A 72,089-nucleotide genomic window follows, 5' to 3' on the forward strand; every position below is an offset into this window, starting at 1 on the left:
CACAGAGTTGGCATGCACACCCTCGACGCACATGCACACATATACATACATACACTTCCACTCGTGTGCACACACAAACACAAAATTGACACGCACACTTGTGCATGCAAGTAGAATTGACACATACATGCATGTGCATGCACACACACCCATACGTGCACATGATGCACATACGCGTATATACACACTCTTGCATGCTTACACGCACACTTGCACAAACACAAATACTTGCACACATACACACAACAGACACTTGCACACACACACACCACACACACTTGCACACATGCATATACACGTGCATGCACACTCAAGCATGCATACATAAACACACATCCATGTATACACACAAGTGCATGTGCATGCGCACACATGTACATGTACACACACATGCACGTGCATCCATGTATACACACAAGTGCATGTGCATGCGCACACATGTACATGTACATGTACACACACATGCACGTGCATCCACACAAGCACATAGATGCACACCCACTCTCTTGCACACGTACACACAAACATACCCGTGTATATGGATAGGCGCGTGCACACACTCACGCATTCACACAAAATCGACACACACCTAATTACACATGTACTTGAATACAAAATGCACATGACGCACATACTTTCACACATACGCACAATACACAGACATACACATGCAAAATACACGTATGCACACTTGAACATGCACACACACACGTGCACATATGTATGCACATACATGCACACATAAGCACATGTACATATGCACACATACACGCGTGCATCCACACACACACACAAATGCACACTCTCTCTTGCATACGTGCACATAGAGACACATACACATGCATACACAAGCGCAAACACATAAGTGCGCACAATGCTCCATGTGCACTTGCGATTTTATCGGCACACAATCATACATGTAACACACAGTCGATACACAGTCTCAGCCTCGATATACACAATCATACGTGTGCACATACAAAGTCAATACACAGTTTGAGTGTGAGGGTAATGTGACAGATGCCTTCATCAAGGCTTTAATACATAAAGGTGCGCTCACACAGACATGTGCACACACACCCTATTGACACAAAGACACACACACTCACAGATGCACATGTGTACATAAAGAGTTAGCACCTATGTGCATACACATTGATGCATACACACACAAACACACACACACAATCGCATGCGTATGTATACAGAGTTGACACACACAATCACACAGTCTGAGCGTGAGGGTAGCACGAGCCGCACCTTCATTAAGGCTTTACTACATGATGGTGCACTCAAATAGACACATGCACACTATTTACACATAAAGGAACACACTCACATGCACGTACACACAAAGTTGGCGCGCACATAGTTGACACACACATGCACACGCATACACATACAATCCACGTGCACACACACACACACATGCACACTATCTGAGCGCAAGGTTCTATACCTACAGTAGCGCGAGAGGGAGAGAGTGTGTGAGAGGGTGCACGTGCAAGTGCGTACGTGTGGTGTGTGTATGCACATGCACATGATATGCACACACATAAATGCACACACACTCGCATGCACACACCTGCACGCACGCGCACACACACACACAATACACAGACATACACATGCACATGCACGTGCATGCACACTCGAGTGTACACACGCACACATACACTTGCACACACACACATACACTACACATGCACATGCGTGCACACACTCGAGCATACAAAGACATACACGTGCACGTATGCATGCACACATGCACAAACAAGTGTTCATGCATGCGCACATACGTCTACACACATGCACATGCATACACGTGCATCCACACACAAGCAGATAGATGCACACCCACACTATCTTGTGCACACGCATACACACGTGCATACACATCGATGCATGCACACACACACACACACAATCGCACGTGTACATAGAGTTGATACACAGTCACACATAGTCGACACCCTCAGAGTCTGAGCATGAGGGTAGCATGAGCCACCTTTATTAAGGCTTTACTACATGACGGTGCACTCACACACACATGCACACGCACTATCGACACAAAGGCGCACACGCACGCAAGTACACACAGAGTTGGCGCTCGCACAGTTGACACACACATGCACATGTATACACACATACACGTGTACACACAAACACACTTTTTTAAGTGGAAATAAAGCTTCTATTATGGGGGGAAAAAGCTACAAGGAGTTAACCCAAGGTGGGATTAACTCAAAAGCATAGGAAAAACAGCTCAAACTAGGCAAGAAATATCTCCTCCATTTGAAGGCTGTCATGGAGCGACTGTCTAAGATGCACTCTGAAAAAGGGATAAGGATCAAAGTCAACATGGTAGTATTGCGCATTTGCCATATTGTTCAAAGTGCCCAAAATCTAACCCAAGAAAAAAACGTAGTGTTACCTTGTAATCCCAAATTGCTCGCACCAAAAAGCCAAAAGTTCCAGGAGCATCTTCTACAAGGAAAACGAGCAGCCAGATCATCAACTAGACGTGCCAAGAACTGTCTAGAATAAGTACAATGCTATAAAGATGTGGCATAGTCTCAATGTGACTACGACATCTACATTTGTTAGATGCAATACCACGTTTCATAAGAATATTAGAAACGAGCAACTTTCCAGTCAAACATCTCCACAGAAATAATTTTTGTTTGAAGACCACCATTTTTCCATATACATTGTAAGTGTTTCTTCCACCAAGTTTGAGATTTATTCAGAACCTATAAATGATTCGCATGCTCTTGTATCCATGGCCGTGGAAGTAAATGGTGGTACATGGAGGCTATGGTAATCATACGCAATCGTAATCTGCTTCCATCAGGGCGTTAGAACGTTAGAAAGCATTCTATCATGCGGATCTAAAGGGGGCACTAATTCAAGAGGATGCAACATATCTCTGAGCTTTCTCCATAATGGCCTATGATGCATACATACCAAGCCTGTATCTCCTAGAAGCCTACGAAAAAGAAAGTACCATGCCATCGTAATCCACAACATCTTCTATTTGATTTATGGCAAATCTTGCAATGTGACATGCGAGGGATTGATTGTATAGTAAAACAACCTTACGCTAAACTAAACTATACTTAATTATACTAAAGAGATAGACAATGGTGTCAATGCAACACAATGCATTTATATTAAATGGATGAGTTACAATGAAGATCTGTAAATAGATCTACGCTGTCCCTAAATGAGTATCTATCTCGGGAAGAGAGATAAGCTGAATGCTGATGATAAATAACTGTTCCCGTCTCCAATGCTAAGGTCCACCCTTGGAATGTTGGCTTTCCTCTATGTACGAGGTAGGAGACAACGATTGAATGTTGAACATAATGGACTGTTGATGATGATGTTGAACTGTTGATCTATTAACTCCCTTTGCGCCCTAGGAGTGAAAACGCTGAGAAGAATGCAAGATGCTCAAATGCTCCATGACTGAAATGATGTGCTTCTATATATATTGGAATCTGGATGCTGGTCGGGTACTGTACAACAGTTGGCCAGATGTCAGGGACTCCACAACTACATTAAATGCCTAAAATATTGTTGTCGGCGGCTGCCATAAATAATGCTCACGACTTCATAAATTTTCTACTACTGCAGTCGACTACTGACTAGGTCCTGTCAGTTAGCTCCACAATCCACAAACTGAAGTGATAAATGCTCTAAATGCTATGTACCTATTGGTGGTACTGTAGAATCCCCAAACCATGCTTATGCTATGTTATATTGTGTAAATGCCTGGATAAATGACACGTAACTTTGAAACACATGAAAGAGAGGATGTGTTACGCAGAGCCTAACACACCATTGTACGAGGGTGCATTATAAGCTTCCAATCCTTCAACATGCAATTGATATATGAGCAGTCCACAATCCAACCTTCAAATTTCCCAACTATCACATCCCAATGACTGGGAATCCAGTTACCATATGCAAAAGTAGACATGGTGGTCATCAAGGCTGACATCATTATTGTCCAAGGCTATTTTTGTTCCAGAAATATTGGAATCAGGGTTGCCTTTCTGGCCAACACATGGAAATGTAGATTCATAACATTAAGCCCTCCATGTGATTTAGGCGAACATATATACTAGTATTTGAGGAGCCTCAAGCCCTTCTTAATGGGCATTGTTTTCCAAAACAACTCCATGGCTTCCATAATGTAAGTGTAAATCCAATTATACGTGCAGCAACCATGTAGACAATTTCCAGTATTTCAATTTTGATTTGAGTCTTTGGAGCACCCAATCACACGCTTGTTTGGCTGTCAATCCCCAACCCAAGGGGTATCCCAAGTATCTCACAATGCCATCCGGAGGGATTACTTCTCCATGCCATAAATTATAGTGCCAATCCATACGTTTCATTGGGAGCAATTTGGCTTTTGAGAAAAATATATGTAGACCAACAGCATTGCCATACATATCTAGCCCTTGCATAATACCTGTAAGATTAGAAGGTGTATTATGTGGCATGAAGAAGGTATCATCAGCATAAGCCTTTATTTCATGGAATGCAAACGTGCCCCATAGCAACCATTTTGTCAAGAGTGAGCAGCAACGGATGGATGGCAATAGCAAACAAAAGGGCACTCAAAGGACAACCCTAGCGAACAGATTTCCCCAAAGGCAAGGCATCATGCAATTCACCTTGTAGAATACATTGGACTAGTACCACCCTGATACAACCAGAAAATGACATTTTGCATTTTAACTCCGAAACCTAGGGCGACCATGACTTGTTTAATGAACTCCCAATGAAATCGTGTCAAATGCCTTGGCAATATCCACTTGCACGATCAAAACATCCTGTTTTGTGTAATTAGTATACTGCATAGCGACATAGGCATTGGCTACATTATCATATATTTGTCGATGTGGAACAAACCCATACTGATGTGGATGCAATTTTGCATTTAGCAAATCAGCTACCCTTCTCGCAATCATTTTGGAAACCAATTTATAGACCACATGCATTAATGTTATAGGTCGCCATTCTGCAAGTGAGTCACAAAGTTGTTTTTAGGATAAAGTTTGAGTAATCCTTCCTGAGTAATCCTCTAGCAAAGAACCATGCTCCCAAGCAACATTGACCATGTAAAGAATGGGACTTTTCAAATCTTCCCAAAAGGCTTGGAAGAATTCGAGTGTCAAACCATCCCAACTGGGGGCTTTCCAATTGCCCGTGTGATTCAAAGCATCAGTAAGTTCCTGTAATGTAAACTAACGCTCAAAATCCAAATTTTCTTCAACAAACATTATGGGTTGAACTGAGCAATAAACTCTTGTTTGGCAAGTAGTGACTGCCTATCGGGAGAAGGGGGACTCCGAAAGATACTTGCAAAGTATTGCACACAAGTGTCTGCCAATTCTAACTTAGTCGAGGTCCATGAACCATCAAGTTTTCTGGTGCGTACTATGTTGTCTTTACAATTCTTTGCATGTAAAGATTTAAAGAAAGCTTTAGAAGAACAACCCTCGTCTTGTAACTGTTTGTACCTAGACCTCACTTTCCATTTTTCCACTTTACGTTCCTCATGCATGGTAATAGTAGTTTTAGCTTGAACCAAATGCATTTGTTGTTGGTCACAGAGAGGGCCATTTTGCAACATTTCTTGCAAGTTTTGTAAAGTCTCTCTAGCCAGTTGGATGGCTTGTTTAGCTTTGCACATATACCATCAACCATAATCTCCAATTACCACTTGCATTCTCATGACAAAATGGAACCAAGCAACAATCATATCATCCATCATTTGCAGCTTGAGAGGCATAATTGCAATTTTCGTCATTTGCTTGAACATTGCATGTGAGAGATACAAATTGTTGACTATCAACAATCGCTTACGAGGCAACGGTACATCAAACATGGATCATAGAAATAAATGTCGAGCCATACAGGAGCATGATCTTACATCAAAGTAGGGTGATCCACCCACATTTTACATATACATAATACATATGTCATATTGATGAACATTCAGCATGTACCATCTGTCTAATCTAGCCCAATAATTGGCAAGCGCATTATGATTGAAAGAATAGCTTGGCTGGTTACCATAATTAGCAAGCCAGAGATCAACCACGTTAGTTTGCACTATGCAAGTATCCCATGCTTCTCTTTCAGGCCGCAACATGTGTGAGACATGAGAAGTATTATCAGCTAGACAACCATGGATAGGTAGCGAATCTATTCCACATCTCTTTTCTTTGTAAAGATGATTGCGAGGCACACTCCCATGAATTGATCGGTTGCACCATTTACAATGCATTGAATACCAATCATCTCCCTTGATGATCACCACATTCAAGCAGTGGCTGCAATTCATGACACACCAGAAAAGCAATGCCAAACACGCGTGCGCGCACACAAACACAGTTTGAGCGCAAGGGTCTATACTTGCAGTAGCGAGAGAGAGAGAGAGAGAGAGAGAGAGAGAGAGAGAGAGTGTGTGTGTGTGTGTGTGTGTGAGAGAGAGAGAGAGAGAGAGAGAGGGTGCACGCACAGGTGCATACCTGGGCACTTTGCACCATAATTCCAAGTTTGGCACAATTGGGTGTGCTGGCAGGTGGTGTCACCATTGAGCTATCTAATGGTCCCCTTATCTTCTTGTGTGAGCTTTGGGCTCTGGATGAGCATACTCCGTAGTGGTGCTCCATCGCTAGGACTGGCACGGCGTGATTCGTAGTGCCAGGGACGGGTGGATTGCACACAGTGTATGTTTCTGGATTACCACCGTTAGGACTGGCACGGCGTGATTCGTAGTGCCAGGGACGGGTGGATTGTACACTGTGTGTGTACCTGGAATTGACTTTCCGGTGGGCCTGTTTGTGCCCGGAAATGTCAAGTATTGTGCAAGTACATGAACGGAGATTATCCTTTAACAATGTTGCATTGTGCACTCATGTTTGCCTGCCTTTGAAATGTTTTCGCGTGAACTGGTTTTGTTTGCATGCCTGACATGTGTGTCTAGCTCAGGGGTCGGGGACGCCCTCCCGTGAGCCGTGGAATGCCTTGTCTTCTGACAAGTTTTGTGGCGTGTGAACAGGTGGGAAATTCTTATTTAAATAAGAGCTTTAAGTTATAAGCCTTATAACTTACAAGTTTCATACTTCATTAAAAGTAGGTGGACACTTTATAAGTGTGGGCACCCTCTTTTGGCCTGGGCACCCTTTTATAGCATGTGGGGTGGGGGTTGGCCACCTACCCCACCTACCACACCCAATCTTTTGCATGGGAGGAAGGCGCCTCACTTCCAGCCCTCTCCCTTGCATTTTGGAGGAAGAAAACACAATTGTTGGCTGGGATTTAGGGAAAAACAGGCTGGAGCACTCATTATTCTCATGAAACTGGTCGTACAGCAGGTACAACAGCAGGTACAGTAGGTACAGCAGGTACAGTACCTTCATTAATTGCTGATTCTGGTCGTACAGCAGGTACAACAGGTACACCAGCAGGTACTGCAGGTACAGTACCTTCATTAATTGCTGATTTTGGGTCGTACAGCAAGTCCAGCAGGTACACCAGCAGGTACAGCAGGTACAGTACCTTCATTAATTGCTGATTCTGGTCGTACAGCAGGTACAGCAAGTACAGCAAGTACAATACCTTCATTATTTGCTGATTCTGGTCGTACAGCAGGTACAGCAGCAGGTACAGCAGGTATAGCAGGTCAAACCAGTGGGGTTATCCGCGCGGATTTAGGACATACGCATTTCCTACAAGTGGCCCAGGTTGTTTCACTCTTCCTACTGGCTGTACGGTGGCTCCAGAAGATTTTCATCGCGAAGAATGAGGAATTCTCCTGCTCTCCTATGTCTGGACTCCTCTTCCATTCACCGAGTCAACTCCGTGAGGGTGCCCCATCGCTAGGACTGGCACGGCGTGATCCGTAGTGCCAGGGACGGGTGGATTGCACGCGAAGTGTGACTCTGGAAGGTGCTATGGACGGGGCAGCCCTTGGTGACTGCAGACTCGGCATCAACAAACATGTTTGGGTTTGATACTTTGTTTTCATTGTGCATTGCTTATTGGAAATCTGGCCTTGGGCCCGTGTACTTGTAACAAATTCTCCCAAGTAATAATATCATTTCCTTGGGGGGGGGGGGGGCCGTTCCGGCCTCAGTGTGGTGTCATCTATCTATGCTCAGAGTTGTTAATTACTTTTTGCTATTTTGTCTTGTGCTATTGTCTTTTAAGAGTGTATAATAAAGTGCTAACTGGAGAAGTGAGTCCAGGAAGGGGTGACCCCTGCTTGGGTCTCGTTTCAGTGGTATCAGAGCACGGATCTTCCTTTTTCTACATTGGGAGACGATCCAAAGGCTTCCTGACCACTCTCCATTAGTGACTTTACTCTTATTATGGCTAGCCAAGCAAGTAGCAGGGAAGTGCCAAATTCAAAGGGGCACTCCAGTGGAACACAAGCAAGTGGACGGATGCCTTATGCCCGTGATCATGTATGGTTGGGACAGCCGTCCCGTGGCAAGGAGAAAATGCAGGAGCAAGAGCAAGAGCCAAGTGCCATGAATGCAGAAATTCAGCGTATGCGAGAGCTTCTCCATGCCAGGGAGATGGAATTGGCCAGCCTACGTGAGGACCCACACATTCAACAAGTGCTAGATGCAAAGAAAAAGGAGGCAACCGTCTTTCAAGACTTTGAAGCTTTGGCTCGTGGATCAGGGCTAAAACCTCGTGAGCTAGCTCTTTCATTCTTAGTGGATAAGGGTGATGTATTGCAGGGCCAGGATGGGGAGCTTGTTATAAAGAGATCTCCATTGGTGGACATGCCTGGGATAGCCTCTCCAAAGCTGAAATCTGCTGTCCACAAAGAGGAGCCTTCCATTACATCCCGACGTGATTCTACCTTATATGGGAGGCATAGCCATGCCTATGAAGGTAACATTACTTCTAGAGATGATCGTTACAAGCCTCATTCTTCATCATTGCAGGTTTCTCATGGGCTTAGAGAGCACCGACATCCCCGTACTACTACTTTCCCTGTTGAACTCTCCCATGAAGAGCCATTTCTTCATGCTCCCATCTCCACATCCTCTCCGGATCATGCTTATGCTGCAAGAGAAAGTGGTGGGGCTACACACATGCATGCAGGTACAGCACATGGTTCACGTCCACGTATGCCACCTAAGTATGCAGGAGCATCTATGGATGCCAGGGCTGATCCACATGAACGTGGAATCAAGAGGACGCATGGGGATTATGAGCATCATGTTCATAAGCAAAAGGAATTCAAAGCCGGGGACAAATCCGTCAAGTTCGAGACATATCATGGTGAGTTTGATGCTTCCAAGGTTATGTCATTTGTTTCCCAATTTGACATTGCTTTTAGTGATGAGGATTTTTCAGAAAAGTCCAAGGTGAGGCATGCCAGCATGTTCTTGAAGGGCACGGCCACTCATTGGTGGCTTGCAGAAAAGCTCTCAGGCACTCCCGTGGACACTTGGGCTGAATTCAAAACTAGATTCTATGCCCAATTCTTACCCCCTAATGCCAAGAAGAACATCCGCAAGAAGTGGGATTGGGTTAAGCAGAATGAAGGTGAGTCAGTTCATGCTTATGTATCCAAGTTTTGGAAAACACTCTTGGAAGTTTCCCCTATTATGCAGGTAAATGATGAGGAACGCAAGAGAAAGTTTGAATCGGGACTCCAACCGGTTTACCAATCGGGCTTGGAGTTGTACCCAAACCACACTCTACAACAGCTCATTTCAGCTGCTTTGGCCACCGAACAATTGGAGCAAAAGCTGAAGCAAAATTATAGAGATGGACATGCTCAAAAGGGGAAGGACAAGGCTGTCCCAAATCTGCATAAGGGTGGACAGCCACCTAAAAGGGACTCCAATGAAGTTAAGGGAGCTCCAAAAGCTGAAAGTACTTCAGAGAAGAAGCGTCCCAACAAAAGGCCTAACTATGGACTTACTCCGGAACAAAGGGTGCAATATATACGTGACGGTAAGTGCTTTTCTTGTGGTAGTAAAGATCACATGGTCCGGCAATGCCCAAAGAAAGCAGGCAAAGAGGATGCAAAGGAAACCAAGGTTAATGTGCATATGGTGCCCGATGTACTAGGGGGGGACAGCCCATGATGCTTTGGATAGAATGGTATGCAAGGCATGGGGACAGCTCAAAGATCAACCCGCATTATTTATGTTTGATGATTGTGCCACGGACAACTTCATATCATTGGAAATGGCTACAGCATTGGGCATTAGTGTGGATGACATGGGACCGGAGATTGAGGCCGGAAGTGCATTTGTTGGCAAGCAAGTCAAGGTCACACCCCTTATTGGCAAGCTTCGCATGCATATTCAGGGATATTTGGACCATGAGAACTTCCTCATTGCACCATTAAATGGGTGTGATGTATTGCTTGGAAAGCCTTGGCACTCCCGTCTTGATCCTCGCAAGGCTTACAAGACCAACCGGATCACATTTATGCATAGGGGCAAAGAGCATGTTATTGATGCCGGTGTGGAAGGGAATTCTATCCCTATTGTATCCCACATTCAAATAAATAAAGCCATGAGAAAGGGTCTTTGCTCGTACATGATTTTTGTTCGTGATAGAGTAGACCATGTTGATCATTCTCTTGATTCTCTCACATGTGATAGGCTGGAATTTTTGAAACAATATGAAGATTGCTTTACAGATTCACTTCCAGGGGAGCTACCACCACCACGGCCGGAGGATCATCGTATAGACCTTGTGCCTGGCAGTTCTCCACCAAATAGGCCGGCATACCGTGTGAGTGCATCACAGCAGGAGGAGATCATGAAGCAAGTCAATGAGCTCATGCAAAAAGGTTTGATCCGCCCTAGCTCTTCACCGTATTGCTCTCCCGTACTTCTAGTGCAGAAGAAGGATCTCTCTTATCGTATGTGTGTGGATTATCGGGCTCTAAATAAACTAACCATCAAGAATAGGTTTCCTATTCCTCGTATTGATGATATTTTGGATAGATTGGATGGCTCGGCATATTTCAGCCGAATTGATTTGAAGAGTGGATATCATCAAGTATGGGTAGTACCAGAGGATGTGCATAAGACCGCCTTCAGGACAGCATTTGGTTTGTACGAGTATCTTGTTATGCCTTTCGGTCTTACAAATGCTCCTGCCACTTTTAACCGTATGATGGACAGGATTTTTAGAGATCATCGATCGTTCACTGGAGTTTTCTTCGATGACATCTTGGTTTATTCCAAGAGTGAAGAAGAGCACAGAAAGCATTTGGCCATAGTCTTTGAAGAACTCCGAAAGCATAGACTTCACATCAATGCTAAGAAGAGTGAGTTCTTCCTCTCCGAAATTCATTATCTTGGGCACATTGTTTCTCAAGATGGCATACGAATGGATCCTGCCAAGATTGAGGCTATCAAGAATTGGCCTGAACTCAAGTCAGTGCATGAGGTTCGTAGTTTTCTTGGGTTATGCTCATACTATAGACGGTTCATATGGCATTTTGCTTTGATTGCTGCCCCTCTTCATCAGTTGACAAAGAAGAAAGTCTCCTTTCAGTGGACTTCATTGGAAAGCAAAGCTTTCTATTCACTAAAGGATGCAATCATATCTGGGCCCGTGTTGATCATTCCTGACTTGCACAAGCCATTCTTTGTGGAATGTGATGCATGTGGAGATTGTTTAGGTGCTGTCCTAAACCAGGAAGGACACCCCGTGGCATTTGAAAGCCGCCGTTTGCGTGATACGGAGCTTTCTTTGGGGATCTATGAGAAGGAGCTATTGGCAGTGATTCATGCATTGACCATTTGGAAGCACTATCTTCTCGGTGCAGAGTTTATGGTGAAGACCGACAACCAAAGCTTACGGTATTTTCTCACACAAACTAAGCTCTCAGAGAAGCATATGCGGATGGCAAATTTCCTCTCTATGTTTCATTTTCAGATTGTGCATACACCGGGAAAGAAGAATGTGGTGGCCGATGCATTGTCTCGAAGGCCGTATGTAGCTTCTATCTCAATTGCCTCTCATGGAGACTTGTCGTCTATGCAAAATAAGTACCATATAGATGCTGATTTTTCAGATTTATGGGCTGATTTGGTGGCTGGTCATACTCATGCATCATATGTGATCAAAGATGGGTATCTCCTTAAAGATAATTGCCTTTGTGTGCTCACAGATTTGAGGCAAAAAGTGTTGGAAGAATGCCATGCTCCACCGTATGCAGGACATAGAGGTATTCTACCTACTACTCATATGGTTGAACGCTACTTCTTTTGGCCAGGGATGAGGAAGGACATTGAGGCTTATGTACGTGCTTGCCTTAGTTGCCAAAAGGTCAAGTTTGATCGTCAGAAGTCTCCTGGATTGCTTCTACCATTGCCTATTCCCTCGCAGCCATGGGAGAGTATAGCTATGGATTTCATCATGGATTTGCCTCGCACTCAGCAAGGTAATGATGCTATATGGACTATCGTTGACCGGTTTAGCAAGCAAGCTCATTTCTTGCCGGTCAAGAAAACGATCAAGGCAGATCATATGGCAAAAGTTTTCTTATCACAGGTATTCAAGCATCATGGTATGCCTAAATCTATTGTGGGTGACCGTGATCCTCGAACTACCAGTCTCTTCTGGAGAGCACTTTTTGACAATATGGGCACAAAGCTGAATTTTTCATCCGCTTTTCATCCTCAAACCGATGGTCAAAGTGAAGCAGCAAATTCAGCCGTATTGGACCTTCTCAAATGCTATGTAGCTGATCAAAAGACTTTGTGGGAAAAGTATTTGCCACTTGTGGAGTTTGCATACAATAACACGGTGCATGCTTCTACTGGGAAGGCTCCCTTTGAGATAGTTTATGGCAAAGTGGTATTGCCTCCCATCCTACGTACTAAGGATGAGATTTTTGCTGCTGATGACTTTGTCAGGGACTTGGATATTGCCTTTGCACAGGTACGGACAGCCATAGCCCGTTCTCAAGAGAAGCATAAGAAGGCTGCAGACAAGCATAGAAAGCATTTGGATGTCAAGGTAAATGATTGGGTATTGCTGAAATTCGAAAAAACTAGACTCCGTAAGAGATCTGGTAAGGAGGGGATGTTTCCCAAGCTCTCATCCAGGTATTATGGGCCTTTCAAGGTCATTGAGCAGATCAATGAAGTTGCTTTTCGTTTAGCATTGCCATCCCATTGGAAGATACATAATGCTTTCCATGTTAGCCTCTTACGAAAGTATGTGGGTCCGGAACCAAGTCTTCCTATCATTGAGGATCCACCAGCAGTGGATGAGTTGGAAGAGATTTTGCAACCAGAGCAGATTGTGTTTCATAAAGAGCGTAAGCTATCTGCAGGCAAGCTTGTAAGACGCTATTTGGTGAAGTTCAAGAACTATCTCCCCATTGATGCTAAGTGGGTTGATGAGGACTACTTCAAAGATTATCCGCAGCTTCTCCATGACTATTTGGAAGCTTTTCAGTTGCGGACAACTGTTTAGAAGACGGGGAGATGTCACCATTGAGCTATCTAATGGTCCTCTTATCTTCTTGTGTGAGCTTTGGGCTCTGGATGAGCATACTCCGTAGTGGTGCTCCATCACTAGGACTGGCACGGCGTGATTCGTAGTGCCAGGGACGGGTGGATTGCACACGGTGTATGTTTCTGGATTACCACCGTTAGGACTCGCACGGCGTGATTCGTAGTGCCAGGGACGGGTGGATTGTACACTGTGTGTGTACCTGGAATTGACTTTCCGGTGGGCCTGTTTGTGCCCGGAAATGTCAAGTATTGTGCAAGTACATGAACGGAGATTATCCTTTAACAATGTTGCATTGTGCACTCATGTTTGCCTGCCTTTGAAATGTTTTCGCGTGAACTGGTTTGTTTGCATGCCTGACATGTGTGTCTAGCTCAGGGGTCGGGGACGCCCTCTCGTGAGCCATGGAATGCCTTGTCTTCTGACAAGTTTTGTGGCGTGTGAACAGGTGGGAAATTCTTATTTAAATAAGAGCTTTAAGTTATAAGCCTTATAACTTACAGGTTTCATACTTCATTAAAAGTAGGTGGACACTTTATAAGTGTGGGCACCCTCTTTTGGCCTGGGCACCCTTTTATAGCATGTGGGGTGGGGGTTGGCCACCTACCCCACCTACCACACCCAATCTTTTGCATGGGAGGAAGGCGCCTCACTTCCAGCCCTCTCCCTTGCATTTTGGAGGAAGAAAACACAATTGTTGGCTGGGATTTAGGGAAAAACAGGCTGGAGCACTCATTATTCTCATGAAACTGGTCGTACAGCAGGTACAACAGCAGGTACAGCAGGTACAGTACCTTCATTAATTGCTGATTCTGGTCGTACAGCAGGTACAGCAGGTACTGCAAGTACAGTACCTTCATTAATTGCTGATTTTGGGTCGTACAACAACACCAGCAGGTACAGCAGGTACAATACCTTCATTAATTGCTGATTCTGGTCGTACAGCAGGTACAGCAGGTACAATACCTTCATTATTTGCTGATTCTGGTCGTACAGCAAGTACAGCAGCAGGTACAGCAGGTATAGCAGGTCAAACCAGTGGGGTTATCCGCGCGGATTTAGGACATACGCATTTCCTACAAGTGGCCCAGGTTGTTTCACTCTTCCTACTGGCTGTACGGTGGCTCCAGAAGATTTTCATCGCGAAGAATGAGGAATTCTCCTGCTCTCCTATGTCTGGACTCCTCTTCCATTCACCGAGTCAACTCCGTGAGGGTGCCCCATCGCTAGGACTGGCACGGCGTGATCCGTAGTGCCAGGGACGGGTGGATTGCACGCGAAGTGTGACTCTGGAAGGTGCTATGGACGGGGCAGCCCTTGGTGACTGCAGACTCGGCATCAACAAACATGTTTGGGTTTGATACTTTGTTTTCATTGTGCATTGCTTATTGGAAATCTGGCCTTGGGCCCGTGTACTTGTAACAAATTCTCCCAAGTAATAATATCATTTCCTTGGGGGGGGGGGCGGCCGTTCCGGCCTCAGTGTGGTGTCATCTATCTATGCTCAGAGTTGTTAATTACTTTTTGCTATTTTGTCTTGTGCTATTGTCTTTTAAGAGTGTATAATAAAGTGCTAACTGGAGAAGTGAGTCCAGGAAGGGGTGACCGCTGCTTGGGTCTCGTTTCAGGTGGTAGATGTCATAATCCTCTTTGAGTTTCCAACTCATTTGAAGTGAAGCATTGCGATCAAGCTTGGAAACTTGTTTAGCATACTAAAAACATTCACCATGGGCATGGGCTGATATTCATGAACACATCAAATTATGGCTGATTTGAAGGAATGCATAGTGGAAGATGGAAAAGTGGAAACGCAAGAGAGAGAGTGAGAGAGAAAGATGAAGAAAAACGCAGGTGGATACCTTCTCTCAATATCAACCAAACAAGATGAACATGCTAGTACAAGTCCCGAGCAGGAGGGGGAAGATCACCTCGTATGTGAGGGACTGCAGCAAGCCAAAACGCAAAGGCACAAGGCATGGAAGAGGCAAATATAGTGTGTGAGAGGGGGCAGGCCCGGCTATATATATGCCCAAAAAGGGACAGACAACCAGCACACGACTGGGCAAATAATAACCCACGACTCCATAAATGGGGAAAAAGGTTGGAAAAGGTGTGAGGGGTGACCAGCCCCTCAAGCTAACATGGTCAGCCCTAGGGGCTCAAATAGGACACCAAAGAGAAGCCGACGGCAAGGGGAGGATGATGTCCACACTCCCTCTCAGCACCGGATGCTAAGTGAACTCCAAGAAGCCAGAGATGCCATCCACGATCAAAGATGAAAGACTGCAGCAACAAGTACCAAGAAAGCTCCACAAGCAATCTCCTCAGCAACTTAGCTACAAAAGCAACAGAACAAGCTGCCAGGTACACCACTCCTCTGGAAGAAAACAACCATGCAGGCTTCATGATGCTCCAAATAATGGTTCCACTTCCAAGTGTAAGAACACTCCCCAAAGTCAAATGTCGTGTTTCCAGACTCGAGAAGGTCTAAAAAGCCTTGCTGTCCAGCAAAAAACTGCAGTCCACCATGAGCAGAAGGCAAAGAACAGGAAGAAATCGGGTATTGTGTAGGCCAAGAAAAAAAAAAGCAAGTACAGATTCTCCAAAATCAGTAAAAAATGCTGACTCAAATCAGCAAGCCCAGCCACGAAACCGCCCCGCAAATGAGAACACTGATGCAGATCTGCTCCAACTGTAAGTCGAAGCCACTAGAAGTCCTGGATCTCAAAAAAAAAACGCAGATCATCGACGGACAGCACTCAATGTGATGTGGGCTGAGAAAAAAAAATGCTGAAAAAGAGGAAGCCACTAATGCTGCAAGACACCAGCACTCTGAAATCAGCAAAGCGTTGGCCACTGTTATAAGTCCAAGACCAAAAACAAAGGTGTAGGCGTTCCAAAATCAGCAAAACACTGACCATAAGTCAGCAAAGCAGCCCCACAACTGCATCCAAAGTGAAAACGCTGATGGAAATTCATCCGTACAGCAAACTTGAGGCCACCGGAATCATGAATCTGCAAAACGCAGATCTCACATAGGCGGACAACACCCTCAGGTGATGCAGGCAGAAAACGCTGAAGGAAGAGGCACTACCACCGCAACAAAACCGGGAGCACTAATACCATCAAGGAATGCAGTGGAAGATGGAAAAGTGGAAACGCATGAGAGAGAGATCGAGAAAAACGCAGGGGATACCTACTCTCAATATCAACCAAACAAGATGAACATGCTAGTACAAGTCCCGAGCAGGAGGGGGGAGATCACCTCGTATGTGAGGGACTGCAGCAACCCAAAACGCAGAGGCACAAGGCATACAAGAGGTGAATACAGTGTGTGTTGAGGGGGGGCAGGCCCGGCTATATATATGCCCACAAAGGGGAAGCCGACCAGCACACGACTGGGCAAATAATAACCCACGACTCCATAAATGGGGAAAAAGGTGGGAAAGGTGTGGGGGGTGACCAGCCCCTCAAGCTAACATGGTCAGCCCTAGGGGCTCAAATAGGACACCAAAAAGAAGCCAGCAGCAAGGGGATGATGAGCGTGAGGGCTTTTCTTTTTGAGCTCCATCAGGGCCTCCAGGCCGTAGGGAGGATGTGTGAGGTCTGGTGTAAGGTCTTAAAGACCCAAACCCAAAGAACGCACTAATGATCAAGGCTTAAGGCTCACCTCCGCCATAGAGTCGGTCCTCTCCAGACTCACCCTTGAGCTGGAGGCCATAGCTACATCCTACGCCCTGCTCCAAACTCACCCCCGAGCTGGAGGCCATAGCTACATCCTAGGCCCTGCTCCAGACGCAGCAAGACTAGGCATCCCATACCACCTAGCAATTTCCTCGTCCTTTTGATGGAGGACTTCATTGTAGTGCTGGGCCTGTTTGGATTGATCTTTGATGGCCTCTTTGATTCTCCGTCCAGCCAAGCATATTTCTCCTTCTAGCTCCTTGGCCTCGTTTTCTCTTTATTGCCGCTTCTCTGTGAGGTCTTTCTTTTGCTCCTCCACTTGCTTGAGTAAATCTTCCATTGCCTTTAGCTAATCTTCCTTGGTCTTAATCTGGATATCAAGGGATGGTGCTTGTGCTATGGCTACTTCAAGCTCTTAATTTAGCTTCGTTATTGCGCTCCTCATTTTTCTCTATATCCACTGTGAGTAGGGCCATCTCGGTGTCCTTTGTCTTGGAAGGTTCCTGCTCCTTGTTAGCAGCTCTAAAACACCAGTGTGAGCCTTTTGGAGATCTGCATGGGCTTTCTGGGTGACTAATGCCTGCTTCCGGGCTTCAAAAAGCTGTTCTGTCCTTCTGGCCATTACATCTCTAGCATGGTTCACCTGATTCATCAATAATTGGATAACCCCTTCATCAAGATCTGCCCTGACACCACTTGCTTCGGCCTGTGCCCTCACAAAGTTCTCTTAGCTTGCAACCTTCCCTGTTTGGAGCCAATGAATGGTCTCTAAATAATTAGAGAGGTCCTCGTGGTTGAAGGCTTCCATTTCCTCGAGCAAACTTTTGCCCCTCCATTGCCTTGGTGTTTCCAATTCTGTGGTGCAGGTTCTAGAGGGACAGAGATAGACCTTTGGGGGTCTGGGGTGCCTTGAGGCCTATGGCTAGTGGTGGCTTTGTCCCCTCTTTCCTGCTCTGTCCTCATGAGAGATCTGAGGTTGATAGTGTCATCCCCCCCTATGTCAGTGTCGAGTATATCTTCTATGTCTTTCAAGGGGTGTGAGGTTCTGCTGCTGCTGGCAACTATGTGATTGTGACCTGGGCATCTTCTGCTTCTTTAGGGGAGGTTCCTTAACAGTGTAAAGTGTCCTGTGGAGTTGGAGAGCTGCCCTGAGGTAATCCTTGTGACGGGTTTGGGAGCTCTGACCATCCAGCAGTGTAATATAAAAACCTGGTAAGAATATGCTCTGTGGCTATTTTGGTTTGAGGGTGCTTGCATTGGTGGGGAAGCTCCTTGTGGAAGTAGCCCACCCAGTTGCAGATCTTTAGGTCTTGAGCCTTGCCAAGGTGCTGCACACTTGTAATAATGGACGTCATGACCTGTACGCGTAACACAAGGTCGAGCCTCTGTATGCTGATCCAGTAGTCCACTTCAGTTTTCTGTCTCTGCAGGATCCAAGATTCCATGTTCCTAGGGCCATGTAGTCATGTACTGTTTGTAGGGGATATTAACCCTTGGAAGGTTGAGGGCTTCCCTGATGAGTTCGTGTAAGCTCAATCTTCACATCCTCCCTGTTTGGCCCCTTGATAATCCCCACCTTGGTGTTAGTGTTGAAAGATGTTATGTACCGGGCACATCTGTTTCCCATGTCCATGTGCGGCCTGATGTCCTGGCGAGGGTGTGGCAGTGGGTGGTGTGGTAGTGGCCTTGTAGCTTAGGCTTTGATCCATGTTGATTGGAGAGTGGATTACTTAGCCGTTGACTTCATCAAGGGTCTTCTTATCCAACCAGTATCCCTCCTGGTAGACCAAGAATGAAAGTTCCTCATATGGCTGGTGTCTGGCCAAGATCCTCTGGCCAAGATCCTGCTCCATAGTCCCGTTTGAATCTGAATCACCTGACATGACGTCTGAATGAGAGGGAGTATGTGAGATAAGAGTCCAGAGAGAGGCTGAAGTCATAGAGAGAGGGTGTGGGTAGGAGAGTGGTGGAAGACTAGAGAGAGAATACGTGTTTAGAGAGAGAAAACGTGGCATAAATTTACAAGATTTTGGCTAAGAGGTGAAGAAAGACGTGAAAATGATGGAGGGAGTGGACCCTTTTATAGAATGATGCAGAGGAGATCTGCCAGGAATGACACACGATTCAATATCGAATGACGCACCATTTGGTGAGGAATAATGTGTCAAGGACACTGATAGTGGATGTGCGATTCGGCAAGGTGTGACACAGAATTCAAACGGAGGAAAAGCACGCGATTCTCGAAGAGGAATGGCATTGGGCTAAATCAGAGATGGTGTGCTATTTGTAGAGGAGCAATGCGCAATTCGACAAGAATGACGCTTTGGGCAGCGTAGGAATAATGCCGCAATTTAGGAAGAACAACACACAATTCCATGAAGAATTATGTCTGGATTTCAAGGAATTATGTGTTATTCAGTAGGAATGATGGGTTGGGCTTGTGAGGAATGACGCATTATTCAGCTAGTAATTACACGCAATTCAAACAAGAATGACGCGTCGGTGGCCTAGGCATGTATGTCACAGGATTCAGCACAATTCGATAGGAAAGTTGCAATTTGGTAGAAAAGACACCTAGTTCTTGAGACTTCAAAGAATTTCCAGAATTCATTTGCCTAGCACCAAGTGATGGGTCATACCATGGACCAAGTTCTCACCCCCCAATCCAGTGATGTACCTGGAAGGTTATTCATGAAGAACTAACGGTGGCCGATGGCATGCAAATTCTCCCCTCAAGGAGGGATACTCCTCAAATCTCCTCACCTCTACTTTCTTCTTTATCTACTTTCCTCATATTCTCCAGAGCCTTTCCTTAGTGACTTTTGCTGCTTTCTTCGATATTTACTCCTAGTCCCTTTTCATGGGGGTTCGAGTCCATTATGGTTCAAGGTACCACTTTTGAACAAATGTTTTATATATGTTTCTAATGTATCTTGTGTCGGGCATAGGCAGGAGAGGCTCATCATTGGCCTCATCTTCCAGTTGAGGTTCTCTTAATCATGGTAGTGCGCCAAGGGTTTCTTCCTGGAAGCTACTTGAAAGTTCTTTAGTGATTGGTTTGGCTTTCGAGAACCTATTGTGTGCCTCCTGTAGTTAGCTACTTGTTGTAACTATTTGGCCCTCCTAGCTCTTTTCACATGATAGAACTCATGCCCAGACACATGGATAAGTTGATGGACACATGGGAACAAAGTTCCTAAAGTCGGCATTGGAAAAAGCACCAATCTTGGTCAACAAGCAGGAAAAAGCAAGAAGTCAAACTATGTTGACCAAAAGCTAAAGGCACCATTGGAAAGAGAACATCGAACTGGACCAAAAAGCTAAAATCCACTTTTTCAAAAAGCAGCTCCAAGGCCAAAAAGCAAGGCCCTTAAGTTGTAAAAGCACGAATCAAGAACTTTGGCTATTATTAATAATATTTAATAAAAAGAAAAAGCAAGAAGAGAAAAGCAAAGCTTGGCAAAAGCAGGCACCCCTATCAAGTATATAAGAAGCTTGTACTCTCTTGCAAAGATATAGAAGAACTCGTGGAGAACCACCTTGGGGAGAGCAAGAACCTTGTCATCATCTTCTGAAACTCGCGGCGGGTGCCTGGGGGACTAGGGCCTTTGACACACTTGTTGATACCATCAATGCATATTAAAACATTTAAACATGGCCACAGCCTTAACACATATCCATCATCACTTTGCATAAAACATAAAGCTGGACAAAACATCCACAAATGCTGAAAATGGAGCTTGCACGAGTGACACCGCATAGAGGCCGGAATGGGCCGACCCCCCCCCCTTGGAGTATTTTATTACCCAAGGAGAATAATATCATGTACAAGCTTTGAGGACCTTACTCTCCTCACGGGAGATGCCGGATTATCCATATACAAATGCCATAACACAGCCCAACACGAGGCAACCAAGCCGGAACATAGGCTGTAGAAATGCCGAGCCAACAATATAATCCATATACCTCCGTGTGGGTACTGATTCTTCCCCAAAAACCACGGGTCTTCATGCAATAGAGAGGGTACAGCAAATACAACTCTCCATTCAGCCGGTATAGTAGGTACAATGGCTAGTACAGCTCGTACAGTGGCTGGAACAGCAGGTACGATGGTTGGTACAGCAAGTACAACAAGTATAGAAGCTGGTACAGCCGGTACAATGGGTGGTACAATAAGTACAGAAGCTGGTACAACCAGTACAAGGGCTGGTACAACAGGTACAGTGGTTGATACAACCGGTACGGTGGCTAGTACAGCAAGTATAGTAAGTACAGAAGCTGGTACAGCCAGTACAAGGGCTGGTACAGTAGGTACAGTGGCTGGTACAACCGGTACGGTGGCAAGTACAGCAAGTACAAATGCTGGTACAACAAGTACAATGGCTAAAAATCATAATAAATAATTGAATACCCTTGCCTTCAGTATTTCTTCGCGATGGAAGCCTCCAAAACAGTCCCCAAACAACCACGGGTCTTCATGCAATAGAAAGGGTACAGCAAGTACAACTCTCTATTCAGCCGGTACAGCAAGTATAATGGCTTGTACAACCGGTATAGTGGCTGGTACAGTAGGTACAGCAAGTACAGTGGCTGGTACAGCAAGTACGGTGGTTGGTACAACAAGTACAGTGGCTGGTACAGCTGGTATGGTGGTTGGTACAGCAGGTACAGCAAGTACAAATGCTGGTACAACACATACAATGGCTATAAATCATAATAAATGATTGAATACCCTTGCCTTCAGTATTTCTTCGCGATGGAAGCCTCCAAAACAGTCCCCAACAGCCGGTATTCTTCATGGGCAGCCTTCAAGAGAGAGAGAAAGAGAGTAACCATCATTAGGGTAGCCTTCAACGGTGGTAGAGGCTAGTGTGCAGCAAGAGAGCCTCCATTAATGAAGAGAGAGGGCTCCAATTTATAGCCTCCCATGAGCTAAAATGGCAAGAGAAGGCTACGATGACAAGTGGAGAGCCACACAATAGCTGAAGTGACAAGTGTGAGGCCACTTGTCTCACTTTGATCCATTTTCTAACAAGTGTCAGGCCACTTGTCTCACTTTGGTCCACTTTCTTGCCACATGTCCCAATCTAAGAGATGGGTCCTTCCATAAACTTTATCTCTAAAAATATCCCAACTAGTAGACATTCTGTCATAGGCACTTTGCCAACTCTTGGTATCTGCTCAATTCCAGATGTAATGACGCGAACAGAATTTCCATCTTCAGAGTTTTAAGAAACAATTCTCAAAGTAATCTGTAATTAGTCTCATGAGAGGTTTTTACCTCTTACACAGAACATAATGTAGGAGTGACTAGCCCAACACTAGTTTGCTCTTCAACAGGAGGTTCTTCAGGCTAGGAAGGAAATATCTTCAGAGGATATGGCCATCACTTTGCTGTCTAATCTGACCTCTCAGTATTCAGCTTTCTATTCCTCTTTGATCACCAGTGGGAGGAGCTTGTCCCTATGGTCTTGGACCAGGAAGAGCGGCTTATGAACCCTCTACAGGGCGGAGGTTCTGAGGCCTTGACTGGCCAGCGATCGAAAGGCCACAACAACAACAAGGGCAAAGGGAAGTCTTCATTAGAGAAGTCTTCTGAGAAGAAGCCCAACTCAGAGCGTGATGCTTTGAAGGCCAAGCGGACCTGTAACCATTGTGGCCAGAAGGGCCACTATTGGAGAAAGTGTCCTCAGCGGAGTATCGAGAAAAGTGTTGATTCTTCAGCTACTGCAAAGACTCCAGCTTTTGTGCACTTGGAAATTATGGACACACTACATCAGGTTATGGATTTACCCTTGGCTTAGGAGCTATTTCTTGGAGCAACAAGAGGCAGCCAACTATCGCCTTGTCTTCTACAGAGGCAAAGTACTAGGCTGCTTGTGGTGCTACTTACAAGGTTGTGTGGCTGTGGAGGTTACTTGGCGAGATTGGGTTTCCACAGAAGGAACCCACGGTCATCCAGTGCGATAACCAGAGCTGTATAGCTATTGCTCGGAACCTTATCTTCTATGCCAGGACCAAGCACATAGAGATACAAAATCATTTTGTTCGTGAGAAGATTTTGGCTAGTGACATCTTGCTTGTTTATTGTTCAACGGAGGACAATGCGGCGGACCTCTTCACAAAGTCTCTACCTCATGCGATGCTCCGGCAGCAGCACTACAGCTCACTGGGGTTGGTTCCACATCCAGGAGCTGAGAGGGGGTGTTAGCAGTCATCTCCTATCTGTACCATATTACTCAGTAGGGAGTGAGGGCCTCTCTTGTGGGTGTGCCCGCCTGAGTTAGGAGTAGTCTTCATTTTTTCCTCATTTTCCATGTTGTTTTCCCAGTTTTTGCTAGTCATGGGGGACTTTCTATGCTGGCCGACTGTTTCTCTTCAGCCTGACTTGTTTTCTCTTGGCCGACTGGATTGGTTACGAACCGACTAGTTTTATTCCAGTCATGGACCTCTTTAGTGGCTGTCGGCTGTTTTTGGGCTGGCCGACCAGCAGCCTAGGGTGGTATAAATATCACCCTTGCCCCCCATACTTCATTTGTAATGGATCTTGTTGTATATAGCAGAGTTTATACATCTTCTCTCTCACAATAGTTGTCTCATTTTCCGTTGTGCATTCCGACAGATCCTTGGGAGTCCCTTACAGTTGGTATCAAAGCAATCCTAATTGCAGAGGCGAGAAAAAGTAAGGCTTGCGTGTCTGTGTGTTTATATCAAGGTTGCGTAAGGCAGGTATCTCTCAGTCACCATATCTGCGTTTTGAATTTGCAAGAAGAAGATGCTTTTTTAGGTTTTGCTGGCAAGATAGGGTTCACATGGATTCTGAGAAAAAGGGGAGATTCATAGGCATGCGTGTGGGTCAAATTTCTCCGGGAAAACCCTGTTTTTTTACTGTAACCCTAGGTTTCCTCTCTTGGTAGTGCTGCAGTTTAGGGCTGTTTCATGGTGTGCAGGGTTGTTGCATGGGCTGTGGGTTTGCAGCTAGGCATGCAGGGAAACGATCATGTGCAATGAGAGCAGTAGGTGGCTGTTTGCTAGAGCCGGTTGAGTGCTGATTTGGGCACCAACAGGCAAGACAGGTTTGCGCAGCCAGCAGCCAGCAGCCAGGCTGATGTTGCTGCCGATAGAGACAACCTTGAGAGGTGGTGCACAGGGTTGTAGGGCCTGGACCTGGCTGTGCAGAGGGCCAGAGGCCTCACAAGCTGTCCAGCCAGGCCATACAGACCTGCACAGGTCGTACAGCGCTGAGAGCAGCCTGTCAAACAGGCCGTACAGGTCTGGTTGACCATCCACGGGCTGCAGCAAGAGGGCGCATGCTGGCACATATGGCAAAGCGGACAAATAGTAGCAGATGGGCAACGCATATAGAGAGAGAGAGAGAGAGAGAGAGAGAGAGAGAGAGAGAGAAGAGAAAGATGGCAGGGAGACCAAAGAAAGAAGACAATCTGTGTGAAGAGAAGCTGTTTTAGGGTTTCGAATTTCTGTCTCTGATCTTTTAGGGTTTCGAATTGCTGTCTGCTGTTGTTTTAGAGTTTCGAATTGCTGTTTTCTGCTGTTTTAGGGTTCTGAGCTGCTCTCTCACTGCTGTTTCAGGTTTTCGAACTGCTGTTTTTCGCTGTTTTAGGGTTTTGGACTGCTGTTTTAGGGTTTTGAACTGCTGTTTTAGGGTTTCAATCTGCTGTTTTAGGGTTTGGGACTGCTGTTTTAGGGTTTTGTACAGCTGCATTCTGCTGTTTTAGGCTTTCAGCACAAAGAGAGAGAGAGAGAGAGAGAGAGAGAGAGAGAGAGAGAGAGAGAATTAGGGTTTGAGAGAACAGGTTTTCTTTGCTTTTGTACATGGATTTGGATGACCCGGCTGCTGCTGTTGGTGGCATGGCTGCCAATAGCCTTAACATGGATCTTATTGAGGAGATGATCGAGAAGGATGTGGGTTATGCTTCAGAAGCCTCGGAGCAACAAAAACGTCAAAGGCTTGATGTTGATGCAAGCTACACTCCGGTGAATGTTGGAGAGAATGCAGAGGAAAGTTCTCAGGTACCTTCTCCGGAGTTTGCACGTTTGCTGTAGATCGCTGGTGAGCTTCTGCAAGAATATGTGAAGGCAAATAGTGTGCAAATGGCCGCAGTAGATAATGGTGGTGTGGCTGATGTATGCATGGAGACTCCTTTGTTGCTACAACAGCTAGCAGATTTTCATGATCGTGTGTGTGTGTGTGTGTGTGTGTGTGTGTGTGTGTGTGCGCGCGCGCGTGCTAGCTTCCCTCCTACCCAACATTGGTATCACAAGTCCACCATCTAACTTTGTTTCCACCCTTCAAACTGCCACACCCCTCCTCTCACAAAGGGCCAGAAGAAACAACTCTTAAGGGAGTCGTATACCAGTGGAAAGAGAGAAAAAGATATTCAGCAGGTACACTGTTGTCCATCAGTCCAATCCTTCTCAAAAACACCAGTCCTAGAAGTATAGAGTATGCTGTCCTGGATTGCAGCCACCCGCCTTTGCCCTCCAAAGCTCACACGAGGGGAAAAGAAGAAGAGAGAGAGAGAGAGAGAGAGAGAGAGAGAGAGAGGGATTCAAGCTGCGCCTGCTGTCCTGTCAACCACCCTTCTCTTGTTTCTGTACCCTCTGTCCTGCAGCTGCTTGTACCAGTTGTCCTGCAGCCACCTGCGCCAACTGCCTAGTAGCCGCCTGCGCTAGCTGACCTACAGCAACCGTCTGCGCCAACTGTCTAATAGCCGTCTGTAGCTGCTGACCCTGCAACCGCCTGTAGAGCTGCTGACCTGCACCAGCTGCCCTGCACTGACCTGCACCAGCCGACCTGCAGCAGTTGTTCTGTACGGCTCCCCTTCAGGCGACCTGTACCAGCCGACCTGTAGCACCTGTTCTGTACGGCTCCCCCCTTCAGGCGACCTGTACCGGCTGACCTGCACGTCTTTCTCTCCACGCAGCCAGCCGCCCTCCCCCTTTCCAAAAGCAAGAGCGAGAGATAGAGGAGAGAGAGGCGTGTACCTCCAAAAATGGAGTAGCCTCTCCCTAAATGTATCCATAAGAAATTCTAAGGCCCTAAGGCCCTTTTAAGTTTATTAAAACTTATCCCTAGGGGCCACTTATGCCTAGGGGCCACCCAAGGTTAAAACGTTAGAATATTAAATCCCTTGGTCCCCCTTCACACTTGGGGATGTCCACACATGTTACCATTTGTTCGGGCACCCAAGTATGAATCGTGAAATATTTATCTTGCTCACCGACCACCATGCCCACACTTGTGCTGTTCCAATTTCACAGGGTCATGACATACCCCCCTCTTGAAAAATGGCAAGCATCCTCGATTGCAATCTGGTGATACAGCAAGACATCCAAAGTGAAAAAGTACAATATGGCAAGATCAGCGTCCCAATCTCTCTAAGCCATGCATATGTAGCAACATTCACTGCAAACCCATGGTGGAGTAATAGTCCAAGTTGTATACCACTGTGAACCATACACAACCACAACATCCAAATATATCAAAGAAGTCCCATAAACAGATGTACTGTCAGCCATCAATACCTTCGGGTGAGACAAAAGCTGCACCAAGCGACCTCTAGATGTCATATGAGCCTGTCTGTATCAAGGAAGTGGAGATGCTACCGCTTGTAATAGGAACACAATCCCAAAAAGCTACGTACATCATGCACGGTCCTCAAATCTGGCCAATTGAGAATTGCTTCCACTTTTGAAGGATCCATACGGACTCCATCTTTAGACACGATATGCCCCAAGAAGTGTATCTCTTCCAAGAAGAACTCACTCTTCTTGCCATTAATGACTAACCTATGCTTCCGGAGTTCTTCAAACACAATGGCCAAATGCTTCCTATGCTCCTCCTCTGTGCGTGAATGCACAATCATATCATCAAAGAAAAATACGCGAAAAGATGCTTTTTCATTACTGATGAAATTGCCGAAGCTGATACAATAGGAACAAATTCCCCTTTAAGCTTTACATCCAAAATATGCTCTTTCCCTCTATGAGTCAAACTAATCTTCCTGTTGTACGTATCCACCACCGCATGTACTCTATGGCACCATGGCATACCCAGCAAAACATCACACCCATCGAGTGGCATGATAAAGAACTCCTCACTGTCCACATAACCCTGCACATGAAGCCTGAGCTTCCCAATAATAGGGGTAACGAGTTCTGCATACCCAGGACAAGCCATATTAGCCTCATACAAAGGCCCCATCTCCTCTACGCGGATCCCCAATCGGCCAGCCAAATCCGGTGAGATAAAGTTGGCTCTAGCACCTGTGTCAAAGAAAATCAAGGCATTCTGATCTCTCACTTTACTCCATGCCCTACACAACTCAATCTCTTCACCACCTGGTTGTTCCCCAACAAGATCAGGAACTAACCCTGTAGAAGACTTTGGTTTCTTAGACTTGGACTCCCCTTTAGTGTCAAAGTCCTTTTGGGACTCACACTTGGGACAATTAAAAGACATATGTCCCTCCTCTGTACAGAAAAAGCACTTCCTAGCATCCATCAAAGCATGTCTCTCCTCAGGAGTTCTCTTGGGCATTGGTAACTTCTTATACCGCTTCTCTGTAGACCCTTTTGCATCACGCGAAGCATGCCCTGACTTTTCAAATTTCTTGCTTGAGCTTTTACTTCCTTTAAATCCAGATGAGACTCCAGTGAGTAACGCATTTGCCGTCATAGCATTCTCTATCATCTGGGACATATTTGTTACTCGAGTCTTTATGCAATAGTCACGCACTTCCTTGGGCAGCCCACAACAATACTTCTCAACCTGCTCAGACAAAGGCACTACACGATAAGAAGTAACTGGAAGTAAAGCTTTCCAAAGCTTCTTATTATAATCCTCAAGATTTTCACACTTCGATGCATCCAACTTGTGCCATGCTGTCATTACATCCACCTCAAAAGTAGATGTGAGCCACACGGAAGAGAACACCTGTTTAAACTGTATGCAAGTAGACGGTGCTATGCCCTGTAAAAGAAGAGTGGACCACCACTGCAATGCATTGCCCTTGAGAAGAGTCGCAACTTTTCTCACCTTAGAGGATTCCGTGTAATTTCCACCAGAAAAAGCAGCAGCAAACTGTTGTAAAAAGGTAAGTGCCTTTAGCTTGTCTTTGGCCCCGCTAAACGTGTCAAATTTCACTGCAGCTCCCCCTTCCCTATAATCCTTCGCCTTACCCATAGGCATTAGATTATCGTAAGGAAGTGGCTTCACAAGATTGCTACCCCCAGCATTCATGCCCATCATAGGGTTAACATTGCCAATTCCCACACCTAGCATACCATACATTCCTGCTGATCCCCCCATGTTTCCAAACATACCACTATGCATACCGGGCTGCATGCCCCCATACATGTTTCCTTGCATTCCGGGCTGCATACCACCATACATATTCCCCTGCATACCAGGCTGAAAATTAGCTCCAAAATTCCCTTGCATTCCCATGCCTCCCTGAGGGTATCCCCCAGTCATTGATTGGAACACGGAACCACCGCCAAAATAGCCTGGATGCATAGACTGTTGCGGAATAGGTGGCTGTCCAAAAAAGGAACTATGTGGGTTTGCACCAAAAGTGTTCGGCATGTTGGGAAACGGTCCAAAAGCAAGATCCTGTGGGAAGGCACCACTATTGCCCTGAGGTGGGTTCCTAGAACGCTCTTTCTTCTTCTTCTTCTTCTTAGGTTCAGAAGGGGCTCTCATAAATTCAGCAAACTTCTCACTTTGTGTGAGCTGCATAAACACATCCACTGCGCCTGCCAAGCGAGCTTTAAACTGGGCATCATCTTCCTCTTGACTTGGCATGTCTTCTAGCTACGTTACATCCTCATAACGTGCATCTTCTGCAGGCTGTTCTCCTGCAAGAATATCCTCAGATTCATTTCTCTCAGGAGAGGTCTCGTGCTCTTCCTCTTCATCATAAAAATAGTCATCTTCTGTGTCTAACATGCTGCTGAAATTTTCAGCAATGGCTTTCCTCGAGACAACCACAAGCTCACCCCCTTAAGAAATTGATAATGTATCCCCGCAATGGAACCTTGAAACCGGCCTCTGGTAGAAACCAAAGTGCGGTAGACTAGCAGTCACCTATCCAATTGTAGTCCAAACAATTAAACAAATAAACCAACGCTAGAGTGCTCCAAAACAAAAAGGAGAACGACACCTGTTGGCCCCAAAGCTTGGCGCCCCTTTCGGTATTTCTTTATTCAATTTCAATGGAAAAGCTTAACTGAGTACAACAAAGCCAGTCAAGGAAAAGAAACCTGCATGTCCAATCTGGCAACCCTCAAGACCTCTTAGCATAGAGGATACACATACAGATCTATGTCCCACAAAAGCAACACACTGTTGTCTCCTCTAATCAACCAAGACAATGCAAAAGGGAAGCCTTGAACACGCATCTAGCTGTTCCATGATCGTAGCCTCAAACTCAGCCAAAGAACAAGTCCACCATCTAACTCTGTTTCCACCCTTCAAACTGCCACACCCCTCCTCTCACAAAGGGCCAGAAGAAACAACTCTGAAGCAGTCGTATGCCAGTGGAAAGAGAGAGAAAGATATTCAGCAGGTACACTGCTGTCCCTCAGTCCAATCCTTCTCAAAAACACCAGCCCTGGGAGTATAGAGTATGCTGTCCTGAATTGCAGCCACCCGCCTTTGCCCTCCCAGAGCTCACACGAGGGGAAAAGAAGGAGAGAGAGAGAGCGAGAGAGACAGAGAGAGAGAGAGAGAGATTCAGGCTGCGCCTGCTGTCCTGTCAACCACCCTTCTCTTGTTTCTGTACCCTCTGTCCTGCAGCTGCTTGTACCAGTTGTCCTGCAGCCACCTGCGCCAACTGCCCAGTAGCCGCCTACGCCAACTGACCTGCAGCAGCCATCTACGCCAACTGTCTAACAGTCGCCTGTAGCTGCTGACCTGCAGCCGCCTGTAGCTGCTGACCTATGGCCGACCTGATCCAGGTGCCCTGCACCGACCTGCACCAGTCGACCTGCACCAGCTGTTCTGTACGGCTCCCCTTCAGGCGACCTACACCAACTGACCTACAGCAGCTGTTCTGTACGGCTCCCCTTGAAGCGACCTGTACCAGCCGACCTGCACGTCTTTCTCTCCACACAGCCAGCCGCCCTCCCCCTTTCCAAAAGCAAGAGAGAGAGATAGAGGAGAGAGAGGCGTGTACCTCCAAAAATGGAGTAGCCTCTCCCCAAATTTATCCATAAGAAATTCTAAGGCCCTAAGGCCCTTTTAAGTTTATTAAAACTTATCCCTAGGGGGCACTTATGCCTAGGGGCCACCCAAGGTTAAAACATTAAAATATTAAATCCCTTGGTCCCCCTTCACACTTGGGGATGTCCACACATGTTACCATTTGTCCGGGCACCCAAGTATGAATCGTGAAATATTTATCTTGCTCACCGACCACCATGCCCACACTTGTGCTGTTCCAATTTCACAGGGTCATGACAGGAGTAGCTGCAAACTCTGCCAGGTCAATGGAATGGAGAACCGATGGTTTGCACCTAATCATTCATAGTGCATCATCACCTGAAGCCTCTCTACTCTCCTCCAGTCATCCCCTCCTAGAAAGAGTCCCCAAAAGGCTGCACCATACATCACTGTTGGAGTCATCAAAGTGTCAAAGAGCCAGCTCTTCATGCGAGCCTAGAAACACACTCTCCAACCTAGCCAGTGCTGCATACCCTCTGGTTAGTCTGGCATGTACAGCTGGCCTCATCCTGTAAAATGGCCTTGTGAAGGTGACCCGAAGAAAAGCAAATTCAAAGTGAAGAAAGACGGGAGAGAAAAAGGAGAAGGAAGAAGCAAGAGAGAGTGCAAAGAGAAAGAAGAAGAGAGAAATCAAAGAGAGAATGGGTAGAGAGAGTAAATCAAGGGAGAAAAATACTCGTCCCCTGATCCTCCTCACTCAAACAAACTCCAATCTAGAATCACTTCTAAAGCCTCCATGCTGTACAAAGAACCCAAGCACATTCACATGGCCTCCCCATGTTCCACAAGCATCGTGAACAATCTTTGGAATTGGTGGAACTGGCGGAATTGGGGGAAAGAAAATGCAGCACAGCAAAGAGAGCAGCCGGGCGGTAGAGATGGGGGGCGAAGGCAGGAGACAAATGTCAGGCTGCAGAAGCAAAGGCAGAAGCAGAGGCGGGGGAAGGGGAAGAGGAAAGATGGGGGGGGGGGGGGGGGGGGGGGTGTGACGTGCAGCATGGATTAGGACAGTGTGGAGGGGCTGCATGACAGAAAGAGAGACCGCTAAGGTGCGCAAATCCAGGATCTCTCCCCTGTGTGCCCAGCACCCCTCCTCGCCACCATCGCCTCTGCTTAAAACACCCCCCCCCCCCCCCCCCCCGGCAGCCTTCGCCGCTGCCCTTGTGCCTGTGCACAGCTCCCCTCCCCCTTTTGCTTTCCCACGCCTTCTCCCCCTCTGCCTGCAGCCCTCGCCCCCGTCGTCCTTTCCGCCTCGCCCTGTGGCACCCGCCTAAGCCCAACCTCTGCCCAGCCCTTTACCTCCCCCCATGGCGCCTCTTTTCTTCCCTCTCGCACTGCCCTGCCCTCCTGTCCACCTCCTCGCTTTCCCCAGCGCCACCTCCTTCTCCTGTCTGTGCCCGCCCAGCTCCCTTACCCCCCTTTTTTCGCAGCCTTTTCAGCCCTCTCCTTCCATGCTTACAGCTCTCGGGGGTAGTTTTATCAGTGGCAAGTTTTGGCATTCTCTAGTCCTATTCCCCCTAGGAGGACTCCATGGCAACCGCTCCGTCATCCCCGACCGAGGTAGCCGTTACTTGCTTATCCTTTTCGGAAGCGGATCTTCAGCTTCTCACTACGACTATTGCATCACTAGAGGCCTCCACTCTGGTATGCAAGATTGTCGGTAGCCGCCCAACGCGTGGCCAACCCAGAGAACTTTTGCAGGCGAGCCTCATCGGTGGGCTTGCAAAGATCACAGACATTCATTGTCTGGGACGTGGCTAATATGAGGTTGAGTTCGACTCGCCAGCGGCATCAGATCAAATCATGCAGCTGAGCCTCGTTGCACTCCGTACGGCCCAGGCCTTCTTTGCACGATGGTAGCACGGCTTCGACCCCGTGTCTGACCCACTAGCTGGCATGTCGGGCTTCCCAATGACAGTATGCTTCCAAAGCCTTAGGAAGGAATACCTTCCTCTTCTCCCAGTGATTGGTGGAGCCATTGGGAGAGTGATGGAATCCCCCCCCACCCCCCCCCCCCATTGATGCCTCGTCTCTTGCACGGGCGGCCAGGATTCCATCCCTTCGCATTTGTATTGCCTCGCCGGAGACAGTGCCTCACGTCATATCTATACCATGTCTTCGCGGCAACCCCATCATCCAGCGAGTGGAGTACTCAAGCCTCCCGGATCAGTGTTTCATTTGCAGGCAGATGGGTCACCTCACCAGACCTTGCCCTTGGTGCCAAGCCAGGAGACCGCCTCCGATGGTCCCCCCACCCCCCCCCGCCCACATCCCCGCGCAGATCTTCATCAGGGGGTAGAGAGACAAAGACAGGCTCTCAGACAGCACAGCACCAGGACCCGGCAGTGGATGACCTTGCCACAGGAGAGTGGCAAATGGTTGGCTCACACCCGGGCCGTCAACCAACTACTAGAGCTGAGCATCACCGCTGCGCACGCTAGGCTGGCAGAGTATAGTAGGATTCGATTATGTCACAGAGCCGTTTTGAGCATTTACCACAGCACCCACCGGTCGGCAATGGGCCCCCCAGTCGCGGAGAGGGCCCCCCCGGGCCCTCCAATTTGGCGGACGCTTTCCCGCCGAGATTCCTCCTCCGGTTCTCAGATTCCAATGAAGCCAGTCGGCCACACTGCTATCCTAGTGAGGCCCCCTCAGCAGCCTCCTTTCTTAATGGATCACCCCCAACCACTCCCTTCTCCTTCCTCTCTGCCTCCCCACCCCCCTTCGCCTTCTCCTCCTCCCCCACCCTCGCCTCCAACTTTTCCCGCAATGGTGCCCTTTGCCCCGTCCTCTTCCTCTAAGCCAGCACCACCCCCTCCCTCAAGCACTCCCACCACCCTCCTACAGCGCCCGACCCAGAGCGGAGACAGCCGGCAAGTTCTGTTCGCCGACTAATCCATAGATTCTCGGAGCCGGTAGAGATGACCATCGCCGCTTCCCCGGTGAGGACTCTCCCACCAGAGTTCCCTAGTGGGCCCCCCAAGATCTTGGGGCTTCCAGTGGATTACAGTTTCTTCCGCTACCTTCTGGTGGAAGGACAAATCTTTTTGAGGAGACAGTAGCACCCATTCAGATATGTGTGGTGTTCCATCATTCCAAACCTTCTACGCCAAAGAGTGGCGCGATGATCTTCTCTTTCCCTTTGAGTGCAGCCCCAAAGATGGAGTCGGTGGCTGCCCGCCATTCAAGGGCAGGTAGTCAAGCTTTCACACCACCTCCACGATCTTCGCATCATTGATGTGCTCACCCACCTTTGGCCCTTGGCTAGGATGGAGCTGGGAGGCTCAAGCCATAGGGACCAGGACGGGGAGGTGGTAGCCTAGCCTGGAGGTGCTCCTTTTTGTGTTTCTACATATCTCAATCGCAGTACCCCACCCCCCCCCTCCTTACACATACCTCCATTTTGATCGATGGAATTCCGAGTATGCCTACTTTCGCGCTCGGACAAAGTGGCGACACATAGAGGACAAGATCTGCGCCCACTTGGCACGCCTTCGCCCCAGGGCCGATAGTGATTACTCCCCATCTAAACCCACGCCCAAGACTCTTCAAGTGGAGGGCAGTTCTGATAGTTCCACTTCCCAAAGAGATTGATTTGCAGATAGCCTAATGGAACATTCAAGGTTTAGGGGGGCCTCAATGCTTTCAGAGACGAGGGGTCCTCAAAGGTAAACTCCACAGAGCTACAATTGGGGGATCCACACTTTCTGGTCTCCCTCTTTTGGTCCCTTGGGGACGCAGGGAGGTGTTCGTATTTCTGTCAGTGAGGAGCTCTTACTGGCAGTGGGACAAGCTCAAGTGTCATAGTCCCTAGGCGAGCATAGTGGATTACCGTTATGATTGGAGAGGATTGCGTGGGCTTCCTCAATGTCTACGCCCCAAACGCCGCAACAGGTAGAGCCATATTCTGGAGCACACTTCGTCAGGCCCTTCCTCAAGCTGACTTCTGGTGCATGGGCAGAGACTTTAACATGATAGAGGTGGCAGAGGACAAGCTCGGAGGAGGCATGGCCACAATATCACGCGCATAGTACTCTACATGGGAGGAGATGGTCATGGCACTCAGGGGTCAAGACCGTGCAATCTTCCAGAGCTTGGGCGTAGCCCCGGGAGCTTGTGTTTCTCACGGTCGGATAGGAGGAGCACCAACCCCAACCTCTCTCGACTTGACAGATTCTATGTGGATGAGTGGGCTTGTGGCCATGGGGGCATGATCGGCATCTTGGCGGGCACTACTTTCTCGGATCACGCTCCAGTTATAACACTAGAGGTCCCCTGGAGGCAGGACAAGCACACGAGTTCTAGGATCTCGAACAGCCTTATTCAAGACCCTGAGATCTGCAGCAAGATAGAGCAGATTTAGATGGAATAGGATTTTATCTCACGCTCTGCTGCATGCGTTTTGAATGCGGGCCTTGGTAAGATCAACAGTTTCTCTTGCAAGAGGTAGCTCAGAGCAGATTGGAGGGATTCTGTGAGCAGGAGAGGAGTCTGAGGGGTCTTGCTTCTCTTCAGCGGCTTCAGGAGAGTTCCCCCAATAGCCCTTGGATTGAGAGTCAGATTGCTGTTGCCCCTATGGAGATCAGATCCAGAGGAGAGGAGGGTGGAGTACAGATACCATGCCAAAGCTTCCTTTTGGACACAGGCTGGCGATAAGAGTCACCGGAGACTTCTTTGAGATAGCAAGTCCCCACAGGAGGAGAGATGGTATTCGTAGGTTGCGTGGCCAAGATGAAGCCATTGTTTCTGAACCCCCCCATGTGAGAGCCATCGCCATTGATTTTTTCCAATCTCTCCTCACGGATGCCCCTCTATTCCCTCAGGTGATGGACACGCACGAGAGGGTATGGTGGCACACGAGAGGTGGTACCCATCGCTCTTCAATCCTTTTTACTAACTCCCTTCTCTGCAGAGGAGCTGGCAAAGGCATTGACTGCTCTTCCTACGGACAAATGCCCAGGAGCGGATGGGCTCCCAGTTTCTTTTTTTCTCCGCCACTGGGCCCTCATGGAAGGCGGCCTTCGTGCTACCTTCAATGAAATTATGTCCACAGGTGCCATGCCAGAGAGGCTTGCAAAGGGTTTGATACACTTGATTCCTAAGGAGGGTGGTGACAGATTGGAGATCCAGCAGTGGAGACCCATCACCCTTCTTGGGACGGCCTACAAGATCCTGGCCAAAGCCATCAACCGGAGACTTCAGTCTTTCCTCCCTCACTTGATCCATGACACTCAGACGACAAGTTTTGTTCAGGATCAGAGCATTCTAGACAACATCTTCACTTTCTGGGAGGCGACTACTTCGGCCGGGATGCGGCAACAGGACCTCATTGTGCTACTCCTCGACTTTGAGAAAGCGTATGATAGGGTGTATTGGAGCTTTCTGGAGGGCACTATGAGCCCGATGGGATTCCCCATCGAGTGGATCCGTGGGGTTTCAGGACTTTACTCGGCCTCTCATAGCCAGGTTCTCATTCAAGAAAGCCCATGGCAACAGATTCCCCCTTTCCCGCTCGGTCCGGCAGGGCTATCCTTTGGCACCTTACCTCTTCCTATTCGTCCCCAAGGCCATGAGTAGTTTCCTCGCAGCCCAGGAGACAAGGCTTCAGCGATTGCGTCTCCCCCTTTGTTCACAGAAGGAGCCATTGGACTTAGAGTTTACAGATGACACAGCCGCTTTTCTTTCTGGAGATGTTGGGAATCTCCAGAGATTTGCTGAGGCGGTCGAGATCTTCTGTCGTGCATCAAGATAGGTCAACTGGCACAAGTCGTGTGGTTTTTGGGTAGGCTTTGCACCCGCCCCGGCTTGGCGCCCAGTTGAGGCTTTCCAATGGAACCCGAGAGGAACTCCAGTTCGCTATCTCATATGCCAGGTTGGCATAGACATCTATCCGAAGCAACAGCTGGCCCCTCTTCTTCTGAGCATTCGGAAGAAGCTTTTGTATTGGCATTCTGTGAGGCTCTTCCTAGCTGGTAGAGTGGTGGTGGCAAACCAGGTCCTTCTTGCCACCATGTGGTACATCACTTCTTGCTAGACCTTCTCTCGAGCATGTATTGGCCAGGTTCAACGTTTGATCCGGGACTTCTTATGGGCCGGCAGTGATGGGAGGCCTGCCAGGGCCAAGGTGGCTTGGAGAGTGATCATTCAGCCACGAAGTAGAGGGGAGCTAGGCATCATTGACCCTGCTATTCAGAGCCGCGCCCTGCTAGGCAAGTTGATTGTTAGAGGACTCCTAGGTGGCGAGCTTTGGAAGGACTTCCTCTTGGCCCGGATTTCAGCCCCAACCTCGAGCCCAGGGGTCCCTTGGCCGCAAAGCACCAGATGGATCTTCACAGAGACGCGGGCCCATGGATTCAACCCAGCTTTTGAGGACAGATTTGCAGCCAATTTACGTCGAGCTTGGGATCAGCTTGGGATCACCTCAAGCCGGCCCTCGGCAGCAAGCTCCGAAAGCCTCAGAGGAGCGTCTCAGACAACCATTGGTCTAGAACCCCCTGATCCGTTTACCCAATGGCCATATGTTGGGGGCCAAACATCATGTATCATGGGGTGCATTGAGCATGGGACCTGCCAGGTCCCTTGGAGATTGGATTGCACACAAGCAGTTACCCCCGGAGCTTCAAGAGAGAGGCTTGACTGGGATCCGGGGTAGAGATAGGCTCAACATCGACATCGACATTGCTATCCCTCAGGAGCGAGCTGACCATGACATTCTTTTGGCAATCTATGAACGGATGAGGGCAATGGTTTGCTCACTTTTTCTATTGGTTCTCATGGCAAATTAGAGAGATCTAAGCCCCCTGTGGAGGATTTCAGTGGCTGGACCTTCCAGAGGGTGAGGGTGATTGGATTCCAGGCACGGAAGTGGCACATAGAACCCCCACCTGACAAGGTGGCTAGGGAGAGATTCTGGCAGCTATGGATATGGGAGAGCAGTCCTCTCACGCAACTCTAGTGGGACCCGGGAGAGTGGACTTGGCATGACCCTGCTAACTGGGAGTAGACATTGGATGCCCCCTTCTTTGCATATACAGCACAGGTAGGCCGCAGGATTCATATGCCGGACATAGATGGCACCCTGGCAGCAGCCATACATTGGCAGTCACAAGGCCTCTCACAACATTTCCTTTCAGATTTTTGAAAGAGGCTTTGGGACAGTTTTCAGCATAGAAAGATCACCCTTTTTCTTTGGCTAACGGTACACAAGAGCTTGGCGGTTGGCACATGGTTGGTAGTTGGAGGTCGGCCAGTAGCTTGCCCGAGGTGTGGCCACCCTCAAGAGTCTCAGCGCCATTGTCTTTCGGATTGCTTGAAGGCTCAGCAAGTCTGGCTACGGATTCTCTGCATATTTATGATGGATAGGGCCTTGACCTGGATCATTGCTTGGGGCACTGTCGCTTGGGCCACAAAGGCTGAGGTGGTCATGGCTTATGAGGAGGATGGGGGGGGGGCTAGCCCCCCCATCTACTGACCATTGGTGACCGGACTCATGCTAGAGATAGTAGATTTGTAATAACATTGCAACCTGGCACATATGGCGAGCTGGATGCAACGAAGCCATAGACGATACCCACACTCCGCCTGCTAAGTCCATCGGGAGCATCTCGCTCGATATCATCCATACCCTCCGCAGTCAGCGAGGGAAGTTGCATGGTGGCTCTGACCGCATGCGGAAGTGGCGGGAAACTTTCTTGAGGCTCTGGCAGCCTGGCCCTTTTCTCACGCATAGAGGTGGTGACTCCACTTGGCATTATAGACCACCTTTGTGGTTGTTCCCCCTCCTCCCTCTGAATGAGATAGCCTTCTCCTCATAGAGCGGCAAGCCGGAGGAGAAGTATCTTCTTTCCCGTCTTTTGATTATTTGATCCCCACTCTGTACATGAGGTGAGTTTGTATTTAGCCCTTCGTGGTTCTATTTAGCCCTTTGTGGCTGTTTTTCATTAGCTATTAGAAGGATCTTTTTCCCGAAAAAAACAAAAAAGAAAGAAAGACCGTTGCACCTTAGTCTCAACTGTCTTTGCATGTAATTTTTCATCAATGTTGTTCTTCTCCCAATGTGCTGGCAGCATTCACAAGGAGAAGATTACCATCAGATCGTCAGATTCGCCACATTCATACCTGCATTGCCAAACAGGAAAGTCTTGACCAGAGGGCTGTCTTACAGGAGCTTATGAAAAGGCTTCAGGAGCACGGGGCACCCAAAGACTGTACAACCAACCGGCATATCCACAAGGTGAGCCAATCGCATGTGAAATTTTGCAGGATACTATGGATCTGCAAACAGTCAAGAAGTAACTGTAACGCGCGGAAGCTCTAGGAGTCTTCTTTCAGCCCTAAACACTCCTGGAAACATGCTGATGCAAAACACAGATATGAAGAGTAGAGAGAGAGAGAGAGAGAGAGAGAGAGAGATATGGCTGGGAATTCAGTATATTTCTGATGGTACAAAAAGGTACCTAAATCTGCAGCCCTAGGCTGCCTTCATACAAAAAGTGTAAATCACCGAAATCTGTCCTAGACTAAGGACCCTAAGGATCCACTCGCTAAAGGAATGAATGAATAAAACTATGAGCACAATTTGCTATTTATAGTCTCTTAACCTTAATGGAGAGCTGGCCGACTGCTGTCGGCCAGCTGACTGGACATAAAATCATACAAATGATGCGCCTGTAGCTGCCCTTTTTCTGATTCAGCCGACAGCCCTTTCTGGTCTCAGTCGCCGCCGACAGCTCCTGTTCTGTTTCTAGTACAACCGACAAGGATCCAAGTCCATTCTCCAGTCCAACACTGCTCCTTGTGCTCCAAATCCTAAGCTCTATCTGGTTCATACTCTTTATCTGGCTGCCTCTTCTGGACCAGCACCTGAGAATATCCATGGCATCTTTCATGCACATGACATCCCCCTCTGCTAAACTTGATGACGGGATTCCAACTTGTTCTTGGATGACTGTCATCATCCCAATCTTTTCCCGAAGTCCCTCTGTCATCCATCCATCCCTCGTAAACCCTTTTCTCTAAAAGCCCGGCCCGGTTCTCCAAAACCACTCTGTCTCAGAATAAGATCTATGCATCTGTTCCATCTAGTCCACAATCCATTCCTGCCTTGACTCTGAACACTGTCTTGGTCTTCATTCTTGAGAAATGAGTCTGGCACTCTCACATCACCCCTTGGAGGGTAATCCTCCCTTGGGACCGTTGCCCAAGAACCTATCTGGCTCACAGGACTGCTGTTACGACCCTGTGTTTTTCTCTGGACAAGATGAAGATGTGCACGGGGACATGGTGGACAGTGTGAAATGGCATCAGGTGGGAGTGAAGATGGAAGCCCATGTGTGGATAACCCCAAGTGTGAAGGGGGGCAAAGAGACATTAATTAAAAAGGTTTTATAACCTTTGGTGGCCATAAAATTAATGTTTTAAAAGGTTTCAAAACCTTAGGAGGCCACTAAGCAATATTTAGAGGTTACACCACTTTTGGAGGCCCACGTCTCTCTCTTGCTTCTCTCTCTTGCTTTTTGGGAAGGCGTGCAAGTTCTCATGCATGGAAGAGAGGAGTCGGCTGCTGATGTTGGCTGCGCACAGGAGTATCTATGCAGGTCTGTACGACTGTACGGACAGCTGTACATACAGCTGTACGGACAGGACAGAAAGCAGGCGCATACAGGCTGCTGTGCGTGGAGGGTTTTCTGAAGAAGAGGCGCATACAGGCAGGGGCTGCAGGGCTGCGTTTCTTGCAGGCAGGGGCTGCAGGACTGCAGGCGCACAGAACTGGGTGTGCCCTCTCTCTTTCCCATGCCAACAGGTGGATTGCAGGCAGTGCTGGACAGAGCAGCACATGTTTTTCTCCATGCATACGGGGCTGGACTGCAGGCGCAGAGGGCTGAAGTTCATGCTCTTTTGCACAAGAGACTCTTACAGGTTGGTTTCTCTAGACACACAGGCTGCCAGGTGTGTGCTTTTTGGAGGACGCCGTGTTTCTACAGAAAGGAGGGGCTGGATTTCCATGAACATAGACATCATGTCGATGGCGTTCATCTGATGGAATTTTCAGTTTCTCTTTGCTTTGGATTCGGGACTGTTTTGGGACAGTTTACGGGCTGTTTTTGTTTGGTCGCAAATTCAGCTATGTGCTTGGGTTTTTGACTGCAAGTACAGGTCTTGTGGTTATGTTTCTTGGCATGGGAGTGATGCAAGCTCGCATGGCTGCGTGCTCATGGAGCAGATGGCTTTCTTCCTACTAGAAAGGAACAGAGGGACCTACAGTTATGAGTATCTCTATGTTGCCAGATGTTTCATGAGGGAACAGGTAACTAGATGTATGGGATACAGGACAGAAGTTTCAAAGGGAAACAAGCCTAAGGGTTTCATGTGGAAACAGGTCGTAGGTTTTCTCGAGGAAACTTGTTTTTTGGGTTGCTCTAGGAGACAGGTCACATGCAGGCAGAAGGTACAGGAGTGGACACATGTTTGGTACAGCCTTGCTACTGATAGGACAAGGGACAGGGAATCCATGACAGAGATGGATAGTACCCTTGGATGGTAGAGAGGGTTTGTACAGGTGTGTCAACTGTATGGTATGTTGTGCTGTGATACTCTTTTGAGAGACAGTTTGGGAGTCTGTGTTGTGATACAGGAGCACTGGATGTATCATGGTGTGATGCTGTTCATAGTGTGAGAGGCTATGGATGGTTGTGGCAGCCTTGATCATGGGAGAAAGCTTCTGTATGCAGACTCAATATGAGAGAGTCTTTTGATGTGAACAATGGTTGGATTTATTTGTGGATGCCGTGTGGACGAGAAGCCAGATGCAGGTTCTTTGCAGGCTTCAGGAGTTCTACTGGGACGGCTGAATTACCAGCCTTATATTGTAATCAAAGCTCTTATAATCAATTAAAGAAATACCGCAAGGGGCGCCACTGCGATTTGGGGCCAATCGGTGTCCGTGTACTATTTGCAGGAGCACTCTAGCTCCCCCTGTTTGTTTTCCTTTTCTAGGTCCTCAATGGTGTTGAAGTGTTTTATGTGCAAATGTTTTTTGTTCCACCGCCCTTTGGTTTTTGGAAGGCCGGTTTACAAGGTTCCGTTTGCCGGGACACATCGTCGACTTTCTCAAGGAGGCGAGTCCATGGTTGCTTTGGTCGGGACAATCGCCAACTTTCCTAAGGGGGCAAGCTCGTGGTTGTCTCATGAGAGTCACATCAAAAGCTTCAACATGAGGAAAGTGAAAAGGAAGTGCAGGACACAGTACAGGATTTTGTGTCTTTGCCTATATGAGGTGAAGAGCAAGAGTTGAAGATGAAGTTCAGGAGAAAAGACACCAAGGACAAGAAGTAGTCGGCCAGGAACAAGAAGCAGTTGAAGTATTATGGTGCAAAACATTCGACAGTTAGTCACTGGTCGTATCTTCATAGAGGCTTCATGGGTTCGAAAGACAGTTTCTTTTGTGGTGATCTACTATGCTTCATCGAGGACTTGTGCTTATCACTTGGGTGGAGTGCAAGCAGGTTTTGGGTGCCTGAGGATGTATCAGATGAGGCTCAGACGGAAGCAGAGGAACTTGACGAGGTTCTTATTCCCGAGCATATACTGGCACATAAGGAAAGAAAGGTACAGGGTAAAGTTTCCCGTCGCTATCCTGTGAAGTTCAAGAGCTGTTCACTGATGGATATGAAGTGGATGGAGGAGGTTCACTGATGGATGCGAAGTGGATGGAGGAGGGTGACTTAGCAGATTCACCTCAGGATTTGCAGCTTTATCTTGATGCCTATGAGTTGGAGTCGACTCTTGTTACAGCTCATTCAGGTTCAGCAGAGCATAGGTCTGGAGTATTGCCTGATGCTCAAGAGGGGGGTAGCACCTCCGCTCCCTTGTTGTTACAGACAGGCTCATTTGTTATCTAGGAGTCGCTTGGTGACATCTTTGTATTCACCCGAAGGTACAGAGGCTGACAGTACATCTGCTTATGGGACTTCTATGATATTGTGTTCTAGACACATGAGATGATGGTTGAGTATGGTTCACAGTCGCGCGCACCTGGAACTCTAACTTCAACTATGGATAACTCTATGGAGGACATAAGTCTTGCGAGCAGTCCTAGAGTTGGTTTGGTTCATGGATATATGGATCGAATTCTGTTGTGCATGTATGCATACACTTTTTGACGTAGAGGTATTTTTGTATTCTGGTGCCATTGGATCCTGGTACCATTGAGAATACATTGGGAAATACTCTGCATTGTGTCATGTGCTGCATGTATGTTGGTATGATACATCAAGTGCTTTATTATGTTCATGGATGCACCATTGGGTGTAACTCCTGCGGGATGGCCATGAGACATATGTGGGAAAGTACTTGGTAGATGTAGTGTTTGGATGCATTGAGTGCTTGCATATGCTCATGTTTTACCATCAATCGTGGGTCCTGCGGGATGCCCATGGGCGTAAGGCTTGCGAGCAGCCCTTAGACTGTTACTTTGGAGTAGGTAGAGCATTTTGAGGAGCATATTGTTTGCGAATGCATGTGTGTGTCATGCATATGTGTGCCATATGTAGAATGACGCATGGTTTTGTTTTTGGCTAACACAGTTAACGTGTTTCCATTTGGTTTTAGACTTTTGCTGTAGGTTCTGAAGGAACAAGCAAGAGGACAGTGTGGCTTATTGTGCAGGATGATTGTTCTATCATCCAGATGCATTGGAAGGCCATTGTTTTTGCCATACGGGGTGTCTTTGCTCATGAGATGCTTTACTGTGCCATTGAGTGCAATCGAGGACGCTTGCCATTTTTCAAGAGGGGGGTATGTTACGACCCTGTGTTTTTCTCTAGACAAGATGAAGATGTGCACGGGGACATGGTGGACAGTGTGAAATGGCATCAGGTGGGAGTGAAGATGGAAGCCCATGTGTGGATAACCCCAAGTGTGAAGGGGGGCAAAGAGACATTAATTAAAAAGGTTTTATAACCTTTGGTGGCCATAAAATTAATGTTTTAAAAGGTTTCAAAACCTTAGGAGGCCACTAAGCAATATTTAGAGGTTACACCACTTTTGGAGGCCCACGTCTCTCTCTTGCTTCTCTCTCTTGCTTTTTGGGGAGGCGTGCAAGTTCTCATGCAAGGTTGCATCCGTACGTACGTACGGATCGATCCGTACCGTGCGGAACGTACTGTACGGATCCGTACGCGTACGGATCCATCCGTACGTTTATTTTTAAAAAAAAAAAACCCCCCTTTTTGACCTTCGCCGTGCGATTTTGGCCTTGTTTTGGAATTTCGCCTGTTTCGCCCAGCGCTCTGTTTCGCTCCGTCTCTGCACACTGTGCACAGGTAATTCACACGCTCTCTCGCTCATGGCCTTGGTCCCTCATGATGCATCTCGTACTGTACTCTCTCTCTCTCTCTCTCTCTCTCTCTCTCTCTCTCTCTCTCTCTCTCTCTCTCTCTCTCTCTCTGCCAATGTACTACTGTCTACATGATTAATCTCGTCTCTCTCTCACTCCCTCCCGAGTCCGGGGTCCCTCTCCCTCTCTCTCTCTCTCTCTCTCTTTCCTCCTTTGGAGTATGCTCTACACTCTCCCTCTCTCTCTCTCTCTCTTTCTTCCTTTGGAGTATGTACTCTGCTCTAAGCTCTCTCTCTCTCTTTGTTTGTGTCACAGAGCTTCCAGGATCCAATATGCCGAAGCCATGCAACCCCTACTGGCAGGAGCACACGAATGTCATCCGTGTTATTAATACGCCGACCCAAGCTGGTTCTGGCACACGTAGATGGCAGTGCAAGTATTGCAACTTCGAGCTCACGAGCACAATTTCTCGTGTCGTGATACACTTGACAGGTATTGGCACCACCGGCAATTGTGGTGGGTGCAAGCAGGTGCCGCAGGATATCAGAGACAAGCTCATTGCTGAGAATTCGTCAACAGCAAAGGGTTCAAAGAAGGTAAGGGGCAGCCAGCACACTCAAGATGCACTTCATGATGCGCTTGTGGGGGAGATGGGTGATTCTTCCACACAGGATAGCCAGTCTACAGGGGGCAGAAAGAGGGCCCGTGTCATGCAGGAGGGTGATGAGGATGATGATGCACATGTGCTGAGACAGAGTACTTTGCCTTCACGTGTGTCATCTCTTTCGTGGGTGAAAGAGAGACAAAAAGTGGCTGAGATGGAGATTGCAAGCACTCTTGTGGAGTGCAACATCTCCTTCAATGTACTGAGGACTGATCAATGGAAGAGAATGGTGAGGGCCATAGCAGAGGTTGGCCACACAGACTCGTGGTCCGGGGTGGAGTATAACAAAATGCGTACCACGATGCTGGAAGAGCAGAAAGCCTTGATAGACAAGGCATTGGTACCTGTCAAGGCAGGATGGCAGTCTTTTGGGTGCACCATCATATCTGATGGCTGGAGTGATATGCGTAGACGACACATTATCAATATTTTGGTGTCCTCATGTCTTGGCACATACTTCTTGCGGGCTGTGGATGCAGGAAAGGCACGAGAATCCATCAGTGCTGAGTTTATTTATCACCACATCAGACAGGCAATTTTGGATGTTGGGCCAGAGAATGTGGTCCAAGTGGTGACAGACAATGCTTCAAATTGCAAGCGTATGGGTGAATTGGTCGAGGCAGAGTTTCCTCGCATTGCTTGGACTCCTTGTGCTGCACATTGCTTGGACCTGCTGATGGAGGATATTGGAAAGTTGCCATGGGTGCAACCTAATGTTGCAGATGCCATGAAGATTACTACATTTTTCCGAAAAAAACATCAGGCTTTGGCCATCTTCAGGAGCCATAGTGCACTTGATATGGTGCGACCCTCGAAGACCAGGTTTTCTTATATGTTCTTGGTCTTGCAGAGGCTTTTTAGATTGCGGGACCCACTACTACAGACTGTGGTGGACCCGAAATGGAGGTTTATGCACCATGCCCAGATAGAGGCCACTAGATACATTCAGCGGAAAGTGCTTGACGAGGCCTTTTGGACAGAGGTACAGAGCTTGACGGTGGCATTGCAGCCTATCCATGTCCTCCTCCGAATCACAGATATGGAGGGCTCTACTCTTGGACTGGTCTATCATCTCTTCATGGAGATGAAGCGCCATATTGCCACCTGTACGACATTGACGGAGTCTCAGTGAGTGTACACTTGGATATTGTTCTTGGTTGATTATATTAATATTAAATAATATGCACATTGCAACAATGAACAATATGTTTAAAGTTATATTATATAATGACTGTTGGAATGTTGGCTTGTCAATTTGTAGCCGTGGTGACATCCTGGCTATTGTAGAGCGGCGATGGACATTTATGAGCCGTCCCATTCATGGGATGGCTGCATTGCTTCATCCCTTCTACAAGAAGCCAGAGCTGTTTAGTGAGAGCACTCTGCTCACGCAGAAAGACCAGTACATCAACATAATGTACGACGAGGATGAGCAACTTGAGGTTGATGCAGAGATGGTGAGTTTTATGAACAATCTAGGACCATCCTTTGCTAGAGCGGTGGTTTTGAGAGAGGAGGCGACGAAATTTCCTCTCACGTGGTGGCAGAGCTATGGAAGACAAGGTCTTCCAAAGCTGACTCATCTTGCTCTCCGAATCCTCTCGCAGGTACTCTTGACTCTTTCACAATTGCATCCATCTTTAAAGTTTGATTCATTAAGGGTTTTGAGTCTTGACTCCGAAATCGTATCGTGATTCGTGATCGTAGGATTGTTCTGCTGGTGCTTGTGAGCGCAATTGGAGTGCGTACTCCTTGGTTCACACGAAGATCCGCAATCGACTTAGTACCGCTCAGCTGGAGCGATTAGTGTATTGCCGAGCTAACATGAAGCTCGTGCGAGATTATCATGCTTTGGGGGCACCCAAGCAGGTATATTTAAGTTTTAACTGTCGTACGTCTTTTGACACATTTCAATATAAGTCATTTCTTGTGGTTCTGACTTGTCGGATTTTGCTTTTCCACAGGCAGATCCGACCCATGTGAAGATGGTGCCAACCTCTACTGAGGGCAACGTGGAGCAGCGTGTCAGAGACGAGCAGGCAAATATTATATGACTCCTTCATAGAGAGTTGGAGAGCATCGATCGTCGTGTCACAAGGTCACGCGCACGGGCTTTGGCGATACCTTTGCGTGAGGAGGCTGCAGATTCAGAGAGCGCTAGACAGAGGAGCATTCGTCGGGGGAAGCTGCCTGTTCGTACGCAGCGGACTCGGGCGAATGAGGCTGTCACTCTCATTCATACTCAGAGTGAGCCAGGAGATGATGATGTAGCACATGGATCTCATGATACATCTTTCACATCATCACATGTGCCCGTTGATGGCAGAGCCTGAGTATGACGACGAGGGCAATGTCTTGACAGATGGGGACTTGCTCTCTTCTGGTGCATCGTCATCATCATCATCTAATGAGGAGTTTTGACTCTTAGATCATGTTTCATTGTGGAGTCTAGACTCTGGACTAGCCCTTATGGGCCTTTTGAGGACATTTCTATGATGTAGTGTTGCAGCTTGCTATGTAGTATGTGCATTGTATTCAGTTTGTTTTGAATCTTGATGCATTTGCAGCCTTTTGACATGGATGAGAGTCGAGACTTTTGTTGTGTGCACTGTGAACACTGATTCATCAGTTTATATAGAGCTAACTTCTAAGAGTGGTGATTGGTGATTGAAGATTGATCTCTGTCATCTGATTGAAAAATGGTTTTGGTATCTGATGTTTGATTTCTGAAGTAACAAGTTTTACAACATGCGGCAAGGGTTTTGTGATTACTAATCAAATGCGTATTAGCAAAGACCTTATTAGATTGTCTTGTAGGTCTCTCTCACAATTTAAAATGTATTTGGATCTTTTTATGTTTATTTTGATATGAAATGCCATATAGATTGATATTTTTTACAATGGTACGTATTTTTACGTACACAAAAATTTTATCTGTACGGAACAACGTACAAATACGTACCGTACATTACGTACAGTACGTACACATCAACCTTGTTCTCATGCATGGAAGAGAGGAGTCGGCTGCTGATGTTGGCTGCGCACAGGAGTATCTATGCAGGTCTGTACGACTGTACGGACAGCTGTACATACAGCTGTACGGACAAAACAGAAAGCAGGCGCATACAGGCTGCTGTGCGTGGAGGGTTTTCTGAAGAAGAGGCGCATACAGGCAAGGGCTGCAGGGCTGCGTTTCTTGCAGGCAGGGGCTGCAGGACTGCAGGCGCACAGAACTGGGTGTGCCCTCTCTCTTTCCCATGCCAACAGGTGGATTGCAGGCAGTGCTGGACAGAGCAGCACATGTTTTTCTCCATGCATACGGGACTGGACTGCAGGCGCAAAGGGCTGAAGTTCATGCTCTTTTGCACAAGAGACTCTTACAGGTTGGTTTCTCTAGACACACAGGCTGCCAGGTGTGTGCTTTTTGGAGGACGCCGTGTTTCTACAGAAAGGAGGGGCTGGATTTCCATGAACATAGACATCATGTCGATGGCGTTCATCTGATGGAATTTTCAGTTTCTCTTTGCTTTGGATTCGGGACTGTTTTGGGACAGTTTACGGGCTGTTTTTGTTTGGTCGCAAATTCAGCTATGTGCTTGGGTTTTTGACTGCAAGTACAGGTCTTGTGGTTATGTTTCTTGGCATGGGAGTGATGCAAGCTCGCATGGCTGCGTGCTCATGGAGCAGATGGCTTTCTTCCTGCTAGAAAGGAACAGAGGGACCTACAGTTATGAGTATCTCTATGTTGCCAGATGTTTCATGAGGGAACAGGTAACTAGATGTATGGGATACAGGATAGAAGTTTCAAAGGGAAACAGGCCTAAGGGTTTCATGTGGAAACAGGTCGTAGGTTTTCTCGAGGAAACTTGTTTTTTGGGTTGCTCTAGGAGACAGGTCACATGCAGGCAGAAGGTACAGGAGTGGACACATGTTTGGTACAGCCTTGCTACTGATAGGACAAGGGACAGGGAATCCATGACAGAGATGGATAGTACCCTTGGATGGTAGAGAGGGTTTGTACAGGTGTGTCAACTGTATGGTATGTTGTGCTGTGATACTCTTTTGAGAGACAGTTTGGGAGTCTGTGTTGTGATACAGGAGCACTGGATGTATCATGGTGTGATGCTGTTCATAGTGTGAGAGGCTATGGATGGTTGTGGCAGCCTTGATCATGGGAGAAAGCTTCTGTATGCAGACTCAATATGAGAGAGTCTTTTGATGTGAACAATGGTTGGATTTATTTGTGGATGCCGTGTGGACGAGAAGCCAGATGCAGGTTCTTTGCAGGCTTCATGAGTTCTACTGGGACGGCTGAATTACCAGCCTTATATTGTAATCAAAGCTCTTATAATCAATTAAAGAAATACCGCAAGGGGCGCCACTGCGATTTGGGGCCAATCGGTGTCCGTGTACTATTTGCAGGAGCACTCTAGCTCCCCCTGTTTGTTTTCCTTTTCTAGGTCCTCAATGGTGTTGATGTGTTTTATGTGCAAATGTTTTTTGTTCCACCACCCTTTGGTTTTTGGACGGCCGGTTTACAACTGTCATCCCCTCTGGCTCCGTGGAACACCACCAACAAACCTCCTGGGAGCTCTTCCCATTCCTGAGTTCCTTGCCTTGGGCTTCGTACCCGTGTACTTTCCTGTACCTTGGACCTGTACACCATTATATGGGACTGAATTAGTGTTTAGCTTTGCTGAGCCTGATGCTCTGATACCAATGTAACGCGCAGAAGCTCTGGGAGTCTTCTTTCAGCTCTAAACACTCTTGGAAACATGCTGATGCAAAACGCAGATATGAAGAGAGAGAGAGAGAGAGAGAGAGAGAGAGAGAGATTTGGCTAGAAATTTAGTATATTTCTGATGGTACAAAAAGGTACCTAAATCTGCAGCCCTAGGCTGCCTTCATACAAAAGGTGTAAATCACCAAAATCTGTCCTAGACTAAGGACCCTAAGGATCCACTCCCTAGAGGAATGAATGAATAAAACTATGAGCACACTTTGCTATTTATAGTCTCTTGACCTTAATGGAGAGCTGGCCAACTGACTGGACATAAAATCATACAAATGATGCACATAGCTGCCCTTTTTCTGATTCAGCCGACAGCCCTTTCTAGTCTCAGCCGACACCTCCTGTTCTCTTCCTGGTACAGCCGACAGGGATCCAAGTCCATTCTCCAGTCCAACACTGCTCCTTGTGCTCCAAGTCCTAGTTTTATCTGGTTCATACTCTTTATCTGGCTGCCTCTTCTGGACCAGACCAGCACCTGATGTCCATGGCATCTTTCATGCACATGACATCCCCCTCTGCTAAACTTGATGACGGGATTCCAACTTGTTCTTGGATGATTGTCATCATCCCAATCTTTTCCCGAAATCCCCCTGTCATCCATCCATCCCTGGCAAACCCTTTTCTCTGAAAGCCCGGCCCGGTTCTCCAGAACCACTCTGTCTCAGAATAAGATCTATGCATCTGTTCCATCTAGTCCACAATCCATTCCTGCCCTGACACTAAACACTGTCTTGGTCTTCATTCTTGAGAAATGAGTGGCAATCACATAACCCCTTGGAGGGTAATCCTCCCTTGGGACCGTTGCCCGAGAACCTATCTAGGTCACAGGACTGCCATCCCCTCTGGCTTTGTGGAACACCACCAACAAACCTCCTGGGAGCTCTTCCCGTTCCTATGTTCCTTGCCTTGGGCTTCGTACCCGTGTACTTTCCTATACCTTGGACATTATATGGGACTGAATTAGTGTTTAGCTTTGTTGAGCCTGATGCTTTGATACCAATGTAACGCGCAGAAGCTCTGGGAGTCTTCTTTCAGCCCTAAACACTCTTGGAAACATGCTGATGCAAAACGCAGATATGAAGAGAGAGTAGAGAGAGTAGAGAGAGAGAGAGATTTGCCTTGGGCTTTGTACCCGTGTACTTTCCTGTACCTTGGACCTGTACACCATTATATGGGGCTGAATTAGTGTTTAGCTTTGTTGAGCCTGATGCTTTGATACCAATGTAACGCGCAGAAGCTCTGGGAGTCTTCTTTCAGCCCTAAACACTCTTGGAAACATGCTGATGCAAAACGCAGATATGAAGAGAGAGTAGAGAGAGAGAGAGATTTGGCTAGAAATTCATTATATTTCTGATGGTACAAAAAGGTACCTAAAATTCAGTATATTTCTGATGGTACAAAAAGGTACCTAAACCTGCAGCCCTAGGCTGCCTTCATACAAAAAGTGTAAATCACCAAAATCTGTCCTAGACTAAGGACCCTAAGGATCCACTCCCTAAAGGAATGAATGAATAAAACTATGAGCACACTTTGCTATTTATAGTCTCTTAACCTTAATGGAGAGCTGGCCGACTGACTGGACATAAAACCATACAAATGATGCACCTGTAGTAGCTGCCCTTTTTCTGATTCAGCCGACAGCCCTTTCTGGTCTCAGCCGACAGCTCCTGTTCTGTTTCTGGTACAGCCGACAGGGATCCAAGTCCACTCTCCAGTCCAACACTGCTCCTTGTGCTCCAAGTCCTAGCTCTATCTGATTCATACTCTTTATCTGGCTGCCTCTTCTGGACCAGCACCTGAGAATGTCCATGGCATCTTTCATGCACATGACAGTAACATTGTGTAAAATACGATGCATTTAAGCTAGCAAATGCAAAATTGTGCTGATATTAAAATGGAAAAGCAAGAGCACAATGGTAAGGACCCCTCTTGGAACCAGACCTCAAAAACCATGAAAAAGCATTGTAATGCCCAAAGTAAAGTGTACCAACACTATACAAACAAGAAAAGGGTGAACGCCAAACTAGAAGAGGGAGCACCACGGCATTCACTTTACAAGATTTCACAGTGAAATCGAGGTGCACAAAGGTGGTGCACAATGCTTTGGATGAAAATGGGCTGAGAAAATCAAGGCATTAATTTCTAAAATTTGACAGCGCTAAAGACCAAGCCTTGCCAATGGACACCAGTTCCAAAACATTAGACCAAGGGACTCCTAAAGCCTGACATTGACCATTTCTAATGAGTAGAGAGGGAGGACACGTGGGAGAAGACTGTTTTTTCATTCCAAGTTACAGAAGCAAGCTAGTGCACAAGCACTCTGAAAAAACAACAATCATCATGTATGGAGACAAGACACAAATGCAAATAGAACTAAGAAAAGAAGGCCTAACAAGGGTGCAAGAAGGCAGGAATCAGAACACCCAGACTGTCTCCAAAAATGGCCAAATCACTCTTCAAGAAATGTTCATCTCCCAAATAGATACTTGGCCTGTGGCACTGAAGACAAGCTAAGTGTTACTTGTACAGTGAGAAACAAGATAATGTAGTGGTGTCTAGACTCTAGAGGAGTAGTTATGCTGAGTACAATCTCAATACTGATTATGGACTCCTTAAATTGTTCTAGTATTAGACCCCAGTTATGAAGAGAAACTAACATACCAGATGGCCAATCCAACTGACAGAGGCAACATGCTGACAGGAAGCAGGTTCATGTGGCATGTGAGCCAGACAGTAGGCAGCTCAGGCAGTATGGACAGGTTCCGATGACAGCTGGGCAGCACACTGGGCAAAGGATACATGTACAGCCAACTAAGAAATGCAACATGGGCCAGCTGGCTAGACAAGGCACCCCCTGGGGAGAAAAAGGGCTGCCCATATTGAGGGCAGTTGCCTGCACATGGCAGTACAACCAGCCTGGCTGCCAGTCAACCCAACAAACAGCAAGGGCTGGTCTCCTTCAATGAGAGGGGGCTCTCCCCTCTTCCTCTATCACTGCTCCATTTTCCCCTACCTGTCTATTGCAGTCCTCACAACCCTGCAATATCCTCCACTCTTTTACAGCATCGCCTGACCCCATTTCTCCAAGCACACATTTGGGAGCTTCATCCTGATGGTAGACCAAAAAGAAAAAGGCTTATGGCCAGTTTTTCAAGCATCCACACCACTTCTCCTTGGCATGAAGCCTTTCTCCTTGACTTGCATAGCTAATTTCCCTAACTTTATAAGAATATCGTCACTTTGCCGGTGACGTTCATCTCTGACCATGAAATCATGCATTTTATTGTGGACCTCAATACAGCCCTTCCCTGGCTTTTTCCATGCATTTACACACCTTTTAAACTCTTGTAGTCTGCTGCAATCTCCCACTTGCCAGCATCAGCATAGACATTTGACATTAAAACATAACCCATTGCATGTTCACAATCAATAGTTACAACGTGACGGAAACATCGCTTGGCCAAAGCCAGATTCCCATGTATTTTGCAATGGCCAAGCAAAGACTTCCACCCAACCATGTTGGTCCCAAAAGGCATACTTTTAAGTAGATCTGCAGCCTCACTAAGGTATCCAACACGACCAAGAAGGTCAATAATGCAGTTACAATGATCTATTGTCGGCGCTATCCTATAGTCATCCCTCATTAACTTGAAATAATGGCATCCATCCTCTAATGAACCCACATGACTGCAGGCAGATAGAAGAGAGGTGAATGTTGAAACACTCGGCTGCAAGCCCTCTCGTTGCATCTCCCCAAACCAATGCTTGGCCACTTTATAATTGTTATTTTGAGCATATCCTGCAATGAGTGCATTCCATGCCACTGTGCTTCGCTTTGGCAATGAATGAAAAACTATGCATGCATCTTCCACACTTCCACACTCAGTGTACATGTCAATGAGACTGCTTCCGACAAATATATCAGAGTCAAGACCATTTTCAGTAACCTGAGTATGGATCAGCTTTCCCTCATGAAGTGCTGCTATATCACAGTAAGCTTTCAAAACATTGACAAAAGTCACACTGTTTGGCAAGATACCAACTTGCTGCATTTGCTGAAACAAATGAATGGCCTCATGGCACTTCCCATGCTCAGCATGCAATGCAATCATGCTACTCCATGTCACCACATCTCGCTTTGGCATATTGCCAGACACTTTACATGCATCCTCAAAGCCACCGCATTTGGCATACATGTCGATCACAGCATTGCCCACAACTATATCCAACTCAAAACCATTTTCGATAATCCAAGCGTACATCTGCTTACCCCGCCCTAAACTTTCTATGATAGAACATGACTTCAAAACACAGACAAATGTGATGCCATTTGGCTCCATCCCCTCATCTTGCATTTTCTGAAAAAATTGCAGGGCTTTCTGACCATGTCCATGCTGTGTATACCCTGCAATGATGGCATTCCATGTCACAGTGTTAGGCTTCAAGCCTCTCTTTTGCATGCGTTGGAACAGTTCGAAAGCTTCCAAATGATAGCCATGCTGGGCATATCCTGCAATCAATGCACTCCATGTCACCACGTCCCGTCTAACAGCATTGTCAAAAACTCTACGGGCATCCCTGAGGCTTTCACACTTGGAATACATGTCAATCAGGGTGTTGCCAATGACAACATTTGACTCAAACGCATTCTCAATCACCTGTGCATGTACTAGCTTGCCCTGTAGCAAGACTGCAATGCTGCCACAAGCATTCAGCACCCCAGCATAAATGTGCCCATCAGGTGTCATACCAGAGTGTTGCATCTGATAATAAAGCTCAATGGCCTGCATTCCACGACCAAGATTGGCATTTGCTGTGATGATGGCACTCCACGTAAACACATTGGGTCGATGCAAGTTGTTGAACACCTCGTTTGCTTCTAACAAACTACCACACAAAGCAAACAAACGAATCAAGTGGCTCCCCAAAAATGCATTTGCTGAGAGCCCACATCTTGTGACAAGGGAGCGCAATTTTCTACCAACCGTCAGCTCTCTCTCACGTATGCACCCTTCTAAGAGACAGTAAACAAAAGGGACACGAATGTGGGTACCTTGATTCTGTAGAATGTGAAAGGCTTCATTGAGTTGTCCCTTTCCACACAATCTCTTGAAACTTTCAAAGCATGCTTTGGTCTTGCATGATGGAGCAGAATTTGTAACTTGTTCTCTGCCGGTTTCGATAAGAAGCCCATGTGGCATGTAGCCCATGCAAATGACCACCAACCAACCAAGGCTCCTTACCCTGCCTATTGGCTTGGCCCATCAATCTAATAAGCTTGAAAGAAAGTAATATGCTGCAGTTTCATCGTCTTGTTCCATTTCACCAATCAAGCCCAAAACTTGGGCAAGAGCACAGTCAGTAAAGGGGGCCCCCATACTTGAGGTTTCGTATGCAAACTTGGGCTGAAGCCCTTCCCTTCCAAACACCAAAAAACAATTGCTTTTATTTAGAAGTAGGAAGTTAACGGCTCCATAAACATGGAAACAATGTGGCTTTCTCCCTTTTTCTGCCCCCGAGCACCAATGTGGCTTTGAAGCTTTTACCCTGTTGCATCGAGAGAGAGAGAGAGAGAGAGAGGGAGTGTGTGGGGGGCTGTGTGCCCTTCTTCCATCACACAGAGAAATTGAAGTGGCTATATAGATTTGAGAGAGATGGATGATAGATAGACACTGAGTGCGGGCAGTAAACCAAATGAGAAGCTTGAGTGGTTGCAGAGATTCCATAGACAGAAAGATTAAGAGGGACTTCGTTCGCAGACATGAGAGAGAGAAGGAGATTCTCCTGTTCAAAGAGCCGGCTCAAGGAAGAGAGTCTACACGCTTGATTTTTGACGGGGAATCGACGGATTTCGTAAAATATAGCAAGTTTCAAGGAGGAGAGTCTGCACCTTTGCCCTTCAGAATTGATGGATTTGGTGAAATATAGCAAGTTTTTTTATTTATGTAATTTTTTACGGGCATTTTAAACTTTTAGGGCCAAACAAGCGTGACACCTGTCAAATAGCAACTATGAGAGAGAGAGAGAGAGAAACAAATTGTGGGATAAGGGGGGTCCCATGGGTACTAAGCCCGTCTCTTCTTTATGTTCAAAGAGCCGGCTTCAAGGAAGAGAGAGAGAGAGAGACAAAGCAGCATGCCTCTCACCCTCACCCTCTCCTTGCCATTTCAAACCAATTTTATCGATGAGAGAGAGCACGCTACGATATGTACCTCATGCTCACAAAAAACCACAGAAGATCTTGCACGACATGTGTTTTACCAAAAAACCCAAAAAAAAACTACATTTTAACATTTTGAAATGTCAGTATCAAATTAAATATCCTCTCTCACACTATCATTCATGATTAGTTATAATTTAGCTTAAAAATCAATAAAATTTTAAGAAAATTGTTTAGAAGTAAGTTTTTTGATCTCTTGAGAAATGTGTGTCACAATCTACACAATTTAATGCTTTAAACTGAAAAGTAGTAGCAAATGTATATTCACTAAATTGGAAAATTATACTTACATTTAATGCTAAGGTTAGACCTTAGGAAAACCATGATGTTAACTTAACGCAACCTTGCACCTTCACCCTCACCCTACACTATAATTGGACATCTCCACATGACATGCAACACTCCTTTGTGTGTGTGTGTGTGTGTGTGTGTGTGTGTGTGTGTGTGTGTGTGTAAAGTGCATCCTCCACATGTATATTGCTCCTTGGTAATAGAACACTAGTTTTTTACTTAAAAAAGTGTGTGAACAAGGTATGTTTTTACATAACCTAGTAAAAACCCATATTTTATAAAACAGCGCTAGATTTTATAAAGCAACCTTACCCTAAGCTTAATGCAGTGACAAACTTCATGCACATAGTTGCTTTAAGACAAGAACTAGTGTCAATAAACTATTTTTAAGTTTTCTTCCATAACCTAGTGTGAAAGCTACTCATTTGTATAAGCAGTACAAATAACTAGCTTTGTCCAATGACCTAGTATGAAAGCTAGTCATTTTTAAGTTAATTTTGACATCAAGCAATACACATTCATTTCCTTGCAATAGAATACTTATGGCCTCTCCTTCTTCTCCACTCTTGCTTGCTTGTGTTGAATTGGATCTTGCTTGCTTGGTGGATGCTTGCTTAGATGGGTTTGACTGTAAGATCTCTCTATCCACCCCTTGTGGTGATCCATAGAATAGACAACCTTCTCCTCGCCTCCATCAAGGTGATTGAAGTTTCGTCCTTCACCCCCTTAGCGAAGAAAGCATTCCAGTGTAGCAATAGAGTGAGGGCACAACGTACAAGCTAGCACACCCCACATCGGGGATTTACATTTGTGGCTCTATGGTAAGACCAAATGACACTTAATTTGGTAAAGACTAAGGTAAGCTCTTGTCTTGAACATATATGGTGCCGCTAATAGGAACTAGCCTAGGACTTAGTTCTGTTTTCCATCCATTCCCCAATCTATTGGGATCACCTAATATTGCTCGGTGTTGTTAGGAGGTACACTTTGAAAAACATATGGTTTTGGATTTGGGTGTGTTAGTTTTGTTGTTTTCTATTTTGTTTTAAAGTTTGTTTGCATTAGGTCATTCTATTTGCATACATTGGAAGAGGAAAACCCTTATTTCATTAATGGAGATTTGCATGATTTTGAAGCGAATGAGGCTTTGATATTGTTACATTAAATCAAGAAATAGCTTGGAAATTGTGAGTAGGAGCATAATCCACTCCAAACATAAGCTGTGAGTATTTGGTGAATTAGAGTGAGAGAGTTGATTTTTGTTCATGGATTTCATTGTTTTTCATGCACTATTGGAATTGATAGCTTAAAAGCATCTAAAATCAACCAAAAACAAACAAAAAATACTTAAATCACTTGCACAAACACCATAAACTAGGATTTACAACCTTAAGCAAGAGAAAGGTGAGACTATACATTGCTAAAACCAATTATATCCATTAAAGAGGAAGGTGAGACTATACATTGCTAAAACTAAGTATATCCATTGAAGAGGAAGGTGAGACTAGGATTTACAACCTTAAGCAAGAGGAAGGTGACACTACACATTGCTAAAACCAAGTATATCCATTGAAGATGCAATCCCCGTGAAAGGCTATATAATTTTTTGTGTAGTGATTAATTTGTGATCAGTCTCAAAAGCAAGAGCCTTCATGACCATCTCCATAGATCTGGACACTACATCTTTAAGCCGCGAAAGAATTAGACCTAGTAAACAATCTGTAAAATAGGGATACATAAGTCGTAAAGCATATGCAATTAAGGGACCAACCCCATGTTAAGGAAACCCTACCCTAACGTGTCGTGGGAAGTTGCCTATCCACCGAGATCAAGCAAGGCTCAAGAGCTTCATCGTAGCTACTCGTCCTCCCCGCCGCCATCCTCCCGCACTCGTTGTCACACGGAGACAGCAGTTACTTTAATCCTACGGGTGATGCAAGCTCTCTCGCGAAGATCGTGCAGGATCTCCGCGGAAGAGGACCGCATTGGTTAGCCTAATCACTCAAGAAAGAGAGAGAGATGAAGCAAGAGGGAAGCAAGAGGGAACAAGTGATCACTCCCAAACCCTAACCCTAAGCACACCACATGCTAGATTAGAGTTGCCAAAGAGAGAAAGATAGAGAACACTCCACTTCTATTGCACAAATGGGAGAATGAGTTCCAAACAAGAGAAATTGGCTTTTATAGTTCCAAGCCTTTTCGCACTAGTCCACCCAGGAGTAAGTGACCCGGGGTGCCCAAAACATAGTTACAAGGCTTTTCTCTATGGATTGGCCAACTGACCAAGATCCTCTTGTTTGTCCTTCGAAGCTCAATACCTGGGAGCATCTTTAGGGCGTTTCCCTCATCAAATGACGGGATTTACAATATATAGTGACGGTGCCCATTACATAAGTGTGCAGACATAGTTATCATAGGAATGTGTTAACCAATATGTGATTAACATACTCCCCTTCCTAAAGTCAATCGTATTCTCGTGATCACTGAGAGGTTGTCAAGGCATGCGAGGAAGTGTCGCACTTGGTTGGTTCTCCTGTCTCTCCGGAAATGAGAGAGGATGGGGAAGTTAATAAGATGGAAAGAAGTTAGTGGAGTACTGGCGATTAAGTATCCAGTTAATCATATGGGCTCTTATAAGTTTGCTTTTTTGTATGTGCCCAGTAGTACTCTTTATTTTGTTTTGTTTGTGTTTTTCTTTTTTGTCACCTTTGTGATGGGACATCCTCATTAGAGGAGTAAAAGTACTTGAATGAGTAGACTAGCACGGAATACTTAATAACCAGTATCCTCGTGGTAGGTGGTATGATGAAAGAGGAGTTAGTAAAATAATGGTGTTAGTAAGCAAGTGGCAAGGGGAATTGCGGAGGGACAAGGAGGCAACACACATGGAGATTGCTTGCGCTCCGAGATGTTGTATGGCAATGGTGATGTACATGAAGCTCTAGCATCTTTGTCAAGACATCGTGATGGGTATCTTGGCTCTCGCGATGTTCTCTCTTTTTCTTTTTATGCTTTGTCTTCTTCTGACATTGGAGCTGTGGGATCCTGTTTTGATAGGAGTGGTAGTCGATGTCAAGGATCCATACATATGGAGCCGAAGAAGAAGTTAAAGGTAGGATTTATTAGGCATGAAGCACAGTTATTCGGGTGGAGCGGGGGTGATTAAGAAGATCCAGGCAATGGGTCATACCATTGACCAGGCTTGCGCCATGGGTCATACCATTGACCATGGTCCCCCCATCCAAAAAAAAAAAGATGTACCTAGATGGTTGCCGATGATGAAGCTTGTGTGGTGTGTGCACATAGGATAGAGCCCAGTGAGATTTACAAGTGTTGTGCATGGGCGAGGGCAAGGGTGTGAGAATACCCTTTGTGAAAGCAATTGGTTGGGGCAGAGGCTCAAATTCAAGGCACTCCCTGTCCCAGAGGATTATGGTTACCTTGCCGTGGGGGAGCTTGAGGGTAGTTGTGTTGTCAGTTGTTTGATCGTACTTGTAGCGTTCTGGACCCAGCTTCCTCCAAGGATGATTGCTTCTTTTATATTACTTGTGGGAACCGCCAAGCCAATGGGTTAGAGATAGTTTGGACAGTTTGTGTAAAGGACCTAAAACTTTGTATGTGTTGTCCACTCGCCAAAATTCAACTTTGGCATGGGCAGTTTTAAGAGATGGTTTGCCCAAAGAGACCCATGTTTCCCATGGCAAAAGATTGTGGCTAGTTGTGGGTGATAGCAAGGCACATTTTCTTTGCATATTTCTACCAAAGGGAAAATCTATCCAAACCTATAGGGTGGTTATTTCAAGTTGGGGAGCTACATTTACACTTAGGGTGTTAAGCGAGATAATGGCCTTGTAGGGTTCAGAAATGGTCTGGCCATTTGGGAGCACAAATTGTGTGCCAAGTTTGTGATCTGGGAGGGTGTCAAGTGTAGCAAGGAGTTTCAGCCAGTCATGGTCAACTTCGTCACTCTTGACAGATGTTGCCATGCATGGCACCCTCGGGGGGTTCACTATATATAAACCCTCTATACCACGTGCGTTCAAGGCCTACTTTAAAACCCCTTATCTGTGAATTTTTAATAAATAAAACACACCCTTTCTCTATTCAATCTGTGAATACCTCCTTTAAATGGTACCCTTTTGTATGTAAAAAATGTGTTAAAAAAGGATTTTAAAAATCCCTTCTGTTGAACCCACGTGCTACGCTTACATATTTATGAGTAACCTCCTTGGCACCCACGCGTCATCTTAAGGGCCTAATGACAAGCATCGCAAACCAAGAGATCATTTCTCCTGGCGGTGGTCATAGAGTCTTCAACAAAGGGAGCTTTGGCCATGGGATGTGAGTGCCATATATATAAATTGACCTTAAGCATTTGAGACCCTTTACGAAGGTAGACATGATGCATGTCCCAGTCATGGATTAGTCGGGTTTGTCTCATGAAGGGTCGACCCAAGATGGCATCATAGGTGGCATTATGAAAGTCCATGACGACAAATGTGAGGTGGAATGTCAAGTCACAGACTTTGACCTTGAGGTCATGTGCTATGCCTAGGGGTTTTGTAGATTTGTCATCCGCAAGCTTGATCACCAATGTGGTGGGATCAAAGGCGCAGTTGGCCCCAGTTTTCCCAACATGTTTGTGTGAGGATACTTACACCAGCACCTCCATCTAGCATGCCTTTGACCACATGTTCGTTATAGGAAATGGGCAATGGTGTGATTGTGTCATCACCTTCAAAGTATTGTCCCAACGCATTGACGCAATTGTGGGTGCACCTTTGGGTTGCGGGTTGTGGTGATGGAGTAAGTCTGGATGATGGGGCTCAGATTCATTTGAGGAATCTGAGGTAGTGCCCTCCTCGATAGAAGCCTGTAGTTTGCGTTCCATCCAATCCCAAAGGTCATTCCATAAATTTGGGCTACCTTTTAACAAGGTTCCAATGGGCATTTGGATTTGGGAGGAAAGGAAGGCAGAGAGGTTTGGCCAGGTTGCATTGATGAGTAGGAGCTTCTTGAGGGGCGGGGCCTTAATCATAGGGTGGATCAGTAATAGTATATGGAAGTTCAATTTGGTCCTTATTTGATAGGGGTGGAGGACGAGATTTAGTGCCCATAGGAGAATAAAATACCTCAGCAAATTTGGTGTGTGGACCTCGTGAGTTACTGTCAGACTCTGTGTCACTATTTGCATCGAGCTGTTTGATGTGAGCATGGGATTTGGGTTGGACAGTTTGTGGAATATGCACTGGGGGATTTGGGGGCACATATGGATCAAAATTTCGTTTGGCAACATCATGTTGGTGAACAAATCTTCCGTGGCCTTGAGCATTTGCGGGGGCTCCTGCCTTACTAGTTGCAGAAGTTGAGGTTCAATGGGGGACGACGCGCACTTAGGCGCTGGGTCAAAGGTTACAAAAATGGGTGGCGGTTCAAGTTGAGCCTGGTATTTCTCTACCAATGCTTAGGCCTCCTGAAGACGTTGCTTCTCAAGGATGGCATTGGGATATGTGGCCAGCCGTTTTTCACGTTTGGTGAGTTTTTGCTGGGCTGTATGGGGGAGTGGCAGTTTGGCACAATCATCACTCCTGGAGGAGGAGGATGTGGTCTTGGTTAAAAGCCAGTGCAAATGCTAACCCGATCTTCTCCATGGCCAACATGCTTAGAGCGTTGTTTCTTTTGGGATGTGGCCTTCTTTAGCTTGGCCTGCAACCATGTGACGACATTCAATGGGACAGTCAAAATCTTCCCATGTTGAACGCTCAACACGTTGAGAGCATGCCTTCGACTGTGGATTGAGAAACCAATTGCAAAGGGCAATCCCTGTAGTAATGGTCAATTTCATAGCCCTGACATTGTGGTGTCATTGGCATGCATTTCTTTTGAGGGCATTCAGCCACTCTATGGGGTCCATGGCAGAGAAAACACAGAAGAGATGGTTTCCTTGTGGGTGCCACTCTATGGGGTCCATGGCAGAGAAAACACAGAAGAGATGGTTTCCTTGCGGGTGTACCTATAGTGTGCACAAGTGGTTTAGGGTCCATGTGATGCAATGGCAAAGGGAGATGAGGTGTTAGGGGTACCTCGGGGATGGTGGAGCACGTGGGCTCCACAAGTCTAGCAATGGACCTAGTTGGGATCTCTCCGAGGAGCAATAGGGTTTTCTTGGAGAGGCAATGGTTGGAATGGAAAGATTGGTACTGGAGAAGGTCGTGGTGGTGCTATGTGTGAGTGGTTAGTTTGGGGTGGTGCCACCAATAAGGTTTGGGGCCCAGGAGGAGAGAAAGATAATGTTATAAATGAGCTTTGGGTTGTCATTGGCACGGTGGCCAATTGCGTGGAATAGCTTTCTCGCATGTTGTCATCTAGAAAGATCCTTGACCAACATGTGGTCGTGTAGCCTTGGATTGTGTAACCCCAATAGGAAACGATCCATTAAGTGCTTGTCACTCAATTTTTCCCTCTCTTCGCAATCCGAATCAAGGTACTTAATGTGTGGGATGTAGTCGCATAATGTTTCCTCGGGTTTTTGTTCCAATTTTGGAACAATTGGATGATGGGGCTCCATTTGGGCCCATAAGGTGCAAATCCGAGTATGAAGGCCTCTCGCACCGCTTTGAAAGTGCTTTCGCCGAGGATCTAAGGATTGGAACCATTGCACGCCTTGCCTTCAAGGCTGAGTCCAAGGAGATGGACTTTGGTTGCATTGTCAAAAATTTCAAATGCTTGACAAATTTGGTAAAAGGCATCAATGTGGTATACGAGGTCTCCAACTCTGTGGAATTTTGGTAGAAGTTTGAAAATTTTCACCCACATAGGTTTTGTATGTGATGTTTGTGGGTGTAAGTGTTCTAACACTCCCCTTCCTAGAGCTTATGCTAAGCTTGGAATGTCCAGTTGTGGCACAAAGGGAGGTGGTGCAAGGGTGGGGAGCGGGAATAGATCCGTGGTGGTGGATAGAGAAGAGGGTACGTAAGTGTTAAAACCCTAAGATCTCTCTAGATAATTATTATGCATAAACATGCATAAATCAGGCATAAACTCAACCACCCAACCACCCCCGAGCCCAAGGGATGCACACATGAAATATAATGAAATACATCTGTTAACCCATGGCGGACATGGCGACGTACTATATTTTACGTCATTAATTTAAATATTCTGAGTCATGGGCCGGGCTTGTCGGCACCATATGTTAAGGATGAAGGGATTGGGTGATCGCCGATGAGAGGCGCACCTTGGATATCAGTAGGATAAGGGTTAGGGTCGGCCGGCCATGTATGGGCGCCCAAGTGTGAACGGCCAAGTCACCTATATGAGTCAAATGTAACCCTAAAATCCTCATTCTCATGTGTTGTGAATACAAGAGTGCTCTTGCCTTATCTCTTTGGTTTCCTTCTCCTGCGTGTGAGAGAGAGAGAGAGAGAGAGTGAGAGAGCGATCGAGCACTGTGTAGCGGCACGGCGGCGAAGAGGCGGTAGAGCGGCGGCGGCGGCTCCTTCTTCACGGCTGCGACGCGGGAATCCTTCAAGGCAGCGGTTGAGCGGTGAGTGACACACCCTTTGGCATTCTGTTTGAGCTTCCTTCCCTGGTTGTATGCTTGCAGCCATTCGTGGCTCGCATACGGTGTCCGGCAAGTCCCCAGCTACGACCTGTGCGGCAAAAGCGCACATTTTTGGCGCCGCTGCCGGGGAGTTGCCCTGCACCAAGCTCCAGTTTGCAGCTCGGCTACTGCGTGAAGTTTAATCTACACTGTAGGAAAGGCGTCTGTGTTGCTGTTGAGGTGTTTCTGTGGTTTTCAATCTCTGTTTCTGCAATTTGTCTTCTGTATTCCTGTTTCTTTTGTTATATTTTCGCTCCGCGTGTGGGCGTACGTTCTGTTATCTGGTTTCTGCGTGTGAGAGGGATTTCTGAATCCCCAGATCTGTGCTGTGTGTGCGAACTGCGCCGCGGCCAAGGTTGAACCGTAAGGAAACCCTAGAAAACTTATCCCACAAAAAAAAAAACAGAAAATAAAAAATAAGAAAATTATAAAAAAGAAAAAAGAAAAAATTAAATTTTATTTTCAAAGAAAGAACCAAACGTGTGGAGAGGAAAGCTTTTCTAATTGGAGAAAAAATTTTTGAAAAGAAAGAACCCCAATTGACCCACGACCCACGACCCCGACCCCGGCCCCGGTCTCGGTCTTTTGATATATATATATAGGAGAGTGAGCCTCCATAGCTTTCTCTCAAGTGAGAGCTTATGGGAAGTCGTGCCCTATATGTAGCCCACTCCCCAAGGAGTAAAGTGAGCATGTGGGATAAAGCCCTCACCCTTTCCTCCACAAGCAAATAGGCTTTTGCCCCTTCCCCCCAAAGGAAACGGACTATTTTGAGGACTACAGAAGCTCTATATAGGCGAACACGGTGCTGTAAAGCACACTAGGACCCTTTAAACGATACGCCCGTTTCGAGCTATCACACGCCCTAGTCCAAGTTCGACCGTAAGTAAGGGGGTCAAAAACGAGTTAAAAACAATCTAAAAACAAGTAAAAACGAGGTGCAAAATACCCTAAGAAACCACTTGTGTGAGTTTCAAGGGTAGTTACCAACGCACGTAGGGTACCCACATCACATGCATCTACGCTCTGGTCGGGTGCTGGAGTCTGAGCCACTAGAAAGCATTTCAGTCTACGCAGGCTCACACCATCCCTCCACGTTGGCATCTTGGCCTTCGGCTGGAACCCAAGGGAGTGCAACCCAAGATCCACGAATAGTGGATAGTGACTCGTCCTCTGACTCAGAAGCCATGGAAGGACACCCTACCAAGAACCCTGAGGAGACAAGCCAAAACATGCCAGTGTGGGCCCCACAACCCGGATCTAGCATGTTTAGTCGTCTAATAGAGACCTTTAGTAGAGCTACACGCTCTGAACATGCGACAAGCGAAGTAAATGAGGAAGGAGGGGTAGTAGATTCGCCATTCACATCTTATGTAGACCCTACCCTCCCAAAGAGTGTCCATGTGGATATTCTACCCACTTCGTTTAATGAGGGCCCTACTGAGCTACCACATTCCGATGCTCTTCCTAAAGTAGAGGTCCCTAGAAGCCAATCCATAAGAAGTGACATTGCGTCCAATTCGAGAGAACCATTTGGCACACCAAGTCTAGATGGGATATTTCTCAATGAAAATTGGGAATATGATCTACACACAGAGACTCTAACGGACCTATACACGGGTTACACATATCATGTAGGTTGGTTAGAAGTCCTACGATCTACATCTAGCGCCACTAATCTAGAGGAGCAACAACACATGATATGTGAGGTGATTCATAGAATTATCCAAATTGAGAGGCAAAATAGGGGAGTGAACTTAGTTTCCACTGGCCCTATGAGATTTTTGGATACGGGCAAGGCAAAACAACCAACCCTATCACAATTGGAGACTCCCTCGGTGAGTCCCATAGACCCTTCATATGTTGTTTCGCCTGGAGTCTCAATGCAGGTTGAGCCCACGAGCAGTGACTTTAGCTTTCCAACCTTGGCTCAACTTTCCATTAGGGAATCTGCAATGCCTACCCCAATGATGAGCATAGCTGAAAGTGCACCTGTTGCCGCTGTAGTTAGTACGACACCACTACCTAGTGGAACAGTACCTACAACAGTGCGTGCCAGTGCCTATCGACCCTATGTACCTATCGCTACTCATGCTCAGGTAGCTCCTACGCCTCTTAGTATGCCAATGGCGTATGCTCCAAGACCGCCTTATCATAACCATTATCCAAGGGGAGCTAGGCCTAGTCACATATCATATCCTACGTCATTTGCCAACCTACTCAGACCAACGCCAACTCCTATCAGCCAGGCTATCCCAGAAGTGCCTCCACCAACTATGCCTGCTCACCTAGGTGATCTCGCAGCGTTTGCTCAGACGATCGGACGATCTATTGCGGAAAACATGCGGGGTATGCCTGAGAGAGAACCTAGAAGCAAGGCAGTACAAGTGGCTAAGCTCACTCAAAACTTCAGTGGTAACGAGGATGTTAGGAAGCACATTGAAGTCTTTGAGCACGTGTGTGATTCCTTGGAAGAACACAATGAGCTGCATAAGTGTAAAGCCTTAGGCTTAACCTTGAGTGGGAAGGCCGGAGATTGGTATCGAACCTTAAGTGTTGAAGAGCGCACTCACTACCCCACTCTCAAGAGATTGTTCTTGAAAGAATACATACGTGAGGGTGTGCTTTGGGGAGTAGCATCTCAACTCCAAAAAGCTGAACGTGAGGAAGGGGAGTCAGTAAGAGACTTCATAAGTCGATTGAAGCATCTAAATTCTCGCTGCACTCCCGACGAACGCTTCAATAACAACCAACTCCTCGATAGATTCATCCGAGGATTGCGCCACGAGGACATTTACAATGGCCTAGTCATTAGAGGTCTTACAACGTGGGAAGCAGTCACTGCCAATGCAATCCAGTTAGAAGACAACTTGATGATTGCAGGTAAAAAGGTGTCTTCAGAAACAAAATCCGTTAGTTCGCAAGTATCTGGGCACGAGCCAATGACGGTAAAACCAATTGCCAAGGAGCCCAAGATATCGGAAATGTCTGTGACCGACCTTACTAAGGCTCTCCAAGAATACTTCAGGGGTAATCGAGCTCCTCAGAATAGCCATATGTACCCAAGGAGAGAGCAACAATGGTGTTCGGTGTGCTTAGGACCACATAGCACGAGTGAATGTCCCACATTCAGAGTCAAATTCAATGGGAATTGCAATGCATGTGGTAAGTATGGCCATCAATCTAAAGATTGCCTAACACTTAAGCGAATGTTGGCAAACCAGGCACCACTAGCTTGGTCAAACACACCTCAAGTACCCGCGCTAATGCCTGCACAACCTATCGAGCAACCGTCACAGCACATAGTTCCAAGGAATCCGAATGTAGTCCAGTCTGTGCCGTTACCACCGCCAGTGCTAGGACCACAACCTCCACATCCAAGGATTACCCCTGTAAACCAGATGGGTTGTGAGTCACATAGTGCATGTGGGGATTATGAAGAGGAGATAGACCCCACTGCTCCATACGGGATTGATACGTTTGAAATGATTCCCCAGTACTACATGGAGGATCATTTCGGGCAAGTCAAGCCTGTATATCAAGCGGCTGCTCTTGCCACAAGAGGGCAAAACCTTAATACCATGGCGAGGAGACCACCTCTTCAATGTTACGAGTGTGGTGGACCGCATCGTGTAGCGGAGTGCCCTAATAGGTTACAAAAGATCGCTACTCAGATGCAACCAAATCAAGGGAGCACATCGGGAATGCCGGTACTTACATGTAATCGTTGTGGCATAGATCATTTGATCGCTCAATGTCCACATAATCCTAATGCACCCAAGATTACGCCATTGAATTTGGTTGAGGTCACCAACCAAGCACGAAGAACCACACCCGTTGTACCCGCGAATGTAGTTACACGGTCAATGCTTCAAAATCAAAACTACATTCTTGAAGAAAGGGATACTGCATCAATCGCTCAGGCAAAGAAAAAGAAAACACGGCGGAAGAGATCGCTTAATGCCACGAGCTCTAAGCCTAGTTCAAAGACTAACATAGGGACAGGAGACGACCCCGTGTATATGAATGATCCTGAAGACGATTCTGATTCAATAGAAACCATGGGGACCAAAGCCACTACCTTAAGGGAGGAACCCACTCGGGAGCTCAATGAAGGAGAATCAAGCGAGTACCAAAATAAGGGGAAACGGAAGGAAACTTCCTCGGCCCCACAACCAAGTCAGTTAATGCCCCCTCGACCACCCAAACTGACTGAGACTCCCCAAGACAAGCCACGTGGGCCAAAAACCCTCAAGAAAAAGATTGGAACTTACCCAAACCTAGTTGAGGAGATTGAACAAGTGCAACACTTAAGGGGTTTGGTGGAAGAAACACAAAGAGAACTAGAGCCAAACCCGAGAAAAGTCAAAATTTCAGACACAGTGTTTCCTACGCAAGTTCAGCCTCACCGGAACTATAAACCGTTAGCTATACCGAGTATCATTCGGGAAGAAAGTGAGGATAGGACATCCGGAAGTGGGCAAACACCCTTCTTGCTGGAAAGAATGTTTAGTGAGGGAATGCCTGACCCCATCGAAGAGGAAGTGATTCCATCTTCACCAGTCCCTAGTCAAGGGGCGATGTCTCGAAAAGTACCGTTGAATGTGTCCAAGCTAATGGATTTCATGTCCTCTGAGATCAGAACCACGATCATATCCAAATTATACGGAGATCCTGAGCTATTCTTAGCTCTTCGGGCATTTCTCAATGGAGAACTAAAGGCGGGACTACCACAATTTGCAAATATGGATAGACCCGACACGCTTCAAGATGAAGGGGAGCATTGGGATCTACAACCCAACTTTGATGAAGATTCGGTCGTGGAAATACCTGTGAACAAGTTGGGACAGTACTTTGAAGGTGACGAATCTAATGCCACCCTCCCCATTACTACCAAGGGATTAACTCTAAAGGGAATCCTTGATGGTGGTGCTGGAGTGAGCATTGTGACTAAAAACTGTTGGGAATCTATGGGAAGGCCTCACCTCGAAGTCACAAACATAGTGGTTAAGATGGCAAACGGAACCATAGCTAAACCTATTGGAATGTTAAGGGACCTTAAGATCAAGGTCCTAGGATACAAGGTAAAACATACCTTCATTGTAATGGATTTCTCCAAGCATCCTATGTCATATCAAATGATCTTAGGACGTCCTTTCATGAGGGAAGCACAAATGGTACATGACTGGTCGAAAAACCATGTCTACCTACAATTCCAGGACTCTGTCATTCGAGTTGATCTTGAGAATGGTCGTGCACATCCTTTAGGAAGCAAGGTTATCATCGATAATCGATCGGATACCACTGTTCACTCTGCCCCATTAAGGTATTGCTATACATGCAAAAAAGAGACTGATGATGGGAAAGATTCTCCTTATATGGATGTCCTACCGGGTATGACTGAGTCGGATAACGTGGATTGGGTACACCTAGCGGCAACCATAGACACATGGGGAAATAGAGGCACAAGTTGGGTAACACCTGAGGGGCAAGATATGCCACCGTTAGTGCCAATAAACATGATAGGTGTTATGCACTTGACTCCTGATGGCGAGAACGTGGCAAACTCCACCGACACTGAAAGTAGCGAAGACTCTGACCAATGCAACTCTGAGTATGAATCTCAAGAAGAAACTGACCCTGAGCCTGATGGGGAAAATGAATCAAATATTCACCCAAAGGTGGAAGCAAGGTGCTCAAGGCCTAGGACAGTGACCTCTTGCAGTTCATCCGAAAGTGAAGTTCGACCAAGTGAGTTCGAATCTGATAGAAACAAAAATCAAAAACTTGGTAAGAAGAAAACGAGACATAAGCGCCAACGCTATCGAGCTAAGGTACGAACTGCAATAAACAAGGAGCGATCCACTGCAGAATGGCTTAGTTATGTAGGAGCCATTGATGCTCATCGGAAGATAGCGGATAATTGGGGACAATACCTCCAAAGTGTCATGTGGTGTATTCCGCAACCTCATGACGTCGCCCAATTAGAAATCGAAGAGAAGCCAAAACTAAGTCGTACTGCAAGAAGGCGACAAAACCAAGAGTTGGCTCAGCAGCAAAAGGAAGCGGAATTGAAAGAAAAAAGTCTGGCACAACAGGAACCAGTAGACTTACACCCCGCACCCGAGCATTTCAAATCATTCACCACAGGGGAACGTAAAGTAGTCTACACAAAAGCCCAACGAACGCCTACCAATGGGAGTAGCGGTGTCTACGATGGCCCTGCGGTAGTTAAGGAGATAGACTTAGCAGATCCGGGTGAGGAGTCTAAACCAGTTTATATTGCTCAAGACCTCACCAAGGCGGAAGAAGCTGCACTTACGAAGCTTCTTAAAGAATTCAAGGACATATTTGCTTGGACATATCATGATATGAAGGGTGTTCCACCCTCGGTGGTGCAACACACGATTCCAATGATTAGCACTGCTAAACCAGTCCAGCAACGTCCCTACCCAATGAATCCTAAGTACGCAAAGATTGTACAAGAGGAAATTGAAAAGCTGGTAAAATGTGGATTCATATACCCAATTGAGCACTCAGAATGGGTTTCTCCGATAGTCATCGTGCCAAAGAAGAATGGGAAACTCAGAGTGTGCGTTGATCTCAAAAAGGTTAATGCAGCCACCAGAAGGGATCATTACCCCTTGCCATATTCTGAACATGTTCTTGAAAGAGTGGCCGGCAAGGAGGCATATAGCTTTTTAGATGGGTACTCGGGTTACAATCAGATCACAATTGCAGTCGAGGACCAAGCTAAAACAGCATTTATCACGGAGTTTGGAGTGTTTGCCTTTCGCGTCATGGCTTTTGGCTTGACCAATGCACCTGCAACATTCCAACGATTGATAAACACGGCCTTTAAGGAATATCTAAGGGACTTCTGTGAAGCTTTCTTAGATGATCTTTGTGTTCATTCCTCTTGGGACGAGCACTTGATGTGTTTACGAAAAATATTTGAAAGGTGTAGATTATATCGCATCTCCTTGAATCCTTTCAAATGCCAATTCTGGGTTAAACACGGAGTTATCTTAGGGCATATAGTGTCCAAAAATGGGATTTCCACTGACGAGAGTAAAATCAAGGTCATTCTGGAATTACCCCCACCCACCAACTACAAGGGAGTCCAACGCTTTATGGGCCACGTTGGTTATTATCGAAGGTTTATTCTCTTCTTCGCCGAGATAGCTCGACCATTGTATAAGCTTCTCATCGAGTTTATTTGGACCGAAGAATGTGACCGTGCCTATGAGCTATTAAAGAAGGCCTTGGCGAGTGCTCCAATCTTGAGAATGCCTAACTGGGATTTACTCTTCCATGTGCATATTGATGCATCAAACTTTGCTATTGGGTGTGTGTTAACTCAACCTGGAGAACACAAGCTAGACTACCCCATTAGCTTTGCCAGTCGCCAGTTGAACGATGCCGAGATGAACTACACCACTACGGAGCGAGAAGGGTTGGCAATGATATATGCAGTAAGGAAATTTCGTTATTACCTCCTTGCCACCAAGTTTGTTTTCTATGTGGATCATCAAGCATTGTTGTATCTGGTAAATAAACCATGCTCCACAGGAAGAATCACACGATGGCTATTGATTCTTCTTGAGTTTGATTTCACGGTTGTTGTGAGACCTGGCAAGAAACATGTTATGGCTGATCATTTGTCTCGCATACCCAATGGTGAGGCTCCTACAGGGGTTGATGATGACTTACCTGACACTTCCCTGTTCATGGTGGAGACAATGCCTGAATGGAGTGAGAAGATTGTTAACTTTTTGGTTAATGGCTTTCCACCCAAGGAGCTTCGTAAAGATCTAGCTCGAAAGCTGATCAAAGAATGCGAACCCTATTGCCTGATAGCCGGGACTCTTTATAAAAGAGGAAAGGATGACGTTCTTAGGCGTTGTGCCCGAGAAGATGAGTATCTATACATTTTGCAAGAGGCACATATGGGTGTAGCCGGTGGTCACTTCTCGGGAGACTTAACTGCGCGAAAGATCTTACAATCAGGGTATTGGTGGCCCACTATGTTCCAAGATGCATCACTCTTTGTGAAGGGTTGCGATGAATGCCAACGATATAAGAAACCCCAGAGGAAAGATCAGATGCCCCTACATCCGATCAAAGTAAACCAACCATTTGAAAAGTGGGGTTTAGACTTTGTAGGTCCAATTAGTCCAGCGGCCCGAAACACACAATCTCGCTATATTATTGTGGCCACTGACTATATGACCAAATGGGCTGAAGCGAAAGCAACACGTAAGGCAGATGCGAGGACAACAGCCAAGTTCCTCTTTGAAAATATAATCACACGATTCGGTTGTCCTTTTGAACTTGTGAGCGACAATGGAACGCATTTTATAAATGACGTGATTAAGGAGCTCACAACAAATTTCATGATATCCCATCACAAATCTACTCCTTATTATCCGCAAGCGAATGGCCAAGCCGAGAGTACAAACAAGACATTAATCTCTGTTTTGACAAAGACAGCTGAAGCTCATCGCACGGATTGGGATCTAAAGCTTACGACAGCTTTATGGGCCTATCGTACTGCGTACAAAGTGGCTATTAATTGCACACCATTCAAAATGGTATATGGCCAAGAAGCAGTCATGCCATGGGAATTTGTCATTCCAAGTCTTCGTGTTGCTACTCAAGAGGGTTGGGATGGTAATCCCTTAGCAGAACGTCTGTATATCCTTGAGCGGCTA

The 72,089-nt window shown here is 46.6% G+C and overlaps 3 protein-coding genes across 6 annotated transcripts; 2 read left to right on the forward strand and 1 right to left on the reverse strand.

Moving 5' to 3' along the window:
• Positions 1-3,185: 3,185 nt before the first annotated feature.
• Positions 3,186-55,177, reverse strand: LOC147626109 (pentatricopeptide repeat-containing protein At2g13600-like). 4 transcript variants are annotated; one of them, XM_086817675.1, is made up of 3 exons: positions 51,923-55,171; positions 50,867-51,057; positions 3,186-3,521 (listed from the first exon to the last, which is right to left on the reverse strand). In XM_086817675.1, the coding sequence occupies exon 1, from the start codon at positions 54,469-54,471 to the stop codon at positions 52,588-52,590; it is 1,884 nt and encodes a 627-aa protein (XP_086673801.1). In that variant the 5' UTR covers positions 54,472-55,171; the 3' UTR covers positions 3,186-3,521; positions 50,867-51,057; positions 51,923-52,587. The 4 variants fall into 4 exon arrangements, with proteins under 4 accessions (XP_086673801.1, XP_086673802.1, XP_086673798.1 ...); XM_086817676.1 differs by lacking the exon at positions 3,186-3,521 and having other exon boundaries at positions 50,591-51,057; positions 51,923-54,148; positions 54,315-54,453; XM_086817672.1 differs by lacking the exon at positions 3,186-3,521 and having other exon boundaries at positions 50,591-51,057; positions 51,923-55,177.
• Positions 7,408-10,151, forward strand: LOC147626110 (uncharacterized). Its single transcript, XM_086817670.1, has 2 exons — positions 7,408-7,421; positions 7,678-10,151. The coding sequence occupies exon 2, from the start codon at positions 8,397-8,399 to the stop codon at positions 10,137-10,139; it is 1,743 nt and encodes a 580-aa protein (XP_086673796.1). The 5' UTR covers positions 7,408-7,421; positions 7,678-8,396; the 3' UTR covers positions 10,140-10,151.
• On the forward strand, positions 43,624-46,482 carry LOC147626111 (uncharacterized). Its single transcript, XM_086817671.1, has 3 exons — positions 43,624-45,597; positions 45,731-46,076; positions 46,177-46,482. The coding sequence occupies exons 1-3, from the start codon at positions 43,937-43,939 to the stop codon at positions 46,450-46,452; spliced, it is 2,283 nt and encodes a 760-aa protein (XP_086673797.1). The 5' UTR covers positions 43,624-43,936; the 3' UTR covers positions 46,453-46,482.
• Positions 55,178-72,089: the final 16,912 nt, after the last annotated feature.

This window comes from Cibotium barometz, chromosome 23 (assembly GCF_041138505.1).
Source record: "Cibotium barometz isolate CiBa-2024 chromosome 23, ASM4113850v1, whole genome shotgun sequence".
NCBI classification, from domain to species: domain Eukaryota; kingdom Viridiplantae; phylum Streptophyta; class Polypodiopsida; order Cyatheales; family Cibotiaceae; genus Cibotium; species Cibotium barometz.

What these genes read in the sequence shown, in the direction of transcription:
- LOC147626109 (XM_086817675.1), bottom strand. Translation starts at nt 54,471, where the DNA reads ATGGGCTACATGCCACATGGGCTTCTTATCGAAACCGGCAGAGAACAA.
- LOC147626111 (XM_086817671.1), top strand. Translation starts at nt 43,937, where the DNA reads ATGATTAATCTCGTCTCTCTCTCACTCCCTCCCGAGTCCGGGGTCCCT. An exon ending in ACGACATTGACGGAGTCTCA is followed by an intron (nt 45,598 to 45,730) that starts GTGAGTGTACAC and finishes GTCAATTTGTAG; the next exon opens with CCGTGGTGACATCCTGGCTA. An exon ending in CTCTCCGAATCCTCTCGCAG is followed by an intron (nt 46,077 to 46,176) that starts GTACTCTTGACT and finishes TCGTGATCGTAG; the next exon opens with GATTGTTCTGCTGGTGCTTG.
- LOC147626110 (XM_086817670.1), top strand. Translation starts at nt 8,397, where the DNA reads ATGGCTAGCCAAGCAAGTAGCAGGGAAGTGCCAAATTCAAAGGGGCAC.